Source organism: Apium graveolens, chromosome 1 (assembly GCF_009905375.1).
Source record: "Apium graveolens cultivar Ventura chromosome 1, ASM990537v1, whole genome shotgun sequence".
Classification (NCBI taxonomy): domain Eukaryota; kingdom Viridiplantae; phylum Streptophyta; class Magnoliopsida; order Apiales; family Apiaceae; genus Apium; species Apium graveolens.
Genome location: NC_133647.1, coordinates 200,320,383 through 200,390,470, shown reverse-complemented (window position 1 = coordinate 200,390,470; position 70,088 = coordinate 200,320,383). Strand labels below are relative to the sequence as shown.

The 70,088-nt window shown below is 34.7% G+C and overlaps 6 protein-coding genes and 1 pseudogene across 16 annotated transcripts; 2 read left to right on the top strand and 5 right to left on the bottom strand.

Annotated features, from left to right (window-relative positions):
* Positions 1-5,207: 5,207 nt before the first annotated feature.
* LOC141724238 (protein RESTRICTED TEV MOVEMENT 3) lies at positions 5,208-7,235 on the bottom strand. 2 transcript variants are annotated; one of them, XM_074526309.1, is made up of 6 exons: positions 7,067-7,235; positions 6,662-6,791; positions 6,415-6,575; positions 5,990-6,272; positions 5,667-5,833; positions 5,208-5,500 (listed from the first exon to the last, which is right to left on the bottom strand). In XM_074526309.1, exons 1-6 carry the CDS (start codon positions 7,095-7,097, stop codon positions 5,346-5,348), a joined length of 927 nt encoding a protein of 308 aa, XP_074382410.1. In that variant the 5' UTR covers positions 7,098-7,235; the 3' UTR covers positions 5,208-5,345. The 2 variants fall into 2 exon arrangements, with proteins under 2 accessions (XP_074382410.1, XP_074382399.1); XM_074526298.1 differs by having other exon boundaries at positions 5,990-6,281; positions 7,067-7,232.
* A 2,569-nt stretch (positions 7,236-9,804) lies between these two features.
* Positions 9,805-12,313, top strand: LOC141678431 (putative E3 ubiquitin-protein ligase RHA4A). Its single transcript, XM_074484752.1, has 3 exons — positions 9,805-10,307; positions 10,631-10,716; positions 11,877-12,313. The coding sequence occupies exons 1-3, from the start codon at positions 10,089-10,091 to the stop codon at positions 12,109-12,111; spliced, it is 540 nt and encodes a 179-aa protein (XP_074340853.1). The 5' UTR covers positions 9,805-10,088; the 3' UTR covers positions 12,112-12,313.
* Positions 12,314-25,970: 13,657 nt separating this feature from the next.
* On the top strand, positions 25,971-37,265 carry LOC141678402 (calmodulin-binding transcription activator 2-like). Of its 5 annotated transcripts, none has more exons than XM_074484714.1 (13): positions 25,971-26,187; positions 26,299-26,385; positions 28,035-28,154; positions 28,658-28,773; positions 29,534-29,622; positions 30,704-30,749; positions 31,218-31,497; positions 32,455-32,687; positions 33,055-33,405; positions 33,493-34,184; positions 34,898-35,480; positions 35,913-36,221; positions 36,822-37,265. In XM_074484714.1, exons 2-13 carry the CDS (start codon positions 26,346-26,348, stop codon positions 36,843-36,845), a joined length of 2,883 nt encoding a protein of 960 aa, XP_074340815.1. In that variant the 5' UTR covers positions 25,971-26,187; positions 26,299-26,345; the 3' UTR covers positions 36,846-37,265. The 5 variants fall into 5 exon arrangements, with proteins under 5 accessions (XP_074340815.1, XP_074340835.1, XP_074340821.1 ...); XM_074484734.1 differs by having other exon boundaries at positions 28,009-28,154; XM_074484720.1 differs by lacking the exon at positions 25,971-26,187 and having other exon boundaries at positions 26,231-26,385.
* A 1,464-nt stretch (positions 37,266-38,729) lies between these two features.
* On the bottom strand, positions 38,730-50,138 carry LOC141678381 (kinesin-like protein KIN-12C). Of its 4 annotated transcripts, XR_012557736.1 has the most exons (33): positions 49,392-50,138; positions 49,160-49,315; positions 48,771-48,854; positions 48,532-48,651; positions 48,329-48,442; positions 48,151-48,243; positions 47,913-48,073; positions 47,767-47,841; positions 47,588-47,675; positions 47,417-47,475; positions 47,258-47,321; positions 47,100-47,165; positions 46,853-47,020; positions 46,638-46,742; positions 46,314-46,558; positions 46,168-46,237; positions 46,012-46,080; positions 45,860-45,918; positions 45,335-45,401; positions 43,674-45,221; positions 42,194-43,498; positions 42,008-42,115; positions 41,704-41,870; positions 41,549-41,621; positions 41,366-41,440; positions 40,685-40,924; positions 40,399-40,497; positions 40,244-40,318; positions 40,095-40,153; positions 39,793-39,904; positions 39,244-39,476; positions 39,012-39,156; positions 38,730-38,909 (listed from the first exon to the last, which is right to left on the bottom strand). XR_012557736.1 is itself a non-coding variant. In XM_074484683.1 (32 exons), the coding sequence occupies exons 1-32, from the start codon at positions 49,932-49,934 to the stop codon at positions 39,141-39,143; spliced, it is 6,516 nt and encodes a 2,171-aa protein (XP_074340784.1). In that variant the 5' UTR covers positions 49,935-50,138; the 3' UTR covers positions 38,730-39,140. The 4 variants fall into 4 exon arrangements, 3 of the variants coding, with proteins under 3 accessions (XP_074340784.1, XP_074340806.1, XP_074340797.1); XM_074484683.1 differs by having other exon boundaries at positions 38,730-39,156; XM_074484705.1 differs by having other exon boundaries at positions 38,730-39,156; positions 42,194-43,486.
* A 2,341-nt stretch (positions 50,139-52,479) lies between these two features.
* Positions 52,480-56,506, bottom strand: LOC141678378 (ADP-ribosylation factor). The gene is made up of 7 exons (XM_074484678.1): positions 56,379-56,506; positions 55,346-55,500; positions 54,714-54,784; positions 53,501-53,620; positions 53,214-53,332; positions 53,037-53,118; positions 52,480-52,921 (listed from the first exon to the last, which is right to left on the bottom strand). Exons 2-7 carry the CDS (start codon positions 55,491-55,493, stop codon positions 52,916-52,918), a joined length of 546 nt encoding a protein of 181 aa, XP_074340779.1. The 5' UTR covers positions 55,494-55,500; positions 56,379-56,506; the 3' UTR covers positions 52,480-52,915.
* Positions 56,507-57,345: 839 nt separating this feature from the next.
* Positions 57,346-60,614, bottom strand: LOC141678359 (ADP-ribosylation factor 2-like). 3 transcript variants are annotated; one of them, XM_074484660.1, is made up of 7 exons: positions 60,459-60,614; positions 60,002-60,157; positions 58,984-59,054; positions 58,169-58,288; positions 57,881-57,999; positions 57,702-57,783; positions 57,346-57,593 (listed from the first exon to the last, which is right to left on the bottom strand). In XM_074484660.1, exons 2-7 carry the CDS (start codon positions 60,147-60,149, stop codon positions 57,588-57,590), a joined length of 546 nt encoding a protein of 181 aa, XP_074340761.1. In that variant the 5' UTR covers positions 60,150-60,157; positions 60,459-60,614; the 3' UTR covers positions 57,346-57,587. The 3 variants fall into 3 exon arrangements, with proteins under 3 accessions (XP_074340761.1, XP_074340766.1, XP_074340773.1); XM_074484665.1 differs by having other exon boundaries at positions 60,434-60,591; XM_074484672.1 differs by having other exon boundaries at positions 60,297-60,578.
* A 2,425-nt stretch (positions 60,615-63,039) lies between these two features.
* Positions 63,040-65,175, bottom strand: LOC141716816 (diacylglycerol kinase 2-like; annotated as a pseudogene).
* Positions 65,176-70,088: the final 4,913 nt, after the last annotated feature.

The following is a 70,088-nucleotide window of genomic DNA, read 5'->3' as shown; positions in this document are numbered from 1 at the left end:
GTATGGGTGCAAAGGCGCGCCCACACCCAGAGAGATGAGTTTTGGAGTAAGAACCATCCTAAGAATCCTCAGATTCTCCATATTGAAGAGATGGGGCCTCATCTTTCGAAGAGGACGCGCCCAGATGTCCTCCATGTCATAATATTTTATATTAAAACTGATCTCAAGGTCTGTTGCTATAGAAGTCATTCCAACACAAGCTAACTTGTTCTCTTTCTTTCTCTAAACGTTCTTTTCTGCCTCAGGGAGATCTTCAAGCTCTTTCCAATCAAAATCAAGCTCCACATCAGCTGGCTCCCAATGTTCAAGTGGAGAATCTAATTTTTAGGGGAGATAGGGTATTTTTCAGGTTCAGGGGCGCGTCCTGAACAGGAGACGCGTCTTGAGCAGGCGGTGACACGCCCTCATCAGATTCGACTCTATGATGTTGGGATTTACTGAAAGATGGGATAATCTCATCATCAGTCCAGTCTTCAATTTCTAGGTTAAGAACAGACTGGGAAGCTCTCTTATGCTTTAATTTCTTCTTTCCAACCCTTGCACTTAGAGGAATGTTGTCCATGGATTCAGAACTTGAATTTGACATGATTGAAGTTTTTGATTTGAGGGATTCAAAAGTACGAGCTTCCTCTTCAAGGAAGGAATCTAACCTATGATGTTCAGGTAGCTTAGGGATGAGAGTAAGATGGAATGGTGAATCAAAACCCAATCGCCTGTTGAAAGATTCGAATGGGTGGAATAGAGAAGATGAAGATGCACCCTCACCTTCCGGCTGAAACAAGAAAATGAAAAGCTCAGGGTGCGTCCATGAATTAAAGAAAAGAAAGAAAACAGTAAAGACGCGTCAAAAGAAAGACACGTATGAGCATAAGGGAAAGAAGAAAGAAAGCGGATTAACGGGCGTCATGGGTGTCTATCACGAGAAGTCAGCTAAAGTGTATGACGCGTCCTAGTATGGGAGCGCATCCATTTTATCTTTGTTGGAACAAATTAACCTGTATCAATTAAGTTAGGCAATAAACAAGCAGTAGGACGCGTCTTGTAAGGTAGACGCGTCCATAAGGACTAAACATAGAAGAATTCTAATCGATTATTAGTTAATTTGGGGAAAATCTACGTAAAACCTAGAAACATACAATTGATAATCACATGAGCAAAATATGATGGTTATATATATATATATATATACGCACGTACATATAATTTTGTGATGAAGAACATGAGAACAAAATTGAAGAATGCGAACAGTCTTTTGCTTATCATGGTCGATTTGCTCGACGAAATGAAGAAATGAAAGAAGATTTGCGTACCTTGAAACTTGGGGAGTTAATTGACTGTAAAATTCGAGAAATGACCGGTTGAATCACCGAATTTTTAAGCGAAATTCCTTGCAGCGGCGGAGATGGCGGTTTTGAGGAGAGAGAAAGAGAGAGAGAGAGTAAAGTGGTTGTTAATTATTGGGGGGTATTTATAGAGAAAGTGTGATGATGACGTATGGGACAGCTGTAGCACATCGGCTACTAGACAGTTGAGTTTTTGAATGGCGATCGTATGAAGGACGCATCCTCCTTTAAAGACGCGTCTTGGGGTTGTAAACCAAATTTTGCTAATATTTCTAAGGATTAAAGTTCCAACTTTATTTTCAACTGCGTATGGAATTTGGGGGTAGTTGTTATAGCCAAAATTTGGCATCGGGTCATTTCGGGTCAAGAATGGGTCAATTGGAACAGAATTGGGGCGAAGAGATAAACGATTAAGTTGTAGGATGCAGTGTATAAGTGAGGACGCGCCCTCTGTATATAGGACGCGTCCAATATTGAGTGGACTGTGAGATTTGGGTCGTTTGAAGTCAAGGTTGCCATGCCAAGGGATGTGAAGGAAATTTTAATGCGTCTAGGATGCGTCCAGAACTCAGGGTACGCCTTACATGGGTAAAATTGACAAGGTAGATTGACCACATGTTAAGGTTGCAATACAAGGGAAATGTGTGCATTCCGCAAGAAGAGGACGCGTCATGTCCTTGGGAGATGCATATTTTTGGATGGTTGAGTTTGTCCTCATCTAGAACAAGGCAAAAAGGGATATTTCAAGGACAACGCAAACATGGAAAGAAGAATGGGGATTGTTTTCACTAATGTATTTGTTGCAGGTACTCTTTCAAGAATTTCCTCCTTGAGGCGGTCGAGGAGGGGGATGTCCGTGAAAAGCTAGAAGGCCTCCAGGGGTATGCCTGATGATTGAAGGCCTCCTCCTGTATTCAACGGGTGTCCTCCTTGGGGATGCGGGGTTAACTTTGGTTTGTTCTTTGGGAACTCTGTTCTTGTATTCAATGGGTGTTCTCGTTGGAGAACTTTGAAGTCATCCTGCACTTTGCATCCAAGAGCTTGGGATCACCTATCCTGCTATCTGGTGGGTTATCCTCATTCGGGGGACAGGGAGGCGTCCGGTATTTGGGGTGAGCCGTGGCTATACCTGCGTTCATAAATCAAGGGAGATAACTATAGCGGATTGTTATCCTTGCGCATGGAGATGCAGTATCCGTGAATTCCTACGATTACGGGCGAGCCTTGGGCCTTCGCGGTTGGGCCCCATAGTTGGACATTCTTAAAGCTAGCGGAAGATGGATTCTGGAGGGACTTCTACCAGGCCTAGGAATGAGAAGTCTAAGCTCATTCGATTTCTTGTTCCCCAAGAAATACGTCAGGCTTGATCCCTATATAAAGGGTACGTAGGCACATTGAGAGGGGTAAGAAGTTGAGAGCTGAAAAGGAGCTACCACTTGCCCTAATCAATCTCAGCCACTAATCAACATACAACCACCACACACCGCTTGATTTTCCAGCAAAGAACCACCGTCACAGATCTTGATTCCGGTGAGAAATCTCAAACTTTGTTATTACCAGATTCCTCCATCAACAATTATGAGTCTTACGATGAATTTGATTGGGGAGTTCAATGGCGAAATGAAGGGGATTCATTAGCTCGTTATTTAGTACGAATCAGTGAAATGACAGAATCAACAAAAATTATTCAACACGCTTTAGAAGGAATTCGGGGGGCGGCGCTATGAGAAATTAGAAATCTGGCGCTTTAATAAAGTATGGGATCCCGAATAGAATGATTTTGACTATCAATTTATCAGTAAAAAATCTTTTCCTACTTTTGAATTGTCAAATCAAGAACTTATGTGAGAGTCGAAACTCTTTACAATCTTACAAATCGTATTTACATCAATGTGGTAAGCTAGGAAGAGTTATAATCAAACAACATTAGCCAGCCGCTCCATAATTTGTTATGAGTAGGGCTAGTTATCCCAAATATCTTCCCCAAAAAATTTACCAAATGACGTGGCTGACACATGGCTGATTTTGATTCGTGGGTGCATATAAATGCACGCAGGGTCTCATATTATTATTAGAAAAGTTGTCAAATATTCAGATTACACATCAGATTTGGAAAAAATTTTGGTATAAAAATTTGGGGTTTAGCATTTTCCATTCGTTATTTACGCAGAAATAGCTATGTTATGTTAGTAGACCATTCTTTGGCAGATACAAATGTTAATGTATCTGGACTCTGGATAAGCACAGAACCAACCAGTGGCTAGTGGCTGCAACACAAAAAACATATCCATTCAAGTCATGAAACAAAGTGCTATCTTGAAGCTCACGAATAATAAATTAAGAACAATATTAGGTAACTCAAAAATTATACTAACATAATTATAAAATGATATGAAATAATAAATGTCGAAATTTGATGTGACATGACAAGTGTCGAAATTTGATTCGTGGACGCATATGAATACATGCGATTATAAGAAAAGTTAAAGCGTTTAAAAATAAAATTGTAACAACATTTGGGACCTTTAACAATTTTCATAAATTAAATCTTAACAAATACATCTTAAATTTTTATCCAAAAAAATCATATTTAACCTGTTTAAAGATTTTCCAAACATCATTTAATATGTGTTTTACATTAAACTTAACAAGTATATCTTAAATTTTTATCCAAAAAAAATCATAATTAACTTGTTTAAAGATTTTCCAAACATCATCTAATATGTGTTTTACATTTAATTGTCAGTATTTACGCGAATAAAATATTTCCAAGTTGTAATTATGATTTTAAGATCCATTTTATTTTGTGTGCACTCATTTCGGTATTTTCAAGAACAAGACATGTACGGTTTTATTAAAATTCGATTAATTTTTTATATCATATTTGAATTTATTATTCGATATGTAATTTAGAAATAGTTTTACAAAAGTTTTCTTGCTTATATATCATTTTGACATTATTTTATTATTCACTAGCAATAAAAAAAAAGTTTTAGCCTAGGGGTGGTCGTTTATATTTATCAAATTTATTTTGAAAACATTATGAAAATCATTTTATCAATTTTGCAAACTTAAATCTAGTAGTGTTTTAAGATCTCACTTGAACTTAATAGTGCTACATATTCCAGTGTTTTGTATTTGTCATTCAGAATCCCATTTGAACTTAGCAGTGCTACATGTTTCAGCAAGTCAAATTTCCAACATATTCTATTAAAACTAAATATCTTTTAATTTCCTCCCCTAGCTTATCACTTATATTGTAGATATTTATATTCATTAATTTATAAAGAAATACACATTTCTAATCTTTAAAATGGTTGCCCTCATGTATATTCAATGGTCACGCATATTCAATTTATTTGTGTGCACTCAAATTTAATTGTTTTGTTTACCGCGAAAGCACAAAATTTTCATTATTTAGTTTTAATTTTATAGACATTAAAATGACATGTTATCCTACTAATCATACTGCAATCAGTTTCTTACATGATTGAACTCTTGTATTTGGGAATTGACCCTTTATAGTTGGTTAGGAGATTACAAAAGCAGCAAATGTGCGTAAATATGATCTGATATACAAAGATAATTAACACATGTTCATGTCTTTTGCTTTTGATACATTTGGATTCTTGACATTTGATGTTAGTTTCCTAGGAGAGTGTAGAAAATTATGAAGGCTCGCCTGATTATGTTTTTCGTAGGATTGGATTTGCTATTCAACGAGATATTGCGGCGCAGTTTGTTTCTCGTTTACCTCGTACACTTGTATAGATTTTAAAAAAAAAATATTAATTTACTCAAAAAAAAGGTTGAGACTTTGAGCACTTGACTTGATCAACAAACAATTTTAATTAAAACAAAAAATGTGAAGAGGAGTTCTTATTTGTGTTTTCGCCAATCTTTTGATACATGAACTGGTAAACTTTGAACATTAATTTCTTTACAATCTTACATATTTCTTCTCGAATTTACATCAATGTGACAAGTTAGTAAGAGTTATAATCAGACAACATTAGCCACTCCATGAATTGTAATTTCTGCCTCTACAGAGCAGCTATCTTTTGTTAGCAGACCATTCTTTGGCAGATACAAGTAATCAAGTGTTATGTATCTTGACCATCCGGACTCTGGATCTGAAGCACCGAACCAGCGAGTAACTGCAACACAACAACATAACCTCACATTATTAGTCTGAAGCCACATTTCGATATATGAAACTCAGAAACAGCTTCAATCTTATGTTCGTTATATTGTTAAATGACCAACTTTACAAAACAACTGGCTTAATTTGTATGTCAAGCATCTTGGTAGCTTAGGTAATACCTTTTCCGGAGATATGTCTGCCATTTATTAGGTCTAGTACGCGTAATGTGAATTCTACCAGTACTTTAGAACCAGGGGAAACTGATGCAGGTTCAGCCAAAGCTACGTATAACGATAGATGAGTCCCCGTACCATTTCCTTTTCCATTGGGATACATCAGTATCTTCCTGCACAAATAATTCGCGCAAGATGGTTGCATGTTATTGTACATTTTCTGATCCTTTAAATGTTGGATTAGCTGCAGCTCTAATGTTTGAAATTTCATACATAACAAGTGCAGATAGACCAAAATATGAAATGCTGATAATAAATCATGATTGTACCATTTGTAGTCTCCTCCGTTGAATGCCCTGGACTCCTGAGATAATTGATCTAGTTTCCAGAACTCTTCAACTTTCCAAGTGTGCTTGTATGTTATGGCTTCTTTAATCATGCTTAAACACTCTGATTTCCCCTTGCTTGTTTCTTTATGGATAAAAACCTCGGCTCCAAACACACACGAGTCTTCTACAAGATATCCATTTACTGCGTCGCTAAATGCTTTGTTATGGATAAATTTATCAAATCCCCATTCTAGCTTCATTCCATGAAATCGTCTACACTTTCCTGCAGAAGCTGGTCAAGAGGCCTGGTCAGTAATCATGTTTGTATTGTATGCAAATAACTTCTAATGAATCTTATGCCCCTAATTAACTTCAATTTCTCTAAAAACCGCTAGGCAGATCAAGGTAAAATTTTCAACAATAACCTTCAACTGTCAGAAAATTGTCCTTGTTCTGATCAAGCAGAAAAAGTTTAAATGTTGCAAACACTTCCCAACCGGGACGAAGTGAAGTTGTTTCAGCCATGGCAATGTACACAGATATATATTCCTTGACATTCTTGCCATCGGGGCAAATCACCAGCTTCCTGCAGGGACAAAGAAAAATCAAAATGCTGTGAGCCCGTGACATAGAAAAACACATAACAACTTCACAATAGGGACACTATTATACCATTTGTATCCTCCAGCTTCAAATTCACCTGAATAATATTTTTCTATATTATTCTTAGTTAGCAATGAAAATGATTTGATTCTGACTGTGTAGTGAGTTGGTGGTAAGTCCGAGATTGATCTCAAAACTCCTGCAAGTTAAAAGATGGACCAAGAAAATGATCAAATGAGGTAATGATAAAATAGAAAAATATCGCAAAGCACATACCAGAGGCGGAACCAGAATTTCAAAGGGATTCAGGTTTAAATTATTCATATAGGGTTAAATTATCTACTAAATTTTGAAAATCGAGTTGGGACTGAAAAGAAAAATTAATGATTTTTGAAGGTCAGGTAGCTCAAGCCAGCACTCCGGGTTCTGTCACAGATACCGACAAAAACACTATGAAAGGGTTACGGTGAGTACCATCTTGGTCGTTAAGTGCAACAATTGCCATAGCTAGATGATTCACAAAATAAATAGAAAAATCAGACTGAATTTTAGTTTTCGATACATTAAAGGATAGCAAGTTTTTTAGCTTTATACTAGTGTTCAAGGGGAGTAAGAATAATGGTTAGCTTTAACTTGTGCAGAGTTGCAGCTGTTTGTCTGTCTAACAAGTAACAAATATTTTCATAAAACTTATTGAAGTAACAAACTTATTGTAACTCGAGTAGCAGTTTTAATAAGTTATCATTTTATGTGTCCAGGTGACTAAAAGTATATACCTTTTCGCTTAGTCAGGATTAAGCAATAGCATAGTACAAGGCACCTTAAGAAAATGTCACGGAACATTAACATTGGAGAGATAGTGATCTTTTCTATCTAATATAGTAGTATGTTTGTGCTCAACTGCATATATAGGTGAAAGCAGTTCTTGCTGTCGGGTGTTTGGTTTAGCATTCATCGACAAAACAAGTAGATAAGCCAGGTTATAAAACTCGGAAATCAGTTATCCTCGATCGTGTCCTCAGAAAATCTGAGTAATCAGTTGAATTTCTGAGTGCTCGGACAAATCCAAGTCGATTGACGTCTCATATCAGAGTACTCATCCGAGTCAACTGATTTTTACGTACTGCTTGTAAGGAAGTATTAATTTTTTCAATTTACAACCTTACACGAAGATATTGAATATCCTTGGGTTTATATGTTGGTAAAATTGTCGATGATTCTAACGGTTCTAACGGTTGCAACTGCAACAATTAAGAAAGAATTTCCAGCCGAAAATATTCTCAATAATCTAATATATAAGATCTTATTTTTTATTTTTTTGAGCCGAACTAGAGCAGAACGTGCCAAATGCTCGGCTCGAGCTCATTAAAAAAAAATTCCGACCCCCCTTATATTCGAAGCTGGATCCGCCGCTGCAGTCACCCTCTACCTATATTACTGCACCTCCCTTTCCAAAAGTGCTTAGCAACCAGTGCTTTAGTAATCTGAGAGTGAAAGTTGTCATGTTAGGATAAGGTCTCAAGTTGTCAATGTAATGGTGATCAATAAGTCCACTGTTCAAGGTAGCTATATAACATTAAATAATATGATTGTAAATATGAACACTCACACTCCCATATCTACATGAAATTGAGATAGTGATAGATAAATATGTATGCTTGGTTTCCACTAACAATATCTAGGTATGATACGGGATCTTGATTACAAGTAGGCTAGTGTCATCTCACTGCTTACTAATAGTCATGTTTTTAACACTTTCTACTAGTAAATTAGATGGCTGATTTATGATAATGCATTTTCTTGTTTATGATGATACATCTAGATTTTCTTTGCACTTTTATGTATTATTTTGGCCTAGGATGTCAAATATCTTAACTCCCTCGGTGACGAGTCGCCTTCCGTGGATTTGAAAAAGTGAAATTATTAGAATCTCATAATCAATCTTAAAAGATTTGAACTGGAGATCGCTTCTGATTTGATAAGTTCTAAGTTACTTTTAAAAAAAATGTTGAAAGTGTTGGAATATGATATAAGATCCGGTTGGGGTCTTGCTTTAAACCTTAACGATTTAGATACACTGGTTAATTAGCATTGATTTCGAGTGAGGCTATTAGAGAAAAGGCCTCAACCGGATCTTATGTCATATTCTAACAGAAAGCGTTACCAGTAAGACTTCAATTAAATTCTAAACGGGGTTATTGAAATTTATGATGCTGTGAGAGTAATCTCATGGACTTTGCAGTTCCTTTCATATTGAAGTTGATTCTAGTTAATCAAGGTAGTACTACAGCACTACTCTTATCAGAATGCTCACTTTATCACATCCAAAAAAGTAAGAAGATAAAACTCAATCCATATTATTATATTTTCTTCCCAAAGGTTGCGCTTGTCTTAGTCAAGCTGACTCACTGTTATTAAAGTATAAAGATCCACCTGTGTCTCTAACAAGGTCGAAGTTCTGGGAGAATTAGTAATTTAACATGATACCGGAACTCTGTTGTTTCGAGGTCTTCAATTCAGAGTCTTATAGTGAGAGCAAATGTAAAAGCATGAATCCAGTACTTCTCTTATTGTTTTTTTGTTTGATAGGTCTCTGAGACCCTTTCGATGACTTCTGGTGTGTTGAAGAAATGACCTTCTATCTATCTATCAATTTTTCAGAGAGTTGTCATATAAAATTTCAAATGATTTGTGACATGATATATGAAAATATATCATACATACATGTTCCGTAGAGACCATACTAATTTTCCGGAAAACTAGTACTCATTTGTCACAGCATGATATATGCAAATATATCATACGTACATGTCACGTAGAGTTAGAGATCATACTAAATTTCCGGAGAACTAGTACTCATATGTGACATGCTCAATATCCCCGTCTTGAACATATTTCAGTTTCTCAATCTTATAATTTGGCAGGTAATAAGGTACAGGTATGTTTCTATTTGGTTTCTTTTATGTCAAAACCATTTTGATCCATTCTAACTCCCTGTAACTTGCCTTTCAATTTGGAGGGAATATAATTTACCAGGAAAGGCATTTGTTTTGCCTACCCATTTGGCAATTTGGGATATATTAAAAATGAGAGATTCCTACCACCTTTTAATTAATTAATTAACCAACCAACAAAGAATAATTAATAATTGATTAATTTAATTAAGCACTGAAGGTTAGATACTATGATATTTAGCACCAAATAAAGTTGATGAAGATGGATGGACAATAGTTCTTATAAATGGAGCCATCTTTAAGTGGCCTGTCCCATGCAACTAAAAGTTTGATTTTACAATATTTTTGTTTCTTTCCCTAGCCTTTACAAACAATTCTTAACATTCTATATATGTGCTTTATAGTTTCTACATATCAACTCAAAATATCTTACAAACTCTACCTTCTCAATAGCTTAAGTACACTCACCATTATAGAACAAGAACCTTGATTTGTGTCTCTTGTTTTTTTTCTTTGGAACATAGATTTGATAGATAGTTTGAATGGGGTTTGATCCATCTCCACACCCTCCTCACCTTTATTCACAAGCACTCCAATTGAAGCTTTACCAAGCTTTTATTTTCTCAATTCCTATACTTTTCTCTATAATTTTGTTCTTGTTGTTTTACTTGTTTTATCTTAAGAAGAGAGCTTCTACCTTCTCACATCCTCCGCCGGTGCTGCCAAGAACTCTTTCTCAGCCACCTCCCTTCATCATATCAGTAAGTCCTCTCTCTGCTATATATGTCATGTAGAGGGGAGTCACCAAAGAACGTAACTCTTCATTCTCCGCTCTTAAACAAGTGCTGAACAATTGTTCTCACGATAAAACGTCTCCTTCATATAGTGCGACCTATTTCAATCATAAAACTGATATATTTACGATGTCATCACAAATATTGAGGATTTGATCTGTGATCACATACATATATGATGTTACAATATTTCTACTACATTAAAATGCCCACTATAAATGTTTTAGAATTACATGAAGAGTTAGTATTTACTAATAACTAAGCTTTTGTCTATTTTGCTACATTTACAGGTATGCGAAGTTGGCTTGAAAGAAGAACTCAAAGAGAAACTTCTTACAGTAGTATTTGATGAAGAACTCAAGGCAAGGGATTCACTGTAAGTTGGACATTTTTCCTAATATCTATGATGAATATTGTGTTCATTAAGTTTGTTAATAATTAGTCCATGTGTTTTAGTGAATAGAATAAGATTTATCTATGATCAAATACCTGAGGGCGATTAATTATTCAAAAACAATACTAGTTGCTAGTTTTATTTTGCAGGCAGATGAAGGTGAGCTAAAAGTTATTGTTACGTTAAGGTTTTAGAGCAATCAGTTACTTAACAGTTATATAAAATTATTTTATACGATATAATTATAAAACATGGACCTTGAACTACAGCTAGAAAGGCAAACTGTTGTTATTTTAAGGAATTATGACACTAAATTATAAATTAACATGTCGAAAAGATATATGGACACCAGATATACAGTCTCTGTCTGTTGATGTAGATTTACACAAGACCAGTGTTGAACTATGTCCATCATTTATATTCTCCACTGGAAAATGGATGATTACAAAATTGTGAATATTGACTGCACATACAATTTAATCATTCACGATATTATTGATCCGTCTAGCTCAATATGTAATTTATTATAAGTTGAAAAATGTATACGTAAATATGTCATTAGCAATTTAAGAATCCGTAAACTCTTGGTGTAGCGGTATCTATCTCGTCTTTTTTACCTGATGTCGAGGGTTTGAACCTTGTGAAAGATAAAGCGGGTGTGTGAGCTTGACCGAGGGCCCTGGAGAGGGGCCGTGAACTTAGAGGCTACTGGTTTGTCTGATATTGGTAATATGCTAAAGACAAGCTGCATGTTCACTAATATTTTAGCATGTAGGTATTGATCTTTCTTTTAGAATAACAGTTAGAATCTCTAATAACACCCACTATTTCCTCAAAAGTGCTTTCAAATAATGATGGTGAAGAAAGCAGAATATAAGATGAGTGCCTTTGGCATTAAAAAGCATATATGCTCCTTACATCTACATCATCATAATTTGATAATTATATTAAGGAAAAAGTTGCACAGCTGAGCACTTTAATTAGATAATGATCTAATTATTAAACCTTAAAACGAATTGATTACTAATTATTAAATTTCTTGGCTTATGTGTTATTATAGGTTAGAATCTGTGTGATGCACGAATTTGTTTACGATTAAAGAGGTTGAGAGTTCGACTAACCTTTCAGAAAATGTTATGCAGATGTTGTGTATGCTTGGGAGAATTTGAGATGAAAGAGGAGTTGATGCAAGTGCCATCCTGCAAACACGTGTTCCACAGGGATTGCATTCGCCACTGGCTTCAATCCAACAGCACATGCCCGCTTTGTAGATGTTTAGTATTCGTCGTTGACAAGACTAAACTTGTACCTTCCCTACCACAGACATCACCAGCACTACTCCCTCCTAATCCAGTCCAACCTGCAACTACAAGCTAATCTGGCAGATTAATAGTAAGATAGCTAGCTAATTAAGCCGGTCTTCTGTGTACTAGACGATTATCTGCACGTTTCTGTAGGTGCTGACTGCTAATCATCATCTGCATAATTTTGTAGGTTTTTACTAGATTTCTATGCAAATAGTACACATTTGTTTAGATTTAGCAGTTGTAAGAACAGTGCTATTTTTCCCGGTTCTGGATGAAGTGCTATTGAATGTATCTTATGTTACGTTCTAAAATAGTAAGTCCTAAATTTTGCATTTGATCTTATTGTAGCTAACATATGTATGGAAAGATGCCAGTAAGGCAATAACAGAGTGACGGCTTTAAAACAATGGTCAGAAAAAAGACCAGTTTATGTTAGAAAATGAAAAGTTTGAGGCATATTTTATATATGTTCTTGATATGATTTCCGGAAACTAACACTTGGAGGTTGTTCCTTGATATGAGGACTTAAACTTTCATATTTGGATCTAAGATATTTTCTTAGTGGAATCCATGAATATATTGAGACAAAGTTGCTTGTTTGAAATGGGTTATGAGGACTTTGTCCCACATTGATATTGTAAAAGAAAGATATTGAGTTTATATAGCATCTTGTGTTAGTGTTTTTTACAACTATTAGCATAAGTGGAATGCTTGTGTAGCCTAGTGCTAGTGGGAACTTTTATATTTTTCTTTTCTATTATAAGTTTAATTATTTATATTGATTATTTAATTATTAATATAAAATATATTGAGTAAGGATTATTTTAATCATACTCTGAATATATTTTATAATATTAATATTAAGTAATCTGGATATAATATAAATAATAAGGAAAACCCATTTTGTTTACTTTTTCTATTTTGTTACTTGGTGTACCACATCGAGTAAAATAGAAGAAGAGTAACTTGAGATGCCTATATATTGAAAGGTACACTTGAGATAAAAATGACACAAGTCTCGGTGCCTACCTCGCAAACATATATGAGTTGCATAGGTTTTTTGGGCAAACTGAGGTGCGAGTCGCCGTTGATCATTGTTGGTTCTGTGGCCAGATTGATCTGTTGTTGTTTAAGTGGGGGGCAATAATCTCTTCAAGAACAGTCAAGTCCTCTTGAAGGGTTTGGCGACTCAGCTGTTGTGTTCTTCTTCTTATCAGAATTTGGAAAGCAATAAGAGATAAGTTTTCTTTACTTTCTTTGTCAATTACAGTCTTTATAGTTTGTTATTGCCTTCGTGTTTTGTTTCGTTAGTTGGGTTATTTGCCATGTTCTTGTTATTATATATGTAACTGCCCATTGTTGCTGTGTAGTTAGAATTATACCCAACAATCTTGAAGAGATTATAGTTATATATAGTTAATTAGCAAGATGGTTAACGAAACTGCTGATGTTCCTAAAATTGTTGAGACTGGTTCTGGTTCTGGTGGTACCACTACCATTGACTGGACCACCTATCGTTTTCCCCATCCAATTGATTTATCGGGTATGCCTAATAAATTTAGTGGTGGAGCTTCTTTTTCTCTTTGGCAGAAAAAGACGAAGCTCTAGTTAACGATTAAGGGTCTATTGTTAGTGGTACAGAATGATCCTCCTGGGTTGGAACAAGAGAAAGCTGAATCTGTTAAGGTTTATGCTTTATGGGCTGAGAAGGATGGGGTGGCTAGGGCAGCCAATTTTGGCATCCTTGGAGAACACCTTGTTCGATGTTTATTCATCAGATGTCTATACTGCTAAAGTCTTATGGGATAAACTGGACCAAACCCATAATACTGATTCTCAAGGATTTGAGAAGTATTCTGTGGCTAGGTTTCTTGATTTTAAGCTGGTGGATGGAAAATCCATGACTGAACAGGTTCATGAGTTTGAGATGTTAGTTCATGATTTGGGTGAGTCCGGTATGGTCTTGCTTGAGAAGTTTCGAGTGATGTCTGTGATTGAAAAGCTCCCTAAGTCTTGGAAAGAGTTTGCTCTCTCCCTGAAAAGACAGAAAGGAGAGATCACATGGACTAACTTGATGTTGGATATCTCAGTAGGGAGCAGCACAAGTCTAAATAGGGACATGTGTTGCCTGTGGAACATGGGAGCTCGAAGGTAAATGTAGTGACTGTAGGACAGAAAAGGCAAGGACTGTCCAAGTAAGAAAGCTAAGAAAGCTGGAGTGGTAGCTCAAGCAAATACTGTGCTTGGACTTGGAACCACGAGTGGGCCAATAGCTAACATGGTCATTGGTGAGGTTGTTGCCTCTGGAACCGATGACGGGTATGTTACTTACAACCCTGTACTACTTTCCACTTATCTGTCACATGAGTGGTTGATTGATACTGGAGCTAATGTACATATTTGTGCTGATATTAGCTTGTTTGTATCTTATCAACAGAGTCATGGAGTGACAGTGACGATGGGGAATGCTAGTGCTGTACAAGTGCTTGGAATAGGAAACGTGGACCTGAAGTTTGCTTCTGGGCGGATTCTATCTCTCACTAGAGTGTATCATGTTCCCTCTATTCGTAGAAATATTATAAGTGGAAGTTGTTTAGTTAAAAACGGCTTTGAACTTTCTTTGAAGTGTAATAAAATAGTTATTACTCATACTGGTACATTCTTTGGCAAGGGTTACTTGTCTAATGGTTTGTTTTAATAAATGTTAAACCCGTTTTGGGTGGTTTTATTAATGATAGTGTTGCACCTTCTGTTAATTGTGTAAAATCATCTGATTTGTGGCACTTACGACTTGGTCATTTAAATTTTGGTGCTCTAAAGAATATGATGAATTTAGAGTTGATTCCAAAGTACGCCATTGATAAGAAATCTAAGTGTCAAGTGTGTGTAACTGCTAAACAAACAAGGAAACCTTTTCATAATATTGTTAAGGATTCAGACTTGTTAGATTTAGTGCACTCAGACATATGTGAATTTGGTGGTGTGTTGACCAAGGATCACTGTAGATATTTCATTACCTTTATAGATGATTATAGTAGATATTGTTATGTTTATTTGCTTAAACATAAGAATGAAGCACTAGATAAATTCATTATGTATAAAAATGAAGCTGAAACACAAATTGGCAAAGTACTTAAACGTTTGAGGTCTGATAGAGGTGGTGAGTATACGAGTACCTTGTTTAATGAATATTGCGCAAACAATGGTATAGTTCATGAGGTTACTCCACCAAACACACCTGAGTCTAATGGGTGGCAGAACGAAAGAACAGAACTTTTAAAGACATGATTAACAGTATGCTAATTAATTCTGGGTTGCCTAAGTACATGTGGGGAGAGGCTCTGAATACGGCTTGCCATATTCTGAATAGAGTCCCTCTGAAACATATGGACAAGACACCATATGAATTATGGAGAAAGCGTAGGACAAGTTTGAGTTATCTTCGTGTGTGGGGTGCCTTGCTAATATGCTTTTCCCTGAACACAAGAGAAAGAAACTGGGTCCGAAAACTGTTGATTGTATCTTTCTGGGCTATCTTGAAACCACAACTGCTATGAGATTTTAGTATTAAAGTCTGACATAGATGGTATTGTGGCGAATACGATAGTTGAGTTTCGTGATGCAACTTTCTTTGAGGAAGTATTCCCAATGAAGACTGCTATATCTTTGGGTAGTTCTGAGGATGATCCCACTCACACATCAAGTTCTATTCCTGATCATGTGGAAAAGATGACAAATGTGGGGGTGGATCCTGGTAGTAGCTCTACTCCTAATAAAGTAGAGGAACCTAGAAGGAGTAAGCGTGCAAAGGTAGTCAAGGACTTTGGAAGTGACTTTATCACTTACAATGTCGAGGATGAGCCTTTAACTTTCCGTCAAGCCAAAGATTCTTCGGAGTCAAGGCATTGGAAAGGCGCTGTAAAGAGTGAAATTGACTCAATTATTTCAAACAGAACATGGGAGTTAGTTGATCTCCCTCCAGGGTGTTCTACTATTGGATGTAAATGGATTTTCAAGAGGAAGCTAAACCCTGATGGCTCAATAAATAAGTACAAGGCTAGGCTAGTTGCTAAGGGATTTAGGCAAAGGGAAGGCATTGATTATTTTGATACATATTCTCCAGTTGCCCGAATGACAACAATCAGAATGCTTATTGCATTGGCTTCTGTACATGGTCTTATCATCCATCAAATGGATGTAAAGACAACTTTTCTTCATGGTGACCTTGAAGAAGAGATTTATATGGATCAGCCTGAGGGATTTGTTACTTCTGGTAATGAGAGGAAAGTATGTAGACTAGTCAAGTCCATCCATGGCCTTAAACAAGCACCTATAGATTGGCATAAAAAGTTTGATGAAACTGTTTTAGACTTCGAATTTTTTAGTTAATGAAAGTGACAAGTGTGTCTACTATAAGGTTAGAGGTAATGATTGTGTGATCGTGTGCTTGTATGTAGATGATATCTTGTTGTTTGGAACCAATATTGAGATTATTAACGAGACAAGGACTTTCTTGAAGATGCACTTTGAGATGAAGGATATGGGTGAAGGTAGTGTGATTCTTGGGATCAAGTTGACTCAGTCAACTGATGGAATAACTTTGTCACAGTCTCATTATATAGAGAAATCTATACTTGAGAAGTATGGTTATTCCAATTGTAGAATCGCTAGTACACCATATGATTCAAAAGTTGCCTTAGTCAAGAATAGTTCAGGAGTTCCTGTGTCTCAGTTAAGGTAATCTTAGATTATTGGGAGTTTGCAATATCTTGCTAATGTGACTAGGCCAGATATTTCTTATTTTGTGTCTAAGTTGGCTAGATATACAAGCTGTCCAAACAAGACTCATTGGGAGGCACTGGATAGAGTTCTTAAATATCTGAAGGGAACTATTTCCCTTGGCTTGCATTATCGGAGATTTCCGGGGGTACTCAAGGGGTACAGTAATGCAAGTTGGATAGCTAAGAAATCTGGTTTCAATGGAGTGACTGGATATATGTTTTCCCTTACGGGTGGAACAGTGTCCTGAAAGTCTTCTAGACAGACTTTGATTACTCGGTCTACTTTTGAGGCTGAGTTGTGTGCACTTGATGCCACGGGGACGGAGGCTGAATGGTTACATGGACTCATGAGTATGTTACCTGTAGTAAGCAAGCCGCTTCCTGCCATTTCTGGTCATTGTGATAGCCGTACAACTATCGACAAAGTCAGAAGTGTAAAGTATAATGCTAAAACAAAGAGACACATCCAAGTTAGACTAAAGTCTATAAGGGGTCTTGTGTCTGATAGGATTATTGCTATAGAGTTCATAGGAACTCAAGATAATATAGCTGATCCGCTAACTAAAGGGATTGAGCATGCTATAGTCCTTAAGTTGAGGTTGGGGATGAGACTGGTAACCCATCATAATTCATCAACAGCGGGAACCCAATACACCTGAGAGGAGATCCCTCGAAGTGTATTCAATGTGGTAATAACAAGTTGTAAGGATGAATTGGTAGTACCTCTACCATATACATTTAGATACTTATGTATTTGAGTCTATTCCCTATAAACCTTAAGAGGTACTTGAACTGCTAGTTAGCAAGAGTTATTTGAACTCTGAATGGGGTCAAGTCGTTTGACGAGATGATAGCAGTACATCTCTGGAGATGCCCAGCTAAGCGAATGTAATTGTGTGGTCGCAATTAGAGGAAAGGGTTATTCCTCGAAACATTCGACGAACAGGATCGAGACATGACCATTAACGTCTCAAAGCCGTAGATTGGCACCATAGCCTTTGACTTGTCGTCGTCTATGGAGAGTGGTTACACCCAACGGATAAAGATTCAAGGTGAAACATTCCATCTGTATCCGGAAGCCATCGAAGTAGAGGACTTAGGAGGGTTCAAACCCGGGAGGGTACCGACTCTGAAAAGCAAGTCATGATAAAATCTGGTATGCAATTTAATTATGGATTTGTGGGGGATTGTTAGAAAATGGAAAGTTTGAGGCATATTTTATATATGTTCTTGATATGATTTCCGGAAACTAACACTTGGAGGTTGTTCCTTGATATGAGGACTTAAACTTTCATATTTGGATCTAAGATATTTTCTTAGTGGAATCCATGAATATATTGAGACAAAGTTGCTTGTTTGAAATGGGTTATGAGGATTTTGTCCCACATTGATATTGTAAAAAGAAAGATATTGAGTTTATATAGCATCTTGTGTTAGTGTTGTTTACAACTACTAGCATAAGTGGAATGCTTGTGTAGCCTAGTGCTAGTGGGAACTTTTATATTTTTCTTTTCTATTACAAGTTTAATTATTTATATTGATTATTTAATTATTAATATAAAATATATTGAGTAAGGATTATTTTAATCATACTCTGAATATATTTTATAATATTAATATTAAGTAATCTGGATATAATATAAATAATAAGGAAAACCCATTTTGTTTACTTTTTCTATTTTGTTACTTGGTGTACCACATCGAGTAAAATAGAAGAAGAGTAACTTGAGATGCCTATATATTGAAAGGTACACTTGAGATAAAAATGACACAAGTCTCGGTGCCTACCTCGCAAACATATATGAGTTGCATAGGTTTTTTGGGCAAACTGAGGTGCGAGTCGCCGTTGATCATTGTTGGTTCTGTGACCAGATTGATCTGTTGTTATTTTATCCTGGAAGCGATATTGCTGCATTCCATCACAGTTTAAGTGGGGGCAATAATCTCTTCAAGAACAGTCAAGTCCTCTTGAAGGGTTTGGCGACTCAGCTGTTGTGTTCTTCTTCTTATCAGAATTTGGAAAGCAATAAGAGATAAGTTTTCTTTACTTTCTTTGTCAATTACAGTCTTTATAGTTTGTTATTGCATTCGTGTTTTGTTTCGTTAGTTGGGTTATTTGCCATGTTCTTGTTATTATATATATAACTGCCCATTGTTGCTGTGTAGTTAGAATTATACCCAACAGTTTATGCATGAACGACAGCTTACGGCTCTGGGCATTATCAGCTGCTTGAATCTAATTCTGAAATACTATGTTGATTCCCATTTTATGTGAAATATAGAGCTGTTCGCGAACCGAGCCGTTCGCGAACAAGCTCGAGCTCGGCTCGTTAAGGGCTCGGTTCGGCTCGGTTCGTTAAGGGCTCGAGCTCGAACACAAAAATGTGTTCGTTAAGAAAACGAGCTCGAGCCGAGCTTTTGGCATGTTCGGCTCGAGCTCGGCTCGAGCTCGGCTCGGCTCGATTCGGCTCGAGCTCGTCTCGGTTCGGCTCGAAAAAAAATTAAAAAAAAAAATTATTTTTTATATATTTAATTATTATGAATTTTATTCAAATTTTTTATAAATATTTTTAAATTATTGAACTATACGAATGTCAAAATACATATTTTAGTAATTTGAAAAAATTCAGATATTAAAAATTAATTTTTTAATTTGATATTTTAATAATTAACAAGTGATTTGACTATTACTTGTAACTAGTATTTATTTCCTGATCGGTGTTTCGATTTTTTGAAATTATTTATAAATGATCCAACCGTACGAATGTCAAGATCTATATATTTAAGTGATATAATAAAAAATTTAGAAAAAATAAATATATTTGGTTTGCTATTTTAACGGTAAACTAGTAGTTTGACTAGTACTTCTCCCATATTAATGTTTCGATTTTTTAAAAAATATTTATGAATGATCCAGCCGTACGGATGTTAATATCTATATTATTTAGTAATATGACAAAATTTTTAGAAAAAAAAATGTATTCGATTTGTTATTTTCACAGTCAACAGGTGTTTTGACCTTTACTTGTAACTAGTGTTTAGTCTCATATTAATGTTTCAATTTTTAAAAAATATTTATGAATGATTCAACCGTACGGATGTTAATATCTATATATTTTAGTGACATGATAAAAAATTTAGAAAAAAATAAATTTATTTTGTTTATTATTTTGACAATCGACCAATTGTTTGAATAGTTGTTAGAACTAGTGTTTAGTGTCATATTAATGTTTCAATTTTTTTAAAAATATTTATGAATGATCCAACCGTACGGATGTTAAGATCTATATATTTTAGTGACATGACAAAAGTTTTAGAAAAAAATAAATGCATTTGGTTTGTTATTTTAACAGTCAACCGGTGTTTTGACCTTTACTTCTAACTAGTGTTTAGTCTCGTATTAATATTTTGATTTTTTTAAAAATATTTATAGATGATCCAACCGTACGGATGTTAATATCTATATATTTTAGTGACATGATAAAAATTTTAGAAAAAAATAATTTTATTTTGTTTGTTATTTTGACAATCAACCACTTGTTTGAACATTACTTGTAACTAGTGTTTAGTCTCGTATTCATATTTTGATTTTTTTAAAATATTTATAGATGATCCAACCGTACGGATGTTAAGATCTATATATTTTAGTGACATGACAAAAGTTTTAGAAAAAAATAAATGTATTTGGTTTGTTATTTTAACAGTCAACCGGTGTTTTGACCTTTACTTGTAACTAGTGTTTAGTCTCGTATTAATGTTTTGATTTTTTAAATAATATTTATAGACGATCCAAACGTACGGATGTTAATATCTATATATTTTAGTGACATGATAAAAATTTTAGAAAAAAATAAATTTATTTTGTTTGTTATTTTGACAATCAACCACTTGTTTGAACAATACTTGTAACTAGTGTTTAGTCTCGTATTCATGTTTTGATTTTTTTAAAAATATTTATAGATGATCCAACCGTACGGATGTTAAGATCTATATATTTTAGTGACATGACAAAAGTTTTAGAAAAAAATAAATGTATTTGATTTGTTATTTTAACAGTCAACCGGTGTTTTGACTTGTACTTGTAATTAGTGTTTAGTATCGTATTAATGTTTCGATTTTTTTAAAAATATTTATGAATGATCCAACCGTACGGATGTTAAGATCAATATTTTTTAGTGATATGACAAAATTTTTTAAAAAAAATAAAAGTATTTGGTTTGTTATTTTAACAGTCAACTGGTGTTTTGACCAGAATTTTTTAATTAAGCTCGGCTCGGCTCGGCTCGGCTCGGCTCGGCTCGTTTTGATGGAGAAAGCTCGTGTTCGGCTCGTGTTTGGCTCGGTTCGACTCGACTCGATTTTGTTCGATAAAAGCTCGTGTTCGGCTCGTTCGTTAACGAGCTCGAGCTCGAACACAGATTTTTGTTCGTTAAGAAAACTCGGCTCAGCTCGGCTCGTCAGAAAAAAAATTAAAGCTCGGCTCGGTTCGATCAAAACTCGACTCGGCTCGGTTCGTGAACAGCTCTAGTGAAATATGTTGTTGTTGCTGTTGTTTGTCCATTTTGTAATTAATAAATATAATCATAAATTCAAATCGGACAAGCTGCAAGATGCCATTCGTGTGAATCACTGTTATAAGTTGCTTCTGGTTTTATATTTCTCGAAGTAGTTCCCTGTACTTCCTTGCTAATTAATAATATTTATAATTCAAATCAAACAAGCTGCCAGATGTGAATCACAGTTAAAACTATTGATTTTGTTCTGGTTCTAAAGTTTATTTCTAAGTTACTTCCCTTCACTTTCTTGCAATCCAATTTACTTTCACCACATGACAAAATTAAAATGCAGACACATCATAGTAGTACCAGAAGACTCTGAGATCACAAATGCAGCCTTAACTATTTTGAGCATGTAGATATGCGTTGACATCTCCTCACTGAGAAGAATGTGTTCTAATCAAGACCTGACATTATCACAGAGTAAAACATAATGGATCCTACTCAAAATTGAGCCTATGTAAATTAAATGACCAACCACTTAGTTTCTATAACTAAGTTTTCAATCCCCCCCCTTTTCTTTTCGGTCTCAGTTATGATTGTTCTTTTGTGTTTTCTTCCTTTCTTGCTTAATTGATGTTTTATGCTTTGCTCTCTCTTTGGCGGGTTCTGGTTCTTACAAGACTAAGAGCTTATCATATCTTTCGAAGTCCACAATCAACAGTTGGCTTAAAAGCTAATGAATGAATACCCTATACCTACAGTACTCTAGTACTCGTACCCCCATTTTAAGATGGCCTCGTCAACTGAAAGCATTTACTTCAACTGCAGAAAGTTCTCGTTAGATTATTTTTATAATCTATATATTATGGGCTTATAAATTAAAACAATTATATTTAATTATTTATTCTATATTTGGACTAATTAAGTGGTCTAAAATAAAGAGTTTAAAGACATCTTAGTGGGTATGGGTTATGTAATTAAGATTAATGCGGTCTAATTAGGCTACTATATAAAGAATATAATAGGGTTTTGGTCCCCAAACTATTCACAACCTCTACTCCTCCATTCCCATCAGCTTAAGTGAGATACGGCTAGAGGCGAATCAAGTCTGTGGAAGATCAAGTCCCACAATCCGTGATCAAGTAAGAGGAATCACAAGTTCCACGATCAAGTCTCTCAACCGTATTTATATTTAAGAGCTATGAAATCAGGTACGCTTCCGCACTACAGTTTTAAATTGTAACATTGATAATATTGCATAAGATGATCCGTTATTATGTATTTATTTATGTACAACACTCGTAACTTCATTATTATCGTCATACAGCTACATCTGTGATATGCAGAATACCAATCAGATTGCATTTTTATGTATCTAACTTGAGCTATTTTGTAAGATCATTTTAAGTATATTTTCCTGTCGCCTTATCTTTCAAATGCTTAAAATAGAATAACAAAAATTAGACACCGGAGTTACCTAGGACATTTACCTATTTTTAATTCAATGTTTTGATAATTTATGCAACAGCATTCAGAATAAAGCAATGACAACCACTCAATGTCGTCAAGGAACTAGTTCGACAAAGTAAAATTACCAGCTGATGAAATACAACAAAGGCGTAGAATCTCAAAAAACCAACCAAGAAATCAGGCGGGTGAAGGACAAATTTAGCCTATTTTTATACAAAATTAACAAAAATAACCGATTTCTAAAAAGTTGGTTAACTTTAACCGATAAAATACCCAACTGTCAGACTGTCAGCATGAGATACCCAACTCTCAGTGAATTATCCCATATATGAAATACCCAACTACCAGTGCAGTATTTTATACAAATTGGGATACACAACTGACAGTGGAGTATTCAATCTGTTAAAATTGGCTACTTTTTTCAGAATGATTATTTTGATTAATTTTTTTCAAAAATGAGTTATTTTTGTCATTTTTTCAAACGAGGTCCCATACTAGCTAGGGTAAAACCACATGTTCATCGTCTGAATTAGAATGAGAATGAGAATCAGCTTCATTGTAGTCATGAACACTGCGGTTTTGTGTCACCAGCACATAGTTCAGGATATGTTGGTTGGCTACAGAACATAGCTAATTGTTGCCAGCATATATAGATGGAGAGATTGTCAAGAATCTGGAGTTGTTCGAGTGGGTATTCTCTATTCCTCCCTGATAATTATCAGTGAATGAACCATTTTTCTTACATTTTTCAAAGAAACAGCGCAGACTTTATCCGAGGCCATTCACAAACTGGATACACAATATTCATATGGTTTCCCATGAACCTATTGCAAACGTTAGTAGCACATAAACTGTATTCCATTTGAATGCCTATTATTACTTCTCAAAGTGCCATTTGAATTTAAGAAGCTATAAATGTAACATTAGTTATTCCACAAAAAAATGATGAAAAATATAAAGTAAAATTAGGGCAATCAGGCATCCATATTACTCTCTCACTCTGTTATCAAAATCGGCAGATTTTTCAAAAATCGCCGATAAATCGCTCAAAAAACGTTCAAAAATATTTGTCCGATTTGACCGATTTCCGATAAATCGCCGATTAATCATCCGATTTTTTAAAAATCGTCCGATAAATTGTAAATCGGTGTCTCAACCGAATAGTTCCGATTTCCGAAATCTGTAACACTGCTCTCGCATAATAATGCATTAAATTTTAATTCCAAATTGTTAAGTAATCAGTTTGGGAGAAAAACTCTTTTCAAGATTTTATATAGGCGGCGGAAAAAATTCTGATTCAAGTCAGGGCAATAAGATGAATGCATTCAAGAGCAAGGGTGCAAGATATAGTGAATTTAAAAAATTCAAGAAAAGCACTTTGGCTTAATTGTGCTGCTCTTTGTCTTTTTAAAAACCAAGTTGGTTCAACTGTGTACTGCAGTGTCCCCATGTATTTCTTATTGTTACAATGCGCGCCCGTGATCATCATGTAGTAGTGATACTATTATTATTATTTATTGGATTTGTCTAATTCACATATATTAAGCGCTAATTTTTATTAATTCCAAGTGTTTTTGTTGGTTAATTTGGAGGGAATACAGAAAGACCCAACAATATTTATAATTTAAATATTAATCAAAATTTGACGTATAACTTTTTATTATGTATTCATGGTTAGACTATAGTATGCGTTATTTATTTTAACTTCTATTTACATGCATGCATGTGTGCTATAATACTTTGGATGGAGTCTAATCAGAACAACTTGATTTAAAGGATATATATAATCAACAATTTCAGAGCTCATCACAATCGAGAAATCACTAGTACATCACGGGCCATATACTAACAGGAGCCGAGTGCGTATGGAGGCCGAGTACCTCTGTTTCGGAAACTGGATTTCATTTCAAATTCTGGAATTAATCAAATAAGCTGTTTAAAATTTGGATTTCATTTGAAATTCAGAATATTTATATATTAGTATAAACATGGGAATTTGAAATTACAACTCAAATTCTATTATTTGAACTCCCTCATTTAAAATGAAATGTAAGTTTTCAAACGTATCCTAAAAGTTTTTTTGCAAATATGACTTAATTCGTAAATGAATAATTATTTTAAAAAATTCATTCATTAGCAAACGTAGAACCAAGAATTTGAAATTATAAATGATAAACTCTTAATCAGCCGAACCTGAACCATCAAACTGTGCGGTGCATGAAACTTAAGTACACCCAATTTTACAATTATTAGAATCGGCTAACTGTTCGATTCGATTTAATTCCGTGTACCTTGAATAATCGATAAAATATCATAACTAATATTCAAAATATCAAATTCACCTGTCATCATTTGTATAAAAATGTGAAGAGTAAGATGTTTTTTATTATTTATTACTTCCTATGTTTCTTTTTGCTCGACTTTTTTTACTAATTTTTAAGTGTTTTAACCACATAATTAAAATAATAATTTTTAACTTGACAAAAAAAAATTAATTTTTCTTCTGAATAAAAATATGTAACTTAAACTTTTATTTATAAAAAAGGTTTTAAAAAATAATAATAATTTTTACTACATGGTCAGTACATCCTGAGATATGTGTGTAAATGTCTAATAGACAGTTAAAATGAAACGGAGAGAGTAATAATCGAGTAAAAATCAGTATTCTAAAAATTATTTTTACCGATTCGATTTTTGAAATCCGATTTATTTTTATGAATATTTTCTTTATTGGAGTATATATATTTATTTATTAAAATTAAAATACTATATTAATTTAAATATGAATAAGTATAAAAATTATGATATAATAAATATATATTTATTAATAAATAATTAATATAATGATAATAATATATCAAATATAATTTAATATTATAATACATTCGATTTTTACTTCGATTAATCCCCGATTTTCAATTAATCCTAAATCGGTAACTCGACCGATCTTCCCCGATTTCCGATTTTTACAACACTGGCAAATATGAATATATAATTATTATATTTTAATAATATTGTAAGTGTACACATAGAAACGTGATAAACATGGGCCCACAAATAATATCCGGCCACGTCAGATTTGCTTCCCGTAAAAGCAACCTCCCGGCGCCACATCACACACTGTGACAATCTGCGTGTACATGTATCTAATTATCTCTCTCTCTATCTCTTCTCTTTCAAAATAATTAATTCTACATAATAAAAATACACTATGCGAGTTCTTTGGGTGTAAACACAGAAATTGACTTACATATCCCCTTTTTTCAGCATTAATTCACAACCTATACATACATTTCCTGTATCTATATTTTCACACATATATAACAACACTCTCCCCCCTGTTTTTATTTTCCCCCTTTTTTCAGCGCCCGAGGTTTTAATAGCTGAGAATTACTGGTTAGGGCTTTTTATTCGAATAATTTGTGATTATATTTTATTTGATTGTTTATTACTCGTGATTAATTGATTGATTAAGCTTGTTTTGTAATTGATTTTGATGATTTGTAGGTTTTATTTGGGATTGAATTGGCGTGTGATGAAATTCTGGTGGTTCTATGGCTGATTCTAACCGTTTTGTTCCGAGTTTTTCGCTAGGTTTGCACTTATTCTATCTGTTTATGTTCTCTGTGTGTGTGAAAGAGAGAGAGAGAGAGAGAGTGTTGTGTGTGTGAAAGAGAGAGAGAGAGATTATTGTGTGTGTGTGTGTGTTGTGTGTGTGTGTGAGAGAGAGAGTGTATTGTGTGTGTGTGGGAGAGAGAGATATAGATAAAGAGTGTTGTGTGTGTGTGGGAGAGAGAGATATAGATAAAGAGTGTTGTGTGTGTGTAATATATATAGAGAGAGAGTGTGAGAGAGAGAGACAGAGATAGAGAGAGTGTTGTGTGTGTGTAATGTAGAGAGAGGGTGAGAGAGTGGGAGAGAGATAGAGATAGAGAGTGTTGTGGTGTGTGTAATATACATAGAGAGAGAGAGATGGAGAGAGAGTGAGATAGAGAGTGTTGTGTGTGTGAGAGAGTGAGATAGAGATGGAGAGAGAGAGAAATATAGAATATGAACAATGTGACGTGTACAGAATTAGGTTGCATTCTATGTGTTTGATTATCTTGCTCTGCTTGTGCTTGTGAGTATGATATTTGTGCAGATAGAATATGAGCAATGTGATGTGTACAGAATTAAGTTGCATTCTATGTGTTTGATTATCTTGCTCTGCTTGTGCTTGTGAGTATGATATTTGTGCAGATAGAATATGAGCAATGTGATGTGTACAGAATTAAGTTGCATTCTATGTGTTTGATTATCTTGCTCTGCTTGTGCTTGTGAGTATGATATATGTGCATATAGAATATGAGCAATGTGATGTGTACAGAATTAGGTTGCATTCTATGTGTTTGATTATCTTGCTCTGCTTGTGCTTGTGAGTATGATATTTGTGCATATAGAATATGAGCAATGTGATGTGTACAGAATTAAGTTGCATTCTATGTGTTTGATTATCTTGCTCTGCTTGTGCTTGTGAGTATGATATTTGTGCATATAGAAAATGAGCAATGTGATGTGTACAGAATTAGGTTGCATTCTATGTGTTTGATTATCTTGCTCTGCTTGTGCTTGTGAGTATGATATTTGTGCATATAGAATATGAGCAATGTGATGTGTACAGAATTAGGTTGCCTTCTATGTGTTTGATTATCTTGCTCTGCTTGTGCTTGTGAGTATGATATTTGTGCATATGAATTGTGTGATGTGTACAATATTAGGTTGCATACTCTGTGCACACACGCAGGCTTATGATATAGTGCATATAATATATGAATTTTGTGGAGTGCAGTGTGTACAAATTAATTAGCTGTCATTTTGTGCATGTGTGTGCACTCACATACTTGTGATATATATGCATATTGTGTATGATTGCGTGATGTGTGCAATTTAGGTTGAAATTTTTTAGCAAATTGTAATATTTATGTATGATAGACGAATTGTGTGATGTGGCACAAATTTTGGTTTGCATGTTTGGGCTTTGATTTAATAGGTTAATTGTCATGTAATTTCTTGTGATATGAACACAGTAAACAAAATGCATGTAATTTGTTTCTCTTTATTCACGCTCTCCTCTTGCATCTGATATAATATTGGGGGAAAATCATTTGTTCAGTTATCGGATAGTTAGAAAGATGCATTTGGCAGCATCAGCTATAATATTGGTGTTATTTATGCAAGGATATTCTGAATGTCGAATTTGACAGACTTGCAGCAGATTCTGGAAGAAGCAAAGCACAGGTGGCTGCGCACTACTGAAATTTGTGAAATTCTGCAGAATCATAAAAAATTTCACGTAACACAAAATCCTCCTGTGAAACCAGCAGGTTCGTAACGATAACCAAATGTTTACATGCTTTAGTTTTAATTTTATAATTCTTGTGGATTTGAAAAATATGAAAAGGTAGAATCTCTTAGGTATATTACCGAGCTTTTCCATTATGCATCGAAATGGTATACAGTTTAACTTTAAGACGAGGTATTATAAAATCCGCCTTGAGCTTGAAGCAAAATTAAACAGCCCATTGCATATCCACTTTCAGTAAATCTGTTTGTTAACCTGGATTCTACCTGCACATCCAAATTGGTGTCTGTGCATAAGCAGGAATCTTGTAAGGTGTATTAGCTTTGTGTGAGTATATTAGTAAAATATCCTTGATATCTTATTTTATTATCCATCCATAATTAACTATCGAGAAACTTAATGTGTTTCCCTAAATGAGGTGTAAACAAAATATAATCACCACTTTTCAAAAAATTCCCAGTTATCTATAATCTTTGACATTGGTAGTTGGTAGATCATATGACACAACCTGTTTATCTTATACAGCTGGCTCTTTGTTTCTATTTGATCGGAAAGTCCTCAGATATTTTCGTAGAGATGGTCATCGCTGGAGAAAGAAAAAAGACGGGAAGACAGTCAGAGAAGCTCATGAAAAACTTAAGGTTAGTCCTTCATTCCATCTATTCTCAGGTAAATGGACAATTAGTCTGTCTCTAGGTGGCCAAGGTACTATTAAGTGTTTGTTGTGCGCCCTTACGGTACAGATAAGGTAGTTGTGGATTTGTGTTGTAACCTTGAATCTCGACCTGGTGACATGTCGCAAGTTGTTAGTTAATCATAAATTCAATTCCACTTCTAATATTTTGCACTTATAAAATTTAAATTGCTAGAGATAAATAATTTCAAGTACAATCCATTTTACCATTTAAGGTATTTTTAAAGCTTTTTGTTATGAAATATCAAGGGGTTGGTGACTGATGTTCTGCAGCTCTTGCCTCTTTGCAGGTTTCGTTATGATGCTTTTTATTTTTTTTTTAAATTTAAAACATTTCTTTTTTAGAATTTCCACAAGAGTTCTTTTGGTGGGTACAAAATGTGCAAGTGCTATAAGGCAATACAATTAGTTTAAAAAAAAGTTTAGTTTAAGAATTGATGGCTCTATTAATTAAGACTGTATGAATGTTTCATTTCCAACATCCCCCAGTCATTTCACTCGCTCTCTCTCTCTCTCTCTCTCTCTCTCTCTCTCCCTCATTCCCTCCCTCTCACTTTTTAATTAATCATTAAGTCTAATCGGTAAAATCAATTTTGAGTTTGGTTTTAAACATTTGATAAACAAAAATTTGCCTTTAATTGTTTGGCTATATGTAGCGTGACTTATTTTTCCGTGCTATTTCACTTAGTACTTACCTTCTCTAATAGACAGGCAGCGTCGATGTTCTTCATTGCTATTATGCCCATGGAGAAGATAATGAGAACTTTCAGCGAAGATGCTATTGGTTGCTTGATAAGTGAGTGTTGCTGCTTGGTGAAATAGATGTTTTGCTTTTCTGATATGATACTGAATTAGCTTTTTGTTATAAAATAATATATTTTACAATGTAATAACTACCCTTAAAACTATTATTAGTCAAAATTATTAGGTTAACTTTGTCTAAATTTAATAAATGTAACATGGCAAATATTAAACGCCATATATGCTTAAATGGATGGAGACGCACTTTTGATGTACAGAGTTTGATCTAGTTGGCTTCTGGAAATGATTCAATCAAATGACAAAAGAAAACAGACACTAACAATGTGCCTACTAACATTTTCACATCATTTACATCCACCTTCATATTTCTAGTCTATGTAGTTGAGCGTTTAACTCTTCAGAGTTCTATGTCCTTTGAACTTGTTAAAAATGGGACTGTAGAATAGACAATCTTTGGTTTGTACCTCAATATTGATTCCATTGGCAGAGGAATTCAATGTTAACACACAATTCAATCTTTTTTTATATTATTTGTTAAATAAAATATAACAAGAAAATGATTGACGAACAATATTGCCCCTGAAGTATATGATTGCGGACATAATAACCCCTAAGGGTAATATGGGAATTTTTTTTACCAAAAGGGTTAGAGTGAACAATTCTCAAACTTGAAGGGTTAAAATATGATTTTTTTTGTTCAAGGGTTTATGTGTACAATGTGTCATACTTTAAGTGCTAAGTTATAATTAAGCCTTTTTTAAAAAGACAATGAGTTTCTTCTTCAGAGGAATCTTTATGGATTTAAATTAAGTGAATAAATGTTTTGCTGACAATGTGATGGAAAAAATATTCTAATCGATGCTACCTGCTGAAATTCTACAATAAGCAAGACTGCTCTATATATCTTAATGAATTAATAATCGTACAGGAAGAAAAATAAATTGAGCAGTAAGGATATTACTGTTTATTCCTTTAGCTATATATCTTTCTCTAATTGTAATATACCAAACAAGTTCATTTGTATTTAACCTTGTGAGTAGAGTTAAATCTCAGTATTTAGATATTTTATAATGATATGCATTCTCAAAATGCTTATTATTCTTCCCTGTTTTCAGGCAGCTGCAGAATATTGTTCTTGTGCATTACAGAGAAGTAAAAGAGGTAATTCTTTGTTTAAATTTCCTAGTCATGGGTACTTACTGCAGTTACATTTTCTCTCTAGTATTTGCTTGCGTTAGTTTTAAACTTCATTTTGAATCATTGCTGCATAAGTTAAAGGGTCAATTTACTTTCCATGGTTAGTAAATCTCTCTCTATGCAGATTTTTTTTAATCCAGACATGTTAACCTGCATATATACGGAAATATGTCTATATATGTAATAACACATATAGATGTGCTAATACACCAATGTGGATGTATTTTAATGTGTATGTGCTTCTTGCTATTGCTTATAGTATCTCCACCATGATAGGACTTCGATTGAAATGAAAGGGTGTAGCTCTCTCTTATATCTGACTGATAATATTTTTCAATTGTAATGATTTTAATTTCTTTTCCTTACATGGTCAATAAATTATCTGAACGAATTTCTATGGAACACTAAGTTGATACACGTGACACATTGCAGGGGTACAAATTGGGCAGTCACCATTCTAAAAACGCAGATTCAGAACTTCGAAGTCCTCAGATTGATTCACCCAGTATGGAACAAGCTTACTCCCCTCAAACCATGTCTGGAACATCTCGTGCATCTCATTCTTATCCAGGTGACTGGAGTGGGCCGACAATTTCTTCAGAATTTGAGGAAAGTTTTCCTCTAGCAGATCCTGAGATTTCTTCTCTGGTACAGTTATTGCAGCTCCCATCTTCTAATCCTTCTTGTCATTCAGATGGAACTACCAGTGCTGGTAAGAACTGTTCATTGTTGCTAGACTGTTGTCTCCTGTCAAATTTCAGTAAACTTGACTATAGTGTTTTCTTGGCATCTTTCATGTATACCAGTAGAAAGTTCTTAGTTTGGTATAACAAAGAATTTAGCTGTCTATGTGAGAGCTACTTCGGCTTTGCTGTCTTTAGCATTACTCATTTACTCCAGAAGTCCATAGTATAGTTAAGCAACTCGATTTTAGGGGCACCTAGCACCTGATTATTTATCTTTTTCCTCTTACCCCTACAACCTGGTACTATAGATTTTAAGGGAGGGAGGGGGAGGGGGAGGGGGAGGGGGAGGGAGGGAGTCAAAATAGGGAGTCTCTTGGTCATCCTTCCTTCCTCATTTGCCAAGGAGCTTCTTCCTACTCCCAAGATATTTCTTGTAGTAAATTAATAAAGACACGTCTCTTTCCTTTTTTATTGTACTTCAATTGATCGAAAGTACTTTTAGTAATATTAAAAAAATTATTTAAGGAGCAAGTATAAGGAGTGATGTTGGAGATATGCACGCTCTAAATTATTAGGAGCCAATTTTCATATTATATTTTAAGAGTGAACTAAGATTATCTTGGAGATGCTCTTGGAATGCAGTACATAGCATGGGTAAACAAATTAAATGTGTGAACACAACCAAACAATAACTGGATTTAAAAATAGTAGTGCCAATTTTGGTTTCTGAGAAATCTATGGTCAGTTTACTGCTTCATTAATTTTTTTTCAAAAGATTATAATAGTAGCAGTCTAGCAGAGTATATGAGTAGAAGTTTGAGTTTTATTTGTTGTTTTAAGGTTTACTTATTAATGTAGAAGGTAAGTTGCAATGCTCTAATCGTTATTTCGTACTGGTTCTGTTTGTCCATCACTAAAATGACGTTATGCCTGGTCATATTTCTAAGATCTACAGACTTAACAAGGTGCCTATAACACTCCAGGGTTACTTGGATCCAGTCTCGGTGGCGGCCTGGGCTCATCTATATGGACCGAGAGGCATGGATTAAGCCAGAACATGTTACATCCACCTGAGCAAAAAGTTGATTATGACCATGTTAATACAGCAGATGTCCTATCTCACAAGCTAATTGACACTAGGTTGGATCCTGATTATATTGCTCCAGATTTTGCAAGGATGGAAGATGGTCTGCTTCCTGATTGCCAAATTGGTCAGGTGTGGCCTCCTGACTTCAATCTTTTCCATTATGTTGTCATTCCAATTTTACACGGAATTTATACGTTACTTATACTAAATACTTTAGTCTAGGATTGTGCTGTGTATATATCTCAGTATCTCTATTCTGCTTTTTCCCTCCCCATATTTGGTTGTCACAATTTGCCTACGAAAATTATGTATAAATGGTGCTAGTATCACATTTTATCAGGTGTGAATATTATTCTGAGTGTGTTAGTCAGATAAAAATAAAGAACCTTGATGTCGAATTTGTTAAATGACTAGAATATTGTTTTGTTTACATCAAATAATGTGACACAAATACTATCTACTGTCAAACCTCTGACCTTCATATAAACATACCCAGTTGGAGGACTCTTCTGGTTCAATGACAAAAGTAAATTATAGTGCTAAAATTGAAAGCAGTGGTCAATTAGGCGAAGCAAGCAAAAAAGCCGGTGAGCTGAAAAAAATTGATAGTTTCGGGAGATGGATGGATAATGAAATTGGCAAAGATTGTGATGATTCCATCATGACATCTGGCTCTGACAGATATTGGAATACACTTAATACTGAGCATGATGATAAGGAAGTGTCCAGTCTCTCTCTCCAGATGCAACTGAATACAGAATTTCTAGATCCTTCTCTTTCTCAGCAGCAACTATTTAGCATCCATGACTTTGCTCCAGATTGTGCCGATTCAGAAGTGAATACAAAGGTATGCATTTTGAGCACTTTTTTTCAATTTTATGTCTCCTTTTTTCTGCCTTAATGTTTGTTGCTTGTTATATCTGTTCTCTTGTAGGTGTTGGTTGTTGGTTCTTTCATGGGGGAGAATAAGCATTTTAGTGATTACAAGTGGTGCTGTATGTTTGGTGAAATTGAAGTTGCTGCAGAAGCTTTGAGTGAAAATGTGTTACGATGTCGAACTCCTTCACATACTCCTGGTTTTGTTCCCTTCTATATAACATGCAGCAATAGGTTGGCTTGTAGTGAGGTGCGGGAGTTTGAATTTCGCGAAAATACATCTACAAAGTCATGTTTAATGGCTGACAAAAAAGCACCAGAAGATGAACTCAGAATTCTGACTCGACTGGTAAAGTTGTTATCTTTGGGGGTAGAGAAGAAAAAAATTCACTGCACTGTAGAAGAATGTGATGGATGCAAAGTGATGAATGTTGTACATACTCTTAATACTGATGACAAGAGTAGCCTGGGGAGCTTGGATAAGACCCTTACCGACTTTAAGGGAAATTCTACAGATGTTTTACTTAAATTTTTGCTTAAAGACAAAGTATATGATTGGCTGGCATGCGAAACACACAATATGGGTAGAGGACTCAATATTTTGGATGATGAGGGACAAGGGGTTATTCATTTGGCTGCTGCTCTTGGTTTTGAGTGGGCTGTTGCTCCCATTATTGCTGCTGGGATCAGTCCCAATTTTAGAGATGCTAAAGGCAAGACAGCGCTCCACTGGGCTTCATATTATGGGAGGTGAGACTTTATCTTAATACTTGCCAAAAATCTCTTCTAATAATGGAATATGGTGCATTGGTATTACATGCTGCTCACTACCATGTAGAGTATATTTTTTTAGTCTTTATTACAAAATTTAGGCCAGAAACTGTTACCTAATATCAACATTGCTAGATTTAAATATTAAAAAAAATACGTATTTTTATTGTTAAGCTTGCTGGCTGGTAGTAAGAATCTATTGCTTTGAAGTTTGATGTTTTAAGTCCTTGATATCAGCACTTTTGCATGCCTACACTGGGAGGTTTCTCTTTCGCTGTGTTCAAGCAAGTGTAATGCTAAATTATTCATTCATTTCAAACAAGCAATTTCACCACGATTTTATCCCCCCACATGTGAATAGCTATTCTACTTAATGTAAGAGGTAGTGGCCCTTTGACATAGTCATTCTAAACAGATGAGACGAAAAAGGTGAAATTCTATGTGCTGCAACTTTAACAGGGACAAGGAAACAGTAATAAATTTGAGCAACTTCAAAACAATGTTTCTAATATAAACCTGAATGTGACTTGCGCCTAAGCTACTAGTGAATGCTGCGTGAGCTTATTAGCATCACGATCCTAAAAAAAATCAGCTCTGGTGTCTGGTCTTCACCCTGCTAGTCAAGATATTTTGTCGTTCTTTTTCTTTCCTTATATGATATATCTAATCTATTTTAATTTTAATTTTTCCAGAGAGAATACTGTCATTGTGCTTGTTAAGTTGGGTGCTGCTGCTGGTGCAGTTGAAGATCCAACTCCTGAATTTCCTGGTGGGCAGAAAGCTGCTGATTTGGCATCGATCAGAGGCCATAAAGGAATTGCTGGCTTTTTGGCAGAAACAGATTTAGTTAGTCATCTTTCTTCATTAGGTTTCAACGGAAGTGTAACGGATAATGCTACATCAGGAGTCAAGTCAGACAGTACTGTGGAGAATGCGAGAATATATGATTTTCCACCAGATGAAGTATCAAAAGAGGAAATTTCATTGAGAGGATCTCTTGCTGCTGTTAAAAATTCAGCACATGCAGCTTCCCTAATTCAGGATGCATTGAGGGTTCTTTCATACCGTCATAGACAAATCACTAATAGCAACAGTGATCTATCTGAAAATCCACTTGACCTTGTTGCTCTTGGTTGTTTGAGCAAGGTTCAGAAGATGCATGACTTTGATGACTATCTGCACTCTGCAGCTGCAATAAAGATCCAGCAGAAATACCGCGGCTGGAAAGGCAGGAAAGAGTATTTGAAGATACGGAAACGTATTGTTAACATTCAGGTATACATGTATGAAAGATTAATCTGCAAAGCACTTAACTTAAGTAAGAACTTAAGTCGTCCCTATGAAATAAATTCTGAATCCATATCCCTATGAAAAGAGTTGTTTTTTGTGCTATTGAGACGAAGATGCAAAATTTTTTATGGCATTTGTATTATTAATTGTTTGCAAAGTATTTATCAGTAATACTCTCATGCCATCACTGTTATCGAGCAACATAAATTAAATTATAGAGAGGGACAGTTTGATGCAACTAAAGAATTTTAATGTGTAGATCCAGCCTTAAAAATAGTGTCACTGGGGATAGGATAAAGGCGGGACATCAACTTTTCACTTTCTTATGACCTATATTTGAACCTCCTGTTTTGATGCGTGTAAATGATTGTTATAATATTTGGGTGATACTATTATGTACTCATATTTGCTTTTCAGGCTCATGTGAGGGGACATCAGGTGCGTAAGCATTATAAGAAGGTTGTCTGGTCTGCCAGTATTCTTGAAAAAGTAATTCTGCGTTGGAGGCGGAAAAAGTGTGGCTTGCGTGGATATCGGTTGAAGAAAGCAGCTGAAGCATTAGGACCTGGCCATGAGAAGAACGATGAGTATGATTTTCTTCGAATTGGTCGAGAACAGAAGGCTGAGGGTGTTAAGAAGGCTCTCGCAAGAGTCCAGTCAATGGCCCGTAACCCAGAAGCTCGAGACCAGTACCTGAGGCTGGTAAAAAAATTTGAAGAAGACAAGGTGATCTTTGTCTTCCATAATTCTATCCTTTGATGTATTTCCTTAAATCAACAATATGCCTTTGCTTGTCTAAGAATTATGCAAGTGGTTCTTAAGGCTTTTCAAATGGTTGTTACGAGTCTGTTTATTCTGCTGTATTGTGCAGGAGTCCTTGACTTTACTGTTCTGGATATAATTGTGTTGATATGAGTTAAAACCCTTATAGCTGTTCGGTACCTTGTTTTTGAAGTCTGCAGGCTTATAAATTTCTTGGGGTTGAATAGTGTTTAGGTAGGATCTATTAAACTGTAGGAAGGTGGATAATATGCATTTTTTCAGTCGTTATATTTGTCTGTTGATGCATGAAATAATGATTTTCTATATATTTTATAAATAGCATATATTCCTTCTAGATCTGGATGTGTAATGGAGATTTTCTTTACCAATTCCATTAGAAAAATTTGACAGATCGTGAAATCTCCCTAACTGAAATGTATATTGCATTCTTCCGTCACTTTATTTATATCAAAATTTGCCAAATGGTTGTGTTTTCTAATAAATGCGTTGGATGCCTGTTTGTGGTAATTTGAACAGTATCTGACTATTATGCGATTTATACAGGAGAAGAGTGCGCAGCACAGGTAGATAGCTCCTGAGAGTAGAAGTAGGTACACCTGGTACATGGGCTGACAATATTGATAAGTGTTGATAGCAATTTGAGATCATTCAATTTTTTGGGGTCATGCGGCAGTAGTGGCACTAACAGATGAAATGGAGGTATCATGTGAAAAATAATTAATTTTCTGTGGTTCGGACGGCTCTCACTATAATATAACTAATTCTCTGTTTTTGTCATCTGAGAAAATGTAGAGGTGGAAGAATTTACATGCTTATCTTTTATCATTGTAAATTGAAATCCTCATTGGTAGATGTTAAAAGCAGATTTAATGTATTTCGAATCACCAGCTGGCTTTGTACATATGTAGTATCAGTAGTGTTTGTATCAGCTTCAGGGGTACTTCCATATTAAATTATGCCAACATTCAAGGCGCCCCTATAAATTTATACTCCCCTAGTGCCTTGTTTTGACCGGTCTCTGGTCTTGATTATATTTTGACCACAAATTATACTTAATATATTACTTGCCTATGACCCGTGCGATGCACGGATTGTCTTTAACATGATTTTTAATAATATAACTATATCTTAAAATTATTATATTATTTTTAATAATATAACTATATCTTAAAATTATTATATTTTGATATATAGTTTCAATAGTTGAAAAATAAATTGAAAAATATAATAAGTTATAATAATAAATGTTTTGTGATAATTTGAGGCTTGATTGAATATAAATAATATAATAGAATAGAATATGTTGTTCATGGGACTCGAGTCCTGCAGAAATTGTTAAAATAAAGAATATAAAAGTTTAAATATAATAAGCTGTTGACGGGGTTTGAACCCTGAATCCATGAGAGCAGTTTAAATATTAATATAATAATATTTTATTATTGCATCCAACGGTTCTCGTCTATCTTACTTTAGATCTGATGGTTGTTATTTGTCGTACCAAACAATTGTACCGAACAACCGACTACCAAATAGAGGGTGTTCTGTTTATAATAGTATAGTATAGATAGATTAATTGGGTGTGTCCAACATAGGTTTATGCGCTTTTGACATTTTAAATTTAATGTATATTCATCTCTAACCATACTTTTTATATCCACTTCTCATTCAATTTTATATTATTGAAAATAACTTGAAATCATTAAAGTAAAAGTGGAAAGATAGAGAGTATATTTTATCAATTTACTATAAAATATTAGTTAAGAGTTAGCGGGAGGTTCTTAGAAATGAGAAGAGAGAAGAAGCTCTTAAATTTTTATAGAACCTCTAAGAATTTCTTAGAGCTCAAATTTAAGCACCACTCTTTATTTTTCAACTTAAGAGGCTATATAAAGAGCTTGTCGGAGATTCTCTAAAACTTAAGTATAAGTTTGGAATATTTGTATTGATGTAATTGTTGTAAATGTAGGGGGTCACCATTATTAAAAAGTGTTGGTCAATCAAAACAAGTCAAAATTATATAAGTTTGCATTTACTGTGTACACACAGAAAAACAGTTATTAAATAAGATTCAAAACTTGTATTATTAAAAAAATATATTTTATCCTTTTCAAAATGTATTTTTTTTAATTTTTAAGATATAATGCATAAATTTAACTTAATTGTCGGTCAAAGTCTAGTCAGTCAATTTAACTACGTAATAGTCAAATTATGACATATGATACCATATGGAGGGAATGGGATCATCGACCCCATTTGTTTATGGAATTTCTGATTTTGTGACGATTTCAGGTCCTGTTTTTCATGTGGCTAATTGGAGAAATTCAGAAAAATATTTTCCCAAATATGATTTGTGCTGAAAATATTTCTTGGGAAAGTATTGCTCAAACTTAAGTTATTCTCTGGTATAAGTAGAAATTGAAGTTTAATGTGAAATTCCACGGATGTAATCGCTACTCCAAATGAGATCATTTTATGACAAAACTATACAAATATATTTGAACTGTATGGTGTTCCAAACAATTGATTACATCACCGGATTGCCAAAAAGAATTACAATTGAAAGACAATGGAGTTGAGTCGCATGCATATACAGCAACACAGATCATTAAGCTTGCGTAAGATGATCTTTTCCTTCAAATACACACGTGCGAACAAAAATGAATGTACATTAGACCTCTGTACCAAGTCTAAACGTGATCCGAAAACTTCATGAAATATGAAGCTAGCCAATACCTTTTTTGCATTGCCAACCTTATAATTCAGTCTTTTGCAGCCAAATTCGAAGGGAATGCAATGTGATGAGAAATTTTAATCAAAGTTAGCTTGAAGAAGCTTTAGTCGGAAGCTGAATTTGATGACAAGCTAAATTCTATGCTTCCTGTGCACCATTGACTTCATATTAGAAAAGCACGTACATATGCATAATGCATCTTGATAATAACACCATTATAAATGTGATCCTTACCTGAACTTCAAGTCAGTGCCATGCCCGTCCAGTTTGCCAGTTGTGCGACTATTCTCAGATCTGTGATGTTGAGAACGTCTGTCAAGCTGTCTTCCAGAATCAGTCGGCATTTTGTTGAATTCAGTACTTGACCTCATCAAGCCATGTCTTGGATGGGTAGTTTGTGTACCACATATTTTTTTAACCAAGTCATCCAGTTCAGCAACCTTCTTCTGTAAGTTGGTCTTGTCGGCCTGCAGGATATATGTTTTAGCTTTCAAAGGAAGACTTGATAGCGAAGTAAATATACAATATTATAGTAACTTGAGCAATGGCACAAATTATTTATCAAAAAAAGGAGGGGCACAAATTAGCTCTAGATATAGTTAAATCCTTCCCATAGTGCAGGTACTAAAAACATTAGCAACCAAGTTGAGTGCCGAATTTAGGTAAAGACCTCTCAACAAGGTTGCGACTTTAGGATCAAAGGAGAGGGGTAGAGGGAGGGAAAGAGAGGGAGGGAGAGGGAGAGAGAGAGAGGGAGAGAGAGAGGGAGAGACAGAGAGAGACCTTTAACATTTCATTTTGTGCTGTCAGCAACTGATCTCGCTCTTGTATTTGTTCAACAGTCATCTGGATAGCAAATATATCTGCTTCTTTTCTATTCACTTCTAAAATGCATCTATACAAGCAAAAGGACATCCAAACAGAAAACATATATGAGAGTCTACTGTGAGATTCATAATTTTATTCTATCTATAAAAATATGCTCCTAGTTCTGTGCTCCAAGGACACAGCAAAAGTATTACACATCATGATAAGCAAACAGTTATGTTGGTTATCTGAATGCTGTATAACAAGGTTGGAATTACCTCTCCCTCTCCTCAATCAACTCTTCAATATTGCTCCTCAGATTGACAATTTCTTTCTCCTAGTTCATCAAAAGAAATATACATGTTATGGTGCTACACAGATACACTTATGACTGCCATGTCTAGATAAGCAAAAAATGGCAATGTACCATTTTTATAAATTTGTCCGCTTGTTGTTGAGCCTCCTCTACCAACTTTTGTAGTTGATACTGGTCCATTATATTCTACAACATACGAAAAGAATAAAGCACAGAAAGACTAACTGTTTACGGCATATTCTACAACATACAAGTCTGAATCTTACTGCATAATTAGTCATGTCTAATTTAACACCAAGTAAATCTCGAATGACATCGTGTGTCATGCTTTCCGCCGCAGCTAGTCTAGTATTCAGCATACACACCTGTTCAGAAAATATTGTATTTCCTCAATAAAAGAGGGCGCAGAAAACATGCACTAAAGTAAGTACATAACCAAATATTTACATAAAACTGTACACCCAGAGGCAAATCAAAACACACTCAGAGGCAATCAAAAAGTGAGCTTAGTTTATATGTTGAAGAAGCATGACAAAAAAAACAATAAATTACCTCCTTCTGCCGACTAGCATTCAGTACTTTGAGCTCTTCTATCTGAATCTTGGCAGCTGACAGTTCTTTTTCTTTTTCCACATTCATCTGCTGAACCAGACCTCCAATGCATCTGAATGGTGAGCTAGACCCCCGTGGTTTTGTTAAGCCTTTTTCTGTTTTTTCTAACACCGAGGAAGCAGATATTGCATTTGAAGAATCTGTTTTAACTTCGTGAACCATTGCCTCCAAGGTTTTGTACTGAACAAATAATAAGGATTTTCTATGATTTACCACAGTAACAGAAAATTGATTGCTATTGAGAATATTTTAACTTCTTAATAAGTTAATATATTTTCGAAGGAATGTGCTGCTTGAAAAAGTAGATGTACATTAAGGTTAAAAAATATACTTTCTTTCTACAAAAGATTGGTAGGAATCACTATTTCAAAAGATACTGCGATATACATTCAGAGAATGCAGAGTAACTCTTTTTTTTTGCTAATTTAATTACGTTCTCTTTAGCTTCTACTTAATTAGATGCTTATCTCACTTTTGCACCAGTATAAATTCACAGATACCAATTTGCACCAGTATAAATTTAGATGCAGATTAATTCATTCATCTAGACGATTTTTACCATTGTCTTTAATGTCTACTTTATCCATGTAACTTATTCAGCATACTTCTCTAAAAATATACCTTCTGTTGGTACTGTGATGCTTGTGCTTCAGCATGCAACAAAAGTTCAGATATGTACTCTTCGGACTGTTTGATCTGCAGTGACGAGATATATTTGAGAACTTGTGTTGGACGAGAAAAGATAGCCAAGGAGCTACTTTAAAACCAAAAAAATCTAAATTTCGTAGTTCAAAATAGATTCACCTCTTTTGTCTGTTCAGCTAGTTCATTTTCAAGAGATATTATTCGTTTATGTGCCTCATGAAGTTCCAACGACCTGTCATGCAATTTTATGAATTTATCACCTGATTGCCCGAATCAGGTAAACTTATTTTAAAAGGAAAGAAGGAAATTCTAACCTTGAAAGTTGATAGTCTGCTGGCCTATCATTTGTTGAGTGTTCTGACTCCCTGTTTTCAGCATAGTTCTCAACTGTTGATAGGCGTTGTCTCAATGCTCGGGTTTCCAATTCTAATGAGTCTCTCATTATCCGATGCCTTTCTACCTCTTCATCCATTTCATTCACCTAAGAGAAGTAAAACAAATGTACAAGTCAAGCAAATGTAGGAATGTTCAGAGGCCTTATTTTTGCAAAGTAGCATTTTTGAGAGAACACCTATTTCTATTATAAATGATTCCCAAGGAAATGTTGATTAGACTTACCCTTTTCTCTAATACATTTATAGTATACTCCAGCTCCTCAACAGAATGTTCTAATATCTTAACCTCCTCTTCCTTTTGTTCTGCATACTTTTTGCTTGCCTCTGACTCCTACAAAGATAATCACAAATTTCAGCTAAAAAATCCTGCAGCTATTTGCTACCTTAAGATTAGGCTAAATGCAAATACCTGGCGAGCTTCAACAGCAATAGCTTCATTTTCATCTGCTAATGAACAGGCCATATCAAGTTTATCTTGCAAAACAACAATTTGCTCATGAAGTTGGTCCTTCTCGCCACTGACCATGCTTGAGTAGTTCTCAAGGTCTTCGAATGAAGAGTGTAATTGTCTCTCTGCGGAAGAAGTTTTTAGAAGAATTTCTTTCTCCAAAGTCTTCACAACATCTCTTTGTTCTGCTAGTTGCTCTTCAGCCTCAGACTTTCTGAAATAAAGATCCCTCAAAAGAATTTTAAATTCTGCATTTTGGCTTGACAAATCATCTATTGTTCCTCTCACCAGTTCTAAATCAGAATTCGCCACATATAAAGCAGTTTCAGTATCGGCCAAGCGGCTCTCCAGATTTTTATTTTGAACCAGCAGATCCTCAACCTGCCTTGTTTTGATTTGAAGCTTGTGTTGATTTTGGCTCAAACATGCAACTAAATTTTCAGTTTCAACCTTGAGATCCTTAGTTGTGGAGGTTGATTCTTGCAACAAGCTAATATCAAACAGTAAGCCTTTCAACAATACATCTTTTCTTTGCAATTCTTTTCTTAGATCCAAATTTTCGTACATGGTGTCAGTATAGGATCTGCCTGACTTAATGGCATCCACTCTAGAGGGAATTGCGCTTTGGTCCTGCTCTTCACCTTGCACAAGATTTACAGCCATTTCACTTTCACCAATCAAATCCTTGCAGGTAAAAAAGTTGGCATGGTCTTGTTGAAGTCCAATTTGATTGGGAGAAATATCTTCACTTGAACTTTTAAACTTTTTGAGATATTCTCCAACAGTGCACTGATGAAGCACAAAATAAGCAAATTCTCTCTCCATTGCCTCGGCACAAATACTTTCTAAAGATGATCTGGAGATGGAAAGATATCTCATAATTTCCTTTACTATCATTAGGGCATCGGAAAATACCACCTTGCACATTTTCTCCGTGTCTCTTTGCATGTGAAGGATCGACACTTCGAGAGAAGTTATCAAATTTGTTATTTCTATGAAACTTCCATGAATCTGATCTTGTAATATTTCATTCTCCGTGTCTTTCAAATGAAGTGAGGATTTAAGCTGTTCTATTTCTTCGGTCAAGCTGACTTTCTCTACCATCAACTCTTCACCAGCTTGTCTCCACGTACCAGTCAGCTGTCTTGAGTCTTCATTTGCTTTCAGTAACGCATTTAACATAACATCAGCTTCCTGCATGGTTGCACGAGCCTCCTCAAATTTGTTGAAGAAGCTATTGGTCTGACTAACTTCCTGATCAACAAACTGATAATTACAAGATATTGTTAAAAAATTATCATTTTACAAGTTTCTAAATTATGGTAACTTGACCAATGCATATACATATATTTCAAAACGTAGTAGCAACAACTGATGCTTATGAACACAATTTTTTCCGCTACTTGTGAGGTAAAAAAATGCAGATTTAATTTATTACTACCTCCTTCAATTTAAAACAGCCTGATTTTTCTTGAATCACCAATTCGGCAGGTTGAAGAAAGTTACTTGTCTCTGGCACTTTAAATTTGAAAAGTTCATAATCTAGTGAACTCTGCTCTTCGTTATTGACAAATTTAGGCGACCGTGGCGAACTTTTGCAATTCTCTTTGAGCTCCTTCCAGTTCTCCTTCATTTTTTGAAAATCTATCATAAATTCTTGAATCACCTCCTTGTATAGAAACGCCGATTTCTGAATGTCACTATGAAGGGATGGCAGGTATGATTGTGCAGTAGAAACATTAAAAACAGTTTCATTCTCTAGCACTTTCGAGTCACTTTGAATCTTCTTTTCCTGAGGTAGGACCTGTTTTATTTCTATTGTCTGGGAGTTTGTACTCTTACAAGAATCTTCCTTAGCATTGTCTGTTAGAGCAAAGTCCATGTGGTCAACTAGCCTGTTTACAACCAACAGAGCAGCATTAGCACATTTATCTGCTTCATTGAGTTGATCTTCCTTGCTTTTAAGTTTTCTCTCGAAAAAATCTATTATACTGATCTTTTCATCCAAAACTGTTGTCATTTTTATGATGCTTGCACAATTTTCTAGCTGTTGAACTTCAGTCAAAACCATTGCTGCACCTTTTAAGGAACTTATTCTCTGCTCCATCTGCAATACTGCTTCTTGTGCATCTTCGAGGCTCTTTTCTAATATCAGGATTTTTTCTTCCTTCTCCATACAAACCTCAACAACCCTTTCAACGCGCTCACGTATCTCATTATTTACATGAGGAAATGAACTTGAAATATATTCTATTTGCACAGAAGCATCTTTGAGAGATTTAGAACCCTCTGAAAGAATATTTGTCAGCTCCAAACTTGCCCTTTTCCATTCATCATGTAATTCTTGTTTTTCATCCTCTTTCTCGGCAACTTTGATTCTCAAAATGTTATTCTCTTGGGTCATGGAATGGACTATATCCTGAAGTTCTGATTGAAGAGTAGCTACCTCTTCCTGCAATTGAAGAATTGTCTTACTTGCTTCCATCTCTGCCTCGGCACAAATTAATTCAGCTTCGTGTCTCCGAGATAAGTCTACTGCATTGGTATTAAGATATTGGCTACTAAGTAATCGGGCATCCGCAAGGTCCTTGGTCATCATATCCAGCTTCACTTGGAATTCATTAGTCATGATGCATTTATCGCCTTCTTTCGGAACATCCGAATTCCGATTTAAAACATCTCTCTCAGTGAAGCGATCATCAACTGTGTTCGTATTTTGTCTTTCTACCTCGTGCTTATTGCTCAAAGTTTCCATCAACCTATGATTTTCCTGTTGTGCAAACTCTAGTTCTTTAATTAGGCAAATCTGATCATTTTCTAAGGCTTCTATCAAAACCTTTGCATCTTCGAGATCTTTCAGAGCATGCCTGGACTGCAAAGGTAACGGGAGAGTCATGTCATTATCACTTTGATTCCGTTGAATACCGTCCTCTTGGGTAGAAGGAACTGATGTATCTCCATAACTGCTGCTAATAGGTATGATTTCGGCCTGCAAAAGTACGACCAAATAAAAGATATGTATGCCCTAAGGGTATCCACCCACGTTACTAATTCACCTCAAGTTGCATACAGATATTGTTAACAAATTATGTGAAGTAATACCGAGTGAACTGCAGCTTGGTCTTGGTACATGTACTGTGTTACTTCACTTTGCAAGTCCTCAAATTCTCTGCAAGTAAGAAGTTTGAATGTACCTCAAGTCACAGACGTTTCCACTTTTAAAACCAGATTTACAAAGTACAATCAAATTAACTATTTTGTATACGGTGGAAACAGATTTTCTAAATGATTGTATTTCAGAATTTATCTTCCATGCCCATTATAGGGAAAGCATAGACTGATCAACAGAATCAAAGACACCAGAGTACTGTTTGATCATCTATCACAAGGGGATATCAATAAATAAGAAAACAGTAATGGATAGGTAACTGATAAGTGCATTGAGCCGCCAGAGACTTCACTATAAGATGAAAATATAAGTATCTATACATGTGAAAGATGTAACCATTCAGATGTGCAATGTACAAATCCAGGCTGCAAATTTTTGCTTAGCCAAAAAGCAAATTAACCTGAAAATTCTGAGACCTAATAACCTAAGTCAGGAAAAAGAATTATCATCATACATACCTAATAAGTTTGGTGTTCATATTTCTACATCCTTCCAACTCCTTTGCAACATTGTTATCCTGCATTCCACAATATTATACTCATGATCGAGCAACCACTAGATGTTAAAAAAAAGTTGTTAATCTCTAGCAGAGAACAAAATCAGTTTCTACCTGCTCATCTCTTCTTGAAAGAATTTTAGACTGGTCATGGCTTTCCTGAGCTTCAAGTGCTTCCAGAAGCTTCACATAAAATATTTTTTAAAATGCTGTAATTAAAGAATGTTCTGGTTATTCAAAGGGCAGAAGGAGAAGAGGATTTTCCCCTACCTTGTTTCGCAGTTGAGAAACTTCAGACAAAAGTATTTCTCTCTCCCCTAGCTCATAATAATTTTGAAACCTGACAGCAACAGCAATTGTCATTGGGATAGAAAGTAGATCCACGATAAGATTTAAAAGAGGGTTACAGCATATACAATCTCAGTTGCTCGAGAAGTCTAATATTCTCTAGCGCAAATCTGGTTAGTTCTGGATTTCTAATGCTCCTTGCTCGAAGCCGCTCATTCTCCTCCTTTAAACTTTGATTTTCATCCACTAGATACTTGTCTGCAGAGACTATCCCATCAGCAAGTAATTCCAAGCGTTTAAACTTCTCTTCATAATCCCTTAGCATCATCTTAGTAAGCTGAGCATCTTCTTCTCTTTGTTGAGCCTGCATGAACTACAACTGTAAATGAATCCTTGAATAACAAACAAAGACTCAATATGATTATAATAAGAAACCAAACAGTTCATAATACCAAACGGTTCATATGTGCAACTTCTGCCTCTAATCTCTTAATTTCAGTCTCAGCAAACTTCTCTCTCCTCAATGCACCTTTTAAAGTAGCTTCCAAGCATTTCAGCTGCCATATCCAAATTAGTGTATGAAATATTTTCCAACTCTCTGATCATGAGAAATCAAGTATCAGGGATCAGAGAAATCAAGTATCAGAGTGACAAAGATCACAGTTACCTTCCTATATTGGTCATGTGTATCATTTTGGTCATGATATGTATCACTTTCCTCTTTTGATTCCTCCATTTCAGGAATATCGTCTCTCATAGAAGGTTGAGAACCTGGCGCTAAATGTGGAAGAGAACTTGAATTGTTACCAGCCTTCATCAGAAAGGACAGCTGACCCTGTTAAGATAAGTCATTGTGTTATTTTTAGTGTATTTTGGTTATGTATGGCGATATACATATATAAACAGTTTAATACCTTCAATTGCTGAATTTGACGCTGCAATGCTGTTATGTCGCCTGAAGCATCTTCATTTACTTTAGCCTATTTGATAACAAGAAAATTACACCAAAGATGTTAATGGATATATACATTGTAAGTTTTACCAAAATAGACATGTAATCAAGAGCTGCTACATTATTCTGAATAAGTTTCGCACGCTGAGCAAACTTCAAAGTACTAAGTGTCTCACTTGCTGAACTGCAGAGAAGATAAACTTTAATTACAGAATAAACTATTCATAAAAACTTTTTTGCAACTGTATGATGCAAAAGGGGGATAATGCTGATTCATACCAAACAGAAGGACTGACATTTGCAATAATTGTTGTTTTTGAGTTTCCACCGAGAGAATCCTGCATACAAATTAAAATGAAAAGAATTGAGTAGTAGTAAGAAGAACCTTGTAATAATTAAAAACTTTAATTGCTTGGTAAATTATACTAGTAATCTTTGTAATTGTCTGACCTGAAGAAGAAATGTAAGCCTAGAGTCCCTGTAAGGTACATGTCTGTGCTTCCCATGTGCCACATCAACTAAAGACATTATCACCAGACTACATCCACAAATATATTAAAATATCAGAATAAGGCAGGGCGACAAGTAGCAGAGCAACCATGAAGGATGCTGAACAATTATCTATATACCCTAGAATTGACAAAGATTTGTTGATATTTGCTGCTTCTTTCAGGCGATCTCCCTCTGCTCCAGAGCTCTTCTGCCTAACAAAATAAACAAAATCAGCATTCTTAATATATATTTTCAAAATATAGATGCAGGATGATAACTTTACCTCTCTGACCCTGCTAGATCTACTAAATTTAACCTTCCAAATCTAAGGTGTGTCACTGAGTCCTTCTCCCAGCGACTTTCAATAATGCATGTAAAAACGCTATGGGATCGACTGCTTTCACTATTCATGTTAGTTGCAGCCATTTTCCTGTTCGCAACGCCCTGTCATGATATGATTGTAAGGCACATTCACAATTACCATGCGATAATAAAACTATATATAGAACACTAAGTCTTACCTGAAACAAAAGCTTTAACACATCAGTAACAGTTCTGACACTATATTCCGTAAGGTTTTCAACATATACTCCATTCTTCAAGTCTTCTCTCAGCTGTAGCATGAAATTTGACTACATAACTTACTATTTAAAGATTAAAAAAGAAAGTGCAGCATTTATCCGTTGAACCAAGATTTACTTGAAGGTTGGTTGACGAGGGATCCAAGAGGTCTGTTATCTGTTCATTATATATCTCAAGAAAGGAGCATTTGCAGCTGTACTTTAGTCTTTCATTTCTTCTGCTTTCTTCTTCCTATCAAAAATTAAAATGAAAAATTGTAACGAGGAAGTAAAATATAACAGTACAACAGTCATACAATTCATTTAAATAACATCTCAGACCTCTTGAATCCTCTTAAATAAATATTCAAATACACGAGGAGTGATCCCACAATCTTCGTTAAGCTTTCCATCCATCTGACCAATATCACCAATCATAGTATATGTTTTCCCGCTACCAGTCTGCCAACAACAAATATGCAGAGCTTAAACACTATCACAAATACCTCATCAAAGTACGATTTCCTTCCTGTTTTAGTGATGATAATAAAAAATGTACCATTTTCGGAAATAACTAATACCTGACCATAAGCAAACATGCAGCTGTTATATCCAGCCATACAATTATCCACCATAGGTAAACCAGCAACCCTAAAAAGATTTTCCTGTACAAAAATCTAATCAGTAAACCCTTTACTCTAATGTTCAAACTTTATGTGCATGTACAAACTTCTTTATTTAACATGTGATAGATCCTATTAAATGCAACCTTTCAATGCTATTTTAGCAAATGACCTATATGATATCGTTCATTAACCTTTATACTCATCATAAAAGCATTTACACACGCACTTAATTCTGAAAAATTGCATCAAAATCGGAAAGTATTCAATTCAGTAGCCTAACAAATTAAAACACTAGAAACAGGAATGTGCACAAAGTAAAACTAAAATAGGACTAAAGTTAGCACCTGCGATATTGTTTCACAAGCAATATGATCAAACGTAAACCTAAGTTCAGGATGTCCAAGCCACACCAAGCTTTGTGGACTCTCCTGCTTCAAACATCGACCGTATCCTTGAGACATCTTCTCCGAATTATTAAATGGCCTAATCCGTATCAAAGTCTACACAAAACAGAAACAAAATAAGAAACTCGAACAAAAAAAAAATAGTCAATATATCATCGAAACACAAATTCACCTGCACATTGTGATCATTCCAAAACGAAGGATCTTCCACGAGCTCAAACTTAGTAATCTCTTCCGGAACTTCAAAATTCCCAATCGAAAGCCTCTTCGAAGCCTTAGAAGAACTCCCTCCCTTCTCTCCACCACACACCGAAACTCTAGGCCCCGTATTCACACCGACACTCGAAATCCTCCTCGCAGGAGTACTATTCGCAGAATTAGGCTCCGAATACGATTTCCACTTACTCGAAACCCTAGAACTATCATTTCCCCCAACATTTCCACCTCTCTTACTCATCATCACCGCCACAGACGCCTCAAGCTTCGCATCAGCTAATCTCCCCGGTCTCGATACCTCGTAATCAGTCTGGTGATTGGCCTTTTGTTCTATATACTGACTCGGATCTGTAATCGAATTGAGCGGAGTCCTCGGAGGTGGAAAATTAGCAGAGAAATTGCTCGACAAGATGTCGAGATCATTCTCGCTAGGCTCGGTGTGTTTTATCGAGGTTCGAGAAGTTAGTCGAAGAGCAGAGGAAGAGGTGTCTTTCGACATTATAAGAAACAAGGATTCAAATAATGAGATTAGTTTGATATGAAGGTGAATTAGAATAAGGTAGGGTTTGAGATTTGAAATTGAGATGAGATTTAGAAAGTGATGAAAAAGTGTGAGTGAAGAAGGGGGATTTTGAGTACTGACATTGCTGTGATTACAAGTGAAGGAGAGATTGAAGAGGAAGGTGGATTAGATAGAATAATGAGCCCGCTTGTTTTTCAAATTTGAGTGTTTTAAAATTACATGGCCAACATTTTTTTTTATTTTTTAAATCCGTCCGATTGATTTTTCTTCCGTATCGGGTATTCTAAAAATCCCCGATTAATCCTTAAAAAATATTTGACCGATCTATTTTTTTGAAATTCGATTAATATTTATAAATTATTTTTGAATTATATATATCATAATAAATAAGGTAAATATATTAAAAACTATTAAAATATTTAAATATATCCGATTTTTGTTCCAATTAATCCCCGATTTGCCGATTAATCCATAATCCATACCTAAATCGATTAGTACCGATTACCGATTTTTAGAAGTATGTTGTAGGTAACCCGCAGCCGCTACCTTCGGGTGCACACTGGGTAAACCCTACCGCTGCACACTAGGTAAACTCTACGGCCTAACAAGGTAAACCACATTTAATTGACAGACTCTGCATCACATAATTATAAATTCTCCTTCCGTGATTTTCGAACCTATGACCAAGAGTATAATTTTTCCCTCTTTAACCAACTGAGCCAATATTTTATTTTTAATAAATTTCTTCGGTACTTTTCTCCCGGCCATTCAACAATTAAACTTGCATCTAATGAATACTAGCTTTACAACAAGTACGGTCTTCATTAATATTTTTATATTATTTAAAATTATAATAAATTTATTTTTGTAATATTACCTTGTTACTATATTTATAAATAATAATATATATATATTTGTTGTTGACGAAATTCGAAAATAAATCTTGGCTATTGTATAAATAATAATATAAATATTTGCTATTTGTGGGGTCCGAATCTGTGAGTTTTAATATTGTATAAATAATAATATAAATATTTGTCGTTGGCGAGATTCGAACCTCAAAATTCGAGTAGTATATATTTTTTAGTATTTGAATCGAACAATCCTAACCATTTGATTAAAAAGATCTGACGGTCATACATGGAAATAACTAAACTAACAAAAAAAAGTATATCAAATTATACTTCATTCTATAGTACAGACAAGTCACTTAATTTCTTTGTTGACTGTATATTTCGAAATGCATCCCGGAAATTATTTAAAAAAATAAAAAATACAGTTATTTTCAAAATAAAAAATAAAAAAAATATGACTTATTTGTAAAATATTTTTTAAGTTTTATTTTCAGAAATGCGGTTTGCAACTTTTGCAATCTGAAATACAATTTTTATTTTATTTTTTTTAAGTTGATTTTAAACTTGATTCGACCGTAAACTGGAAACGCAACTAATATAACTTTAAAATGAACAGTTTAAAATTTTAAAATTAAATTGCATAACGTATTTTCAAAATCGTATTTTTGAAAATTAAACTTAAAAAAATTATATATTTGAATATAAGTTTAAAAATGACAGTAGTTTAAAAAATATATTTAAAAGTCTAAGTATTTTGGGTAATTTTCCAAAAAAATAATTTTTAGAATGTTATTCAAGTTTGGCTCGTTTTTGGGTCGAATCAAACTTGAGCCAATATTGTTTCTAAAACAATAATTAATCTATTTATTTACTAATATATCAGTTCAACTACGGTGCTAATTGTAACAATCATAACCCGGACCCTTTTTTTCTAAATAGTTATAATCCGGACCTTGTTATTATTATCGAGGTTACATAACAAAAGTCTAACCAAAAGAAGGAGAAGAAGATAAAGTTTTAAAACGTTAAGAAATATAATAAAAAAAAAATAAGAAAGTAGATGGTCGGTCGATAATCCTCGGAAAGGATATGGTGGTAAGTGGATTCAAATGAGTTTTTTAATTTCGAATGTTATAAATCTTAACGTAATCTACGGGTGGATGGTGGTAGGGTATGAGGAGTATAATCTTAGAGTTCTATTTTAGAGTTTTTGAATAAACTTGGCTCAAAGTACTTGATATTTGATATATTTAACTATATTTAAGACTTAGTTTGAGTTATTTATTATAAATAGATATGTTCATATGAGCTTTTTGAGTGACTAATAGATTCTCTCACTATGCATCTGCAGATTCAAAATGTTGTCCAAAATAATGGGGAAAAAAAAGAATTAGCAAAAAAACAAATACACCATGCATCTGCAGATTTAAAAATGTTGCCGATATGCATTTGCTAATTGCCTAATTCTCTATGTAGTATGTACACTATGCCCGTCTCAAACATGCAGGAAAGGGACACTACAAAAAGCAATATTTTTGTTCTCCATAGGTTCTTCACTATACATTAAAAATAGAAAAAAAAATCTAATATTATGTTGGGGAACTACAAATATTAGAATCTAGATACAAGGGTTAATAACATGTTGTCAACCTTCGAGGAGGAACATATCAAAAAGAAATCAGTCTTAAAGAAACCTTTACAAACTTATTAAGGTTCAAAAATGGTGTCCGAAACATTACGATTTTAAAACTTGAAACATTAATAAAAGGAGAACTGGAACCAAGGCCAGTTGGGCCAATTTAAGGGCATTAAGGTTTGGCCGATTCAAGTAATTTAATAACTTGTCAAATCTACTCTTTAACCCCCATACAAAGGATGAAGCAAGAAACCTACATGTAATTGCTCTATAGCAATGTATTTATTAGCAACTTTAAGAATAAAAACCATCAGCACAACATCTTACATCACCATATTGACGTTCTCACATCATCAGATCAACATCCACAGTAAGTAATCTTAGAAACAATAATATCTGCAACACCGGAAGGTGACGACAGTGCCCATGGATTGACTTGGATACTGGTAGAACCATCAAGGAAATTCTTAAGCCTGAAAAGGGTAAATGATGCGGTTAATGAATTGATACTGATCAAGTACACATATTTTTGCCAATTAACAAAGAAACAAAAGCAGATCTAGCCATGCAGCAATTAAGGAGCCATACCTTGTTAGCAATGTTGTTTGAAAGCCAATCCAGTCCTTCGTATAGGCCCTCTCCAGATGTAGCACACGTGCTTTGAATGTACCTGAAAATTTCAAAGAGGGGCAAAATCAACTCAGTATGTTCCATTTACATAACATATTACGTTCCATTTACACGTTGGAGAATGATTCTAGTTACCAGTGTCTCTGTCGAAGTGAATGCAAGCCAAGTTTGTCAGTGATCTCAGCTGCATTCATGGCATTTGGAAGATCTTGTTTGTTCGCAAACACTAGGAGCACTGCATCTCTCAGTTCATCCTGCAAATGAGAAATTCTAAAATTAGCAAAGATAATAAATGTCCTTCCCATTACAAGGCAATACTTTACAGAACAACATTCTGCACCCCTTAAACTTTGTATTTGACTTGGCAGAAAAAAAAATAGTATTTGCTGGAACTCGTAATCAAGTGCAAGACCAAGCAGTACCTCATTCAACATCCTGTGCAGTTCATCTCTTGCCTCCACCACACGGTCCCGATCGTTACTGTCCACCACAAAGATGAGCCCTTGTGTGTTTTGGAAATAGTGCCTCCATAAAGGTCGGATCTGAAACCATGACCCATGTTCAAATAAGTATTCAGGAGTAATGAAAATTCTTAGAACATTAATTTGGGAAAAGAACCAAAAACTAATAGAACAATTTAATCGAATTTTTTAGAAACTTAGTGAATCAGCTATGCAATTTTCATCAAGGATGAGAAACTTGTGCCCAAAATAAATATAGATGAATAATAAGTAATCAGTTCAGACAAAATTTAGGGGCTTGAAAGTTTCTTACAGAAGCTTACAGGTTTTCACAATACAGAACCGAATCCACTAATATAACATGACTATCCTTCAAAAATGGAGGACAATTTGAAAGGTCAGGCGCCAAAGAATCAAGTGAAGTGCAGCAGGGTAGAAATTAGTACCAAGCAGCAAGCTCTCAGCAAATGCATTTTAAAATCCTTAATACTACCCCGAAGGCCCAAACAGTAGACATGAAACTTATCTTCCACCTTAACCTTCATTACGTTCCTAACAAAAGTGCAAACATGTGCCAAGAATACTAGAACACATTTAATGATTAATAGTAACTATTAATGGTTCCTTGATAACCAAGATTTTATTTAAAGGCTATAAAGTAGCAGGTAACATAACAACTGCTAACAGGCACATCAACATTTTAATTAAAGGCTAAAAAGCAGCAAGTAAAATTTCAACAGCTAACAGGCAGAACAAACACACACAATTATTTCATAATATGAGTTTTCCCGTATATATCAATTATCAATGCCTGCTATAATGGTAGAAGGCCAATGTCTGAAATTTATTTGAAGAAACTTCTATAGTAGTCATTAAACCAGTAACAAAGAAGTTTGAATAATTGAATGGAAGACAAACAATCACACTTCATCAGATTATAATAATCATATTATCAGTGTATATCTTTACCACAGTAACAAACTGGCAAATTTCTGAAAAACTCAAATATAGATGCAACAAGTTTGACAACCCTTACCAATAATGATCATGAGAAAGTTTAACAGTCGCAGTACGTCAAACAACAGGGTCATTATATTCTAATGAGTATTAAACCACACTACAATAGTTAGTTAAATAGGAAAACACAATGGCAAAATATATTAGTTGCAGCTACCTTGTCCTGACCACCAACATCCCACACAGTGAAGCTAATGTTCTTGTATTCAACAGTCTCTACGTTAAAACCTGCAAGGAACTGTTTGTTATTCCATTTCATAACAACTATAGATATCAGAGATTAATTCACATTACAACAAAAAATGGTAATTTGAAGACAAGGTGAAGGCAGTGCCATTCTTCAACACTTAAAACTGATCAAGATGGAATCTGAATTAGCTTTCAAATGATCGATAAAATAAAACAGGTTCGTAGGTCTTGTGCTCAATAAAATGCTCACTAATATATCCATATCCAAATTCCTACTTATGCCCTATTATAACTCCACGGATTAGGTTACAACTTTTCTACTAGGTTACAGATTAGAACTCTGTACATACTTCCTCATGTGTGTTCGATTTAGAGCGGGATACACTGGTAGGCTTGCTTTGGTTTAGATTTGGAATTCCAAGAAAAACTAAGAAACCTTAATAAATTAATCCTTCTTTATTAAGGTCTAATATCATAAAAAGCAGTAAAGCAAAAATGCAATAAAGCATAACATTTGTAAGCAGTTGCAGTTTTTTCCTTATCTTGGTTCTACGACAACAAATAAGAACATAAAGTTACAAAAATATAACGATAACATACCAATTGTAGGAATAGTGGTGACAATTTCACCCAACTTGAGCTTGTACAAAATTGTGGTTTTACCAGCAGCATCGAGACCAACCATGAGAATGCGCATTTCTTTCTTAGCAAAAAGACGGCTGAAAAGCTTGGTGAAAGAGAGCCCCATCTTTTATCTGACACATCCATAAACGCAACCAATTAATGAAAAACGTCACAATACATATTAACAATTTTCAATTAACAGCATGAGTATACCCAGACCAATAAGGTGATCAACAGGCACAATCAGCAGTGACATTTAAATTAAAATTCTCATACAGTTTTCTTATTAGTTGCAACAATATGCCTTTTTCGTAAACAAATTAACTCAAGTCAATACCGAATAAGTTGACTAACTATACCACAATTGTAAACAGTAAACTACTAGTGCAAACCGATCCACACCTCTGCAAGTAACATGCACATTTCAAGATACAACACGAAACTCAAAATTTAGTCATTTACATAATCTCGGCTCACTCTCATTAGGTATACGAAACCAAACTACTTCTAACTCTTTTCAAAAATATTAAATAAAAAAACATATACGGAGTATAGCATAATTCATAGATAGAAATAGAATTAGAAACCACAACTAACAATATAAGAATTAACACCTAAACTACACTAATCAAACCTAAAACAACAATTCAACAAAAACAAACAGTCACGATAAATCGAAAACTCGAAAATCCAAACATTTAGCACATTTCACAGATCGAACACAACACGCAATTAATGAACAAATTATAGCTCAATTTTATTCACAAGCAAAATTAAAGCACAAACACACAGATATACAGTTGTATTCACATATAATAGCTGCAATTCATCAAACTCGAAGATTAGTATTGAAATCTAATGAATTTAACTATAATATATACATACAGATCATGTGAAATCAACAGTGCAAAACGCAAGCAAACACACATATAAGATAATTAAATGAAATGATTAAACAGTAATAATAAGATAGAGATCTGAGAGAGAGAGAGAGAGAGAGAGGAGTTACGATGAGGTTGAAGATCCGAGTAGAAGAAGAATTACACAGCCAAACACAGCTTAATAATATAAATATATAGGCACCTGTGTTTAAATATAGGGAGCATGTTAGTTAAAATTTTTAATTTAAAATTTCTAAAGTTTGATTAATTATTATTGTAGGAAGGTTAGTAAATTTAGTATCTTATTATATTTCAATTAATTATTTTTTTATTGGTTAATTGTTATGAAATCAACTTCAATAATGAGTAAATTAATAAAAGATGATAGATTTAGGTTCTGATTATATTTCTTTTTATCTTTTCCACTAGGAAACATTTTTGTTTCCTCAATTTTTTTAAACAAAGCTATTTTTTTTAATCAAAGAAATAAAACTCTAATATAATCGTTTAAATGTATAAAAAATTCAAAATACCTGAATTGCAGTTATTTTGATTAGTGAAGAGGTAGTTGATTTAAAATAATTTTAATTGGATTTATTACTTAATAATAAATGGGACGTGTAGCTCTATGGAAGAGAATAAAAATTGTTTGTAGGTACAAAAACTATCCGGGTTCGATTCTCCGCACCTCCAAACCTTTTTTCCTCCAAAACAATTTTGGACAGGGAGAATGATATTTTTGTTTCCTTTAAACTCTTCTTGAACATGGTTTTTTGTTTTTCTTTTTTTTTGTTATATCAGCTTTTATTATATGCAATTTCAATATATGTACAGCAGGGCGGATACAGGAATTATATTCCGAAGGGACACCGGACACCGACCATATTTTGTAAATACATCCTTATATTTTTAAATTTTCGGAGGGGCACTTTCATATATTTTTAAAAAATTTAATGGTAAAAAAAGGTAAAATTTTATTTTAGGGGAGATACGTGCCCCGTGGGCCCTTACTAATCCTCCCTGTACAAGCATAACTTGATTCTGATCAACAGCTAGAAATTTTGTTGGTTTGAGAAAGTAAATTTGCACAAGTACTTAGGCCAATACAATTCAAGTTATTTGATAGATTTACACATCTATAACACTCACTATAACATGTCATTGCTCTGCAGCAATGTATATTACAAGCAAATCAAGCATGAAAACGTTTAGCATACTATATAACATCACTAGAACAACACCCTTTGTAAGTAACTTTATAAACAAAAACAAAAAATCTGCAACGACAACCACCAGGTGAGGTAACTGCAACCGGATTGAAGCTATCGACAAATTGCTTAAACCTGAAGTTGACCAACAAAGGATTTATTAGAAAACCGATTGCAAGACACTTGTATGGATAAAGTTAACATAAGGGAACAGAATTAGTTGTAGCGCTAAATGAAGCATACCTTGTTAGCAATGTTGTTTGAAAGCCATTCCAGTCCTTCGTATAGGCCCTCTCCAGATGTAGCGCACGTGCTCTGAATGTACCTGAATAATTCAAGAGGTTATATGCTCGTGTTAGCACTTTGTTGGAGCAATTTTCAGTTATGTTTTTATTTAAATGTTGGAGAATGATTATGCTTACCAGTGTCTCTGTCGAAGAGAATGCAAGCCAAGTTTGTCAGTTATCTCGGCAGCATTCATGGCATTTGGAAGATCTTGCTTGTTTGCAAACACGAGTAGTACTGCATTTCTCAGTTCATCCTGCAAAAAAGAAATTATTAGCAGAGATAATGACTGTCCTTAATATCATAGGATGATACTCCGCAGAAGAGCATTTTGCAACCCTTAGTATCTGGTGAAATATAGAATCTACTATGTGTATGGAAATACGCAGCATGTCCAGGACAATCAACTAATTACCAAACAGTACCTCATTCAACATCTTGTGCAGTTCATCTCTTGCCTCCATCACGCGCTCTCTATCATTACTGTCCACCACAAAGATGATCCCTTGCGTATTTTGAAAATAAAACCTCCATAAAGGTCGAATCTGAAACCATGACTCAAACTTAAACAAGCATTCGGGAGTAGTGAAATATTTTAGAACATTGATATGGGAAAAGAACAAAACATAGTAGACAAATCAGACCGGAAAATCTTTATTAACGTAGGTGATGGAAATGTCGTACCCAGAAAAATGACAACAATTCATTTGAGCAAAATGTTAAGGGCTTAGAATTTTCTAACAGAAGCTCTGAAACAAACAACCTAATGCACTAAAACAACATTACCATCCTCTACGAAGAACGAAAACTTAGTAGGTGAAGTGAAAACGGCAGGAAGTCAAGTGTGCAGCACATAAATCAGTACTAAGCTCTCTGCATATACTACTTTTTAAGCTGTTCTCACCATCTCCAAAAAATTGAAATAAAACTCATCTACCATTATAGTGTCCACAACATGATTGAAGAGGCACGCAAGCATATGCCAAGAATAATACACGACATTCAGTACCAAATGTCATGCTTCCTTGCTAACCAACTTTTTGCACAATTTCTTCATACTATGAGTTTCGGGATTGCTAAATTATCAATAACCGCATTAAGTTAATTATGATTATCATACAATCGTAGTACCTCAGATTATAGGTGCAATAAGTACAAAACTGCAGTGGACCGTTGAGTGATTACAAAACCAACATTTACATAGTGAAACAAAACGGTGAGCTATATCTGTCGCACTTACCTTGTCTTGACCGCCAACATCCCACACAGTGAAGCTAATGTTCTTGTACTCAACTGTCTCTACATTAAAACCTGCAGAAAATGATCCGTCATTCAGTTCCATTGCAACGATAGATATCAGACATTAACTCACTTGATTACAAAAAATGGTTTTTCCTTTAACAAGGTGATTGTAGTGCCATTCTTTAGCGCATCAATCTTGTGCCTAAGTTGGAAATTTAACAGGTATTTGTTTAAATCTTAGAAGCAGGGACACTTGGGTCGCATGCCGAGTCCCGTGTCGGATACTCGGACACACGTATCCCCGTATCGAAACATGCGGATTCTTCCACGATCTGAAATTTTATCTTCAGAAATTTTAGTCGAAATCTATTTTAGCAAACCATATTCACAAAATTAACTATCCATTTCTATTTGTTACTACAAAAGTATTGATTATCATATTCATTTTTGCATAAACTAAAATATTTTACCTGTATTTTTGTGTTTTAGATTAATAAATGATGCATTTGATTCATTTTTCACACAATTTTTAGTTTTGTTCGTAAGTTTTATTATGTTAAACATGAAATCTATATAGTTTTTTTGTTTATTTTTCCCGTGTCACCCCGCACTCATATCCCCATATTATAATATTTTCCAAATTCTCGTATCCCCATACCACACCCTCGCACTCCCGCACTCGTGTCCTTACTTCCTAGATTTAAATTAACAAATTTTAACAGATTAGTATCACTGTATCAGAGCACTGATTTGAACAACTTGAGAGTTGATAAACAAATTGATTAGTACCTTAGGATTTTGAAGAACGGGTAGCTTAACATGTTATCAATTAGAACGGAGGTCACTCGAAAATTAAATTTAAAAACTAAGATTGTTCTTCGCCTGACAATTTAGCCCTCATCCTAACATATTAAATGCCGTAATCTAAGAAAAACTTAAAACATAAAAAGTTCTTGAAAGCCATCAAAGTTTTAATAAAGAAGCTTAAAATTACAAAATTTAAAAAGAAAGCATACCAATAGTAGGAATAGTGGTGACAACTTCACCCAACTTGAGCTTGTACAAAATTGTGGTTTTTCCAGCAGCATCGAGACCAACCATTAAAATTCGCATCTCTCTCTTGGCAAACAGACTACTAAAAAGCTTGGTGAAGGATAGTCCCATCTTTATTTCTGACATATTCAATACGAACAATCAATTAACGGGGAAAAAATCTTAAATAATTATGAATTAAGAGTAAATATCTACTGAGATCAATAAGGTGATCAAACATGCATGAGCATCAGTGGAAAATAAAAATAAAAGCCTTGCCTTTCACGCTTTTTACTTTTTTTTAGTTATTATCAGTGGCAACCAGAGAGAGAGAGAGCGAGAGAGAGAGAGAGAGAGCGAGAGAGAGAGAGAGCGAGAGAGAGAGCGAGAGAGCGAGAGAGAGAGAGAGTGGCAACCAGAGAGAGAGAGAGAGAGACTAACGACGAGGTTGAAGTCCTGAGAAAACAGAGGTTGTAGAAGTGAGTAGAGGAAGCAAAGGAGATAAGAAGTTGTATTTGGATTTATTATTATGAATTTAAGATATTATTTTTATATAGGCAGCAGTGATAGAGATTATATAGAGAGGACTATGAACAAAGGAAGCATGGTGATTGGTTGTATGATCTCATTTCTAAAAATATCGAGAGTCAAAGTTGTAACCTCTTTCCTTACGGAAAGTTCAACTGTTCAATATGCGAAGGTTCTTATTCTCTCATGCACCAAGGAAAAGTCAGTCCTGCTCGTGTAAAGTGATCGTTTGAGAAATTTTAAAATAAGTAATTTAATTTAAAATGAATAAGGAACTTATAAGTGATAAGTAAATAGATACTTATAAGTTAAATAAGTGTTTGGTTAAATGTCATAATTTTTTTTACTTAACTGAGCTAAAATAAATAAATTTTAAACACAATTATCTTAATTCGTAAATTTTTAATTAGATTGATATGTAAAAACATAAATTTTAAAACAAAAGTTAATAAAAAATAAAAAAATCAAAATAAGTTCAAAAAAAGTACGTCATTGCTAACATTCAACTTATCAGCTTATAAATTGTAAATTTAACTTATAAGTTGTGTCGAAAAACACTCATCGATAAGTACTTACGGGCTTATAAGCAAATAAGTTACTTATTTTGTTCGGTCAAACATGCCCAAAATCATAGAAAGTTGTTCTATTAGCTCAAGGCAACTTTTTTTTCTTTTTCTTTTTTTCTAAAAGGTTTCTAAAATATGACAAATGGAATTTTGAGTCATTTGTCCGAACAATTTTGACAAAAATAAAGAAAATGGGCTTGTAACACCAGAGGTGGTGTAATGGCTAATGATATCACTAGTGATATGTTGCCTCCTTAATAGCAACAGCCAATTTCAATATTTTTTTGATGATGATCTTGTTTTTATGGACTGCCACTCGACAAACTATATTTGAATTAAGTTTATCTGTATAAACGGTGGAAAAATTGCTTGGCTCGACTTTTTCGCCGGTTTTAAGTATTAGAGCCAATGTTCTAAAAAGCGTAAATCGGTCATAAGTGGCGGGAAGACCTTTTAGCACTTGAGCGGTTAAGCGGAAGTTTAAGTGGAATTTTAAGCGGGTCTATAAGCGGATAAAAAATATTTATTTAAAATTTTAAATTTAATAATAATATGTGTATTACTAAAATAATGAAAATAAATAAAGTATCAAGTATATAAACATAGATTTTTCTTAAATAATTATATATTATTAATTTTTTAATCAAGATCATTGTTTTATTAAAAAAATATTAATATTTACAATTAAAAAATTGGACAAGTCAAAATCGGTTTGACCGCTTAATGACCGTTTAATCCGCTTAATAACCGCTTAATCCGTTTAAAAGGCCGCTTAATCTTTAAAAATGCTTAATCATCCGATTAGTGTAAAATCGAAGCGCTTTATGACCCAATTCCGCTTAAACGGCCGCTTAGGCGGCCGCTTAATGCGCTTTTTAGAACACTGATTAGAGCACATCACTACTAGAAAAATGCCCTTAGACATCGGTTATAAACCGGTGTCTTTTTTTTTAAAACCGATATCTTCGCATGTGTAGAGAAAGTTAGGGGTCTTTAACATCGGTTTTTAGCCGATATTAAAGATGTACACAGACATCGGTTTTTTTAGCAAACTGATGTATAATTAGCCATTTTTTTGAATAAAATGTTAAAACTAGATTGTCAAAAATGGTATTTAGGAGGTTAAATAGCACTTTAAACATATAACAGAGAAGCACTTTTAATTGATAGACATCAGATTCTTAAACAAATCGATGTCTTAGTCCGTATTTTACATCGGTTCATTTGCTAAACCGATGTTAGACATATATTATAACATCAGTTTTGTTTGAAGAAGCGATGTGAAACTTCTACTTTAACATCGGTTTTCTTTCGTTTTACTTTTATATACTTGCACAAAACGATGTGTTTTAACATTGTAGACATCGTTTTCTTTCCAATAATTCGATTTGTTTTGTTGGTTTAGACATCGTTTTTAGTTTGAGTAGGTGATGTGTTTTTAGTTGATTCACATCAGTTTTATAACAAGAACCGATGTTTGAGTTCTAATTTTTTTTAAAATAAGCCTGTGCATTTGTGCATAAACCCAGAAAAAGCAAAAAAATACCAAATGAACATCCAACAAACAACCAAATTATATACTAAATCAACTTGCATGTCTACAACCAAAATCCAACCGCATTCTCCGATAACCAACATATAACCATTCCGACGTCCAATAAACAACCAACATCCATATCTACAACCAAAAACCAATCCACCCATCCATATTTATCTCCATATTCCAACTAAAATTTATACAACTTAATATACGTCTAAAATTTACCAACATAAGAGACCACTAAAGTTTGCAAAAGCATATGGTTCCCTTACTAGTTTGCAAAAATCAAGTCATTAAAGACTTCATATCAACTCCTGGATATATTCTGCAGCCTCCATTCGCAACTCGTCAAGCTCGTCCGTCGTATAAAATAAAAGAAATAATTAGATCAAGAAAGCTGAAGGGCAATCTCCTGGAGAAGTAATTTCTTTTGAGATTCATTAATAACACCTTTAGACTCTGCATCAACCAAAACATCTGTCATAATAGCAGCAACATGGCCTCTTGGTTCCCGTGAACCTGAAGCCCTTCTTAACATAAACACATGATAATGAAATAATAAACAATAAGTCGCTGTCATTTCTTTTGTACAATATCGGAGGATTTTTCTATTTTAAGCATATATCAGCAAATAGTGACTTCTCTTAACTAGGTAATTTTCTCCACAAATCTAAGAGACCATAAAAGGCTCCCCGTCTATTTGAACTGGAAAAGGACTTGAAAGATGTATTTGTATGGTTTTTCCTTGGGCTAGCCTCCTAGCTTGGGAAAGTCCAACCTGATAGAAAAATAAGAGCTTCTGTGAATTCCAGGGTTAATATATCATGTATTGGCATCTTCGTGAACATTATTATGTTATTCATGAAACTCATGAGTTATGGGTATATATAACCCTCCATCTAAATAAATTAATTGAGTAGGTGTAGGAGAAAATGTGTAAATCAGGCAAAAAATATTAGAGGAGAGCCTTTACATATTAGAAAGTACATAATTGTCTAGTATATCATATATTAAATGCATCTTAATATAGTGATAAATATGCATATTCTCTAATGTGAAGTGAACATTGCACTAGGCACAAAACAGATATGATTATAATTACCAGCAACAGTTTAAGCAGTTTAAACATTTTTCTTAAAGCAACAGATCACTGCCACGCTACTGACTGTATATTTACATTTGCAAATCAAGACATAAGAGTGAGAGCAACAGGAAGAAAATTACATAGGCGACTGACAAAGTAAGACCTTGAAACTAACGACTTACAAAGCAACTGACTGACTTACATTACATAATCAGTAAGACATAATATTGTATCAAGTAAAAAAAACTAGTTTTCATATTAATTTACAAAGTCACTAAGCCTTAACATTTACACGATGCTATACTTTTTGTTTGTTACCTTTTTTACATTCTTCTTTAGTTCTATGCAAATGAATGTCCTACTGTATATGATAATCGTTACTTCTACAAAAGCGATAGATAGGTGTTAACCCAGAAAAACATTGTTATAACTTATAATAATTTTCCATAACGTTTTAAATAATACAGATTCAACAGTTGGCACATTAATTTACGCCCAATTTATCTACAACTCAACATACAAACTAATTGGAAAATGAAAGAGGTTACCCGAAGCTTGCCAAGATGCCATGCTCCAGAAACGCATACAACCTCTAGAATTTTATCATGCATGTACTGATGACTAAATTGATCATCATGCTCATAATCATTTTGCCAAAGATCCACACCTCCCATATAACTGCCAATATTGAGCACAATTAAACCTTCCACATCCTAAAAATTTACGAAATTTTTTTGTTAAGCTTACATTTAAAAACTTTATAAAAGGAAAAGTTCTTCAGTATATAATTAATCATAACTGATGTACCTTTGGAATCTGAATGTCCTTTCCATCAACTTCAATCCACATTTGCCATGGTAAGTCCGCACATATTTTGTCCATTATATCCCTAGCCCCTTCTTTCGCATACCGCAATTTATTCACAGACTAGTCAAAATTTAAGAAACCATACAAGCATATAGTTCAGACAATTGGAATTTAATACGTCAGATGCACAAAGCTGCATGCTTATTTAGGCAATAGAACACCCTGGATAGATCATTTCCGATCCCCAGTGGTAGAACTGCAACAGGTGGCGGTGACTCAAAGTTATGTTTCTCAATTGCATCAAGAACCCAAGCAATAGTTCCATCTCCACCACAAACCAAAACTCTAAAATATTGAACATTACTGAATAACTTCAAACCAGCCTCAGGCCCTTGTGAGGAACTGAGTTCAAACACCTGAAACAAGAAGTGGCTTTATTTAGATACCTTAACAATAGAATTAAATTTAAAATATTAGACATTAACATGGACTTATGGATAGATGCTCTGACTTAGAATACAAAAGGCACCTTTGGTAATATATTTCTAAGCAAAAAGGTCAGACCTTTTATATGGCAGAAAGCCAAACTATATGGCGTGTCTGATTCATAGTTTTGTTAGGTGCACGCTCCATTACATACCTCTTAGCCTACAAACTCTACAAACCTACATAATTACCAATATAGACACGTAATGCACTTAATACACGAGTAGGAATCACCAAAAAAATCTGAACATATAAATTAAAAAAAAGTACTTGGTTCAGCAAAACGCAACTACATTTCACTAAAAATATAAACACAGTTCACCTTAGTTAGTAGGCTAAGATAATTCTATTTGAACATAAGCCATTTGTCGTAGGGTAATACAATTCTATGCTAAAAGACATACAAGGTTATTCTAGTGGATAATGATAAGATCAATTGTATCAACAACGAATGCAACACATAAGGCAAATTGTATGACACAGATTTTTTATAACAGAATAATGCATTTCAGGCTCAATACTATTAAGTGCCTTTTTTTTGTAATAAAAAATACCTAGTACTTGAAGCATAAAGGTTCCAGTGTTGAATCAAGTACAGCCATGAGTATTGTAATTACATCTAACAAACTTTTTCAAAACTTAACACCCTTTAAGAATTAGTAAAACTCATATTTTCCTAAATACATATATACAAGCTTTGCATATTTCGACGATATATATTACCTAAAGCAAGACCATTCTATACACTCTAATGACAACTAACAATAACGAAAATAGCACTTCACTCTAAATACAAATGCATGAGAATTAGACTAGATAACTACAACTTACAGTCCTTAAAGCTTTACCAATATTCAACTTCTGATAACAACTTCAGTCTGTACAAATGTCAGAATTTAAGCAGTTGTAGATCTTCGACTTGGCTTCATCATCTGATCTCTCTGATGTCAGGAGTTGTTCTGAGATAGTTCTTCAACAAACATTTCTCAGCATATCTGAGTTCATCAATCATTCTCCTTTTGGCATCTTTAAGCTCTGCGGTATCTTCACCAATTTGAAAGATTGCAGCTCTGAGATCATTGATCTTTGCTTTTCTTATATCCTGATCCAGTCTGATCAAATAAGCTTTATCAGACTCAAGATTGAATTCAACAGCCCTGTACCCCAGAAAGGTAGTTATAATCTTAGCAGTGTTGGACTTCATTTCAACTATATCACCATTATGATCTCTGTACTATGGAACGTATGTACTGTCAGACTTAACAGAATAAAGCCTTTTCTGTCTCTGAATCTGTTCTTTCAAATAGTTTGCAGCAGTTCCTGTTATTCTGTCATCCACTTGAAGTAAGAATAGTACATGCTCCAATTCTTCAAAATACTTCAATGGAATGACATTTTGTCTTATATGATACACCCTACCATCTGTCATGAAATACAACAAGATGTATTCTTTCAAGTAGGTATGGTAAACCATCTGTACAGATTCCAGTTGATTCAATCTCTCAGGAGTTGCTCCAATACCTGGTTCACTCAAGGAAGTTGGATCATTGGTAGTGTTATGTATTCTTCTTTCATCGGCACTTCCCAATCCAGTTTTATCTCTTGCTTCCTTTCCAGTAACTACTCTTGCTTCAATACCACTTACAGTAGTCTTCAAAGGTTGAGTCTGTTTTGCTTTAGTGAATCCTGGTAAGAGTGTCTTTGGTCTATCTTCTGATATCAAGTTAACTTGAGCTATGTCAGAGGTTACTTGCTTCTTCTGAATATCAGAACTTATAATTTCTTGACTCTGAACAACTTGAGCCATGTCAGAGGTTGTTTTAAGAACTTTTCTTGAAGTCAGAGCAAGATTATCCTTTTCATCAGTAATTTCTTCATCCTCAGGAGGCACATAAACCTTGATAGGTTCACCAACCTTTTCTTTACCCTTGGATCTTAGATCTATCTGCGGTTGTGATCTAGCCAATGTTGCTTCAGTATGTGTCCTTTCTTTGATCACAATGCCTTTGAGTTTTGGAAGTGGCTTTTTACCAGAAGCTTCAGATTTAGATGTGACTTTCTCTGATTTAAGCCTGGCTTCTTCTTCCATTAAACTTTCCAAGTCCATTCCTGGATTTTCCTGAAGAAATAACTGTCTTGACATTTCCTCATCAAGATCTAAAAGTTCTACAGAACTTATCCTTTTACCAGCAGCAGAACTTATTCTTTTTCCAGTATCAGAACTTGTCCTGTGACTTGTGATTTCAGCTTTTCTTGATGTGAATCTTCTACCTTGACTATGACCTCTACTCATTCCAGGATTTCCTTGATCATCTTTTTCATCATCCTTTCCTGTCAGTGTCTTGTCAGTCTTGCATTTGGACTTAATTACTTTCTCCCCCTTTTTGGCATCAGCAGGTAGTAGAAGAGAGATAAACAATTCCACTGAGGATTGGATTTCAGTCAGTTGTGATTGCTGAGAAGCTTGATTTTTCAGAATATCATCAATCTGAGCTTGTTGATGATCTTGAGTCTTCTCAATATAAGCAATCCTGTCAAAGGTAGGTTGGAAGAACTTTTTCTTATTAATTTTCCAAACTTGTTCCTGTTTGATAAATTCTTCCTGAATCTTGTGTAGCTCTGCATGAGTAGTTGAGTGAAGAGCTTGTAGATGTTTAGTACTCAATGCAGTGACCCTAAGCTGGGTTTTGAAATCATCAGAATTTAACATGTCATCAGCTTTAGTCAAGTGCTCAGCAAGATGCTTTTCAGTTGGAACACATGAAACTGAGTTCCATTCCTTAGTCCACTCCTGTCCTGCAGGAGTTTCACTCCAAGGTACTGGTGCTTCTCTGGTAACAAACTTCTTAACCAGTTCAGACTTGAGAATAGTCTGTTGAGGAGCATGTCCTGAAGGACCTGCTGCATCAGCATCTGCAGTTGGAGCAGCATCACCAGTATCTCCAGCATTTGCAGCATCAGAACTTAAAGAATCAGTATCTTCTGATATGACAACAGTGTGAGTAGCAATGGAGGCTTCAGCATCCTCTAATTACTGATCTGGTTCTAAGTTCTGATCAACAGCCAAATCCTGATGCTCACCTAAAGTCTGATCATCAGCATCATGATGCAGAGAAGGTGTTGTTGATAACTCTGGAGTTTGAACAACATCAGTAACAGGTGTGGTTGAAGGATTAGTTGCTGTTGGAGCTTCTAAGAAAATTACTTAAGGCACAACCAAGTTTTGAACATCAATATCAGCACTTGTGCCTAGATGAACAGGAGACACAAATGGGGTGGTAGCCTTTTCAGAAACAGCTTCCTTAGATGGAGTTGATGGAGAAGAAGTGACTGGAGCAAATTCCTTGTCTTATGAGATCAGAGATTCCTGATCCCCTTCCTTAGCTGCTTCCTCTTCATCATCTGAAACTGGCCTGTGTGCCCTCTGTTTCTTGTATCTCTTTGTTGATTTGGATTCTTTGGGAGTTTCAGGAACTGTCATTCTTCTAAGCCTCTTGAGAAGCCTAGCTTCCCCATTTCCAGAATCCTTCTGAGAAGTCTCTTTCTCAGCTTCACTTACAACAGGTTCTGAAGAAGGAACCTGTTCCTCAGTATCAGATTCATCTCTCAAGGCAATCCTCCTTCTCTTTTGAGGTGTTTGAGGAACAGTCTTTGTCCTCTTTGTCTTGGAGGATGAAGGCTTCACAGTAGGTGCTGAGGATGAGGGTTGAACAGTCTGTGAAGTAGAGAGATAGGATTTGAGATATGTCCTGAGGGTAGGTTGAGTAGAATGAGTGGTAGGTGCTGAGGATGATGGTTTTTGGGTGTTTATTGTTGGTTGGACATCAGAGTAAACAGATCTATAAGTATCAGGATCAATATTTACTAGGATCTGTTTTACAGACTGAGGAATCTGTAATGGTCTAACCACTGATTTCTTAGTGTCAGCATTTACCAGGTCATTAAAGTAGCGTTTTGTAACTTTAAAAGGTGGGGTTGAGGAACTGACTAATTGAGGTTCATCAGTACAAAAAGTATACATAAGTTGACAGAATCTAACAAAATAGACAACATTCCTATCCTCTGTCATCCTATCCCCAATAAAACCAATTATACCAGTTGCAAAATCAAAATGAGTTTGATTGATAATAGCATACCCGATGTGCTGACTCAGAATTGGGATAGCATCAAAATTCGAACATTTGTTCCCAAAAGCTTTGGTGATGCAGTCGAAGAAGAAGCTCCATTCTCTTCTGATATGAGCCCGTTTCAACTGCCCAAGTTTTTCCAAACTCTTTTCATGTCCCAAATTAGCCATTAACTTCTGAAGAGCTGATTCCTCTGGAATTGAAAATGTACACTCTTCTGGGAGATGTAGAGCCCTGCGTATTGTACCAGGAGTAACTGCATAAGATGAATCACCCACTTCGAAAACAATACTGGGAGTGCCATGTTTACCACCATCATCAAAGTGCCCAGTCCGCCAAAATGTCAGAACTTGTTGGCTTGAAAAGACTGAAGGCTGGGTTAATGCATACCCAATCTCACTGTGTGCAAGAAGATCTTGCACAAAGTGCAATTCAGATGGAGCTTCAGCATGATCAAGAATTGCAGCATAGTTATTTGGAACAAACTTAGCTCCATTAATGATTAAATCCTTAGGTGCCATGTGAAAAATTGAGATGGAAAAGTGCCTGTTAGGTGTTTGATAAACTGTCTGTATGAAAAACCAACGAGAAAAGAAGAGAGAAAGTGAGAGTAAAAGTAAGTAGAGAGAAAAAAAATATGAAGGAAATAAAAGATTAAAGAAATCCTCTCTCTGTCGTACTTATACTCTGAAAAAATGTTACCGTTGGACACCTGTCAGACATGCAGTAATAACGGATAGTTACTGGGCTCGAGAAAATAGTAATTATTACTTACCCACTCGCCTGTTTTCAAGGAAAAAAGAAAAACCGTTCCACTTACCCAGATATTCCATTAATTAAGGTGAAACAGTTTTAATTCAAAAGTGAAGCCGTTCCCACTTATTGAATTATTTTCACTGCAACATTAATATTCTGAAAAGAAATCAAGTTAAA

Coding starts and splice junctions, on each gene's coding strand:
- LOC141678402 (XM_074484714.1), top strand. CDS start 26,346: ATGGCTGATTCTAACCGTTTTGTTCCGAGTTTTTCGCTAG. Junction 31,498..32,454: donor AGATGGAACTACCAGTGCTG/GTAAGAACTGTT, acceptor ATAACACTCCAG/GGTTACTTGGATCCAGTCTC. Junction 32,688..33,054: donor CTGATTGCCAAATTGGTCAG/GTGTGGCCTCCT, acceptor AAACATACCCAG/TTGGAGGACTCTTCTGGTTC.
- LOC141678381 (XM_074484683.1), bottom strand. CDS start 49,934: ATGTCGAAAGACACCTCTTCCTCTGCTCTTCGACTAACTTCTCGAACC. Junction 46,559..46,637: donor TTGCACATATGAACCGTTTG/GTATTATGAACT, acceptor TTACAGTTGTAG/TTCATGCAGGCTCAACAAAG. Junction 41,622..41,703: donor GCAGACTATCAACTTTCAAG/GTTAGAATTTCC, acceptor ATTGCATGACAG/GTCGTTGGAACTTCATGAGG.
- LOC141724238 (XM_074526298.1), bottom strand. CDS start 7,097: ATGGCAATTGTTGCACTTAACGACCAAGATG. Junction 6,792..7,066: donor TGCACTTAACGACCAAGATG/GTACTCACCGTA, acceptor TTTAACTTGCAG/GAGTTTTGAGATCAATCTCG. Junction 6,282..6,414: donor CAATTTTCTGACAGTTGAAG/GTTATTGTTGAA, acceptor CCTCTTGACCAG/CTTCTGCAGGAAAGTGTAGA.
- LOC141678359 (XM_074484660.1), bottom strand. CDS start 60,149: ATGGGACTATCCTTCACCAAGCTTTTTAGTAGTCTGTTTGCCAAGAGA. Junction 59,055..60,001: donor CACCACTATTCCTACTATTG/GTATGCTTTCTT, acceptor CATTTTCTGCAG/GTTTTAATGTAGAGACAGTT. Junction 58,000..58,168: donor TGCACAAGATGTTGAATGAG/GTACTGTTTGGT, acceptor TCTTTTTTGCAG/GATGAACTGAGAAATGCAGT.
- LOC141678378 (XM_074484678.1), bottom strand. CDS start 55,493: ATGGGGCTCTCTTTCACCAAGCTTTTCAGCCGTCTTTTTGCTAAGAAA. Junction 53,621..54,713: donor ATGTTGGTGGTCAGGACAAG/GTAGCTGCAACT, acceptor TCATGGTTTCAG/ATCCGACCTTTATGGAGGCA. Junction 53,333..53,500: donor TGCACAGGATGTTGAATGAG/GTACTGCTTGGT, acceptor TCTCATTTGCAG/GATGAACTGAGAGATGCAGT.
- LOC141678431 (XM_074484752.1), top strand. CDS start 10,089: ATGGGGTTTGATCCATCTCCACACCCTCCTCACCTTTATTCACAAGCA. Junction 10,308..10,630: donor CACCTCCCTTCATCATATCA/GTAAGTCCTCTC, acceptor CTACATTTACAG/GTATGCGAAGTTGGCTTGAA. Junction 10,717..11,876: donor CTCAAGGCAAGGGATTCACT/GTAAGTTGGACA, acceptor AATGTTATGCAG/ATGTTGTGTATGCTTGGGAG.